The sequence below is a fragment of the Xenopus laevis genome, chromosome 8L, assembly GCF_017654675.1.
Source record: "Xenopus laevis strain J_2021 chromosome 8L, Xenopus_laevis_v10.1, whole genome shotgun sequence".
In the NCBI taxonomy this organism is placed as follows: domain Eukaryota; kingdom Metazoa; phylum Chordata; class Amphibia; order Anura; family Pipidae; genus Xenopus; species Xenopus laevis.
In genome coordinates, this window is record NC_054385.1 from 64,748,079 (window position 1) to 64,820,167 (window position 72,089).

The window sequence follows — 72,089 nt, forward strand, 5'->3', positions numbered from 1 at the left end:
TTGATGAAAACAAAAAAAACAGTGCAGATTCTGAACACATATTTTTCGTCTGTCTACACAAATGAGGAACCAGTTAATGAAGGATTCCTTCTTAATAGTCCCAATTCTAGTAATACAACTAATGATGCATTCGTCACACATGAGGAAATTCCAAAGAGACTAGAACATGTTAAGATAAACAAAGGTCCGGGGCCAGATGGTATTCATTCCAGGGTACTTATCGAGCTTAGCTCTGTATTTGTCAAATCTCTTTACTTACTTTTTCAGGATTCTTTGAGGTCTGGCATAGTGCAGAGAGACTGGCAAATTGCTAATGTGGTGCAGCTATTCATAAAAAGCCTCAAAACTATAGCCCAGTTAGTCTGACGTCAGTGGTAGGAGAGCTTTTTGAAGGGTTAATAAAGGAAAAGATACTGAACTTTATAGCAAATCATAATACTATGAGTTTGTGCCAGCATGGTTTTATGTGTAATAAATCTTGCCAGACTTAATTTCTTTTAAGAGAAGGTAAGCAGGGACCTCGATTCTGGGATGGCAGTGGATGTGATTTACTTAGACTTTGCTAAAGCATTTGAACCATGCCTCACAGAAGGTCACTGGTTAAATTAAGGAATGTTGGCCTGGAACATAGTATTTGTACCTGGATAGAGAACTGGCTAAAAAATAGACTACAAAGAGTGGTGGTAAATGGAATATTTTCTAATTGGACCAGTGTTGTTAGTGGAGTACCGCAGGGCTCTGTACTAGGTCCCTTGCTTTTCAACTTGTTTATTAATGACCTGGAGGTGGGCATTGAAAGTACTGTTTCTATTTTTGCAGATGATACTAAATTGTGCAGAACTATAGGTTCCATGCAGGATGCTGCCACTTTGCAGAGTGATTTGTCTAAACTGGAAAACTGGGCAGCAAACTGGAAAATGATGATCAATGTTGATAAATGCAAGGTTATGCAGTGTGCTGGGAGTTTCCTTTAATGAGAAGGATCTAGGGGTTTTTGTAGATAACAAGTTGTCTAATTCTGGGCAGTGTCATTCTGTGGCTACTAAAGCAAATAAAGTTCTGTCTTGCATAAAAAAGGGCATAAACTCAAGGGATGAAAACATAATTATGCCTCTTTATAGGTCCCTGGTGAGGCCTCATCTGGAGTATGCAGTGCAGTTTTGGACTCCAGTCCTTAAGAGGGATATAAATGAGCTGGAGAGAGTGCAGAGATGTGCAAATAAACTGGTTAGAGGGATGGAAGACCTAAATTATGAGGGTAGACTGTCAAGGTTGGGGTTGTTTTCTCTGGAAAAAAGGCGCTTGCGAGGGGACATGATTACACTTTACAAGTACATTAGAGGACATTATAGACAAATAGCAGGGGACCTTTTTACCCATAAAGTGGATCACCGTACCAGAGGCCACACCTTTAGACTAGAAGAAAAGAACTTTGATTTGAAGCAACCTAGGGGGTTCTTCACAGTCAGGACAGTGAGGTTGTGGAATGCACTGCCGGGTGATGTTGTGATGGCTGATTCTGTTAATGACTTGGATGATTTCTTAGATAGACATAGGGGCAAATTCACTAAGCGCCGAAGCGCCGAACGCTAGCGTTACTTCGCTAGCGTTACTTCGCTAGCGTTACTTCGCTAGCGTTACTTCGCTAGCGTTACTTCGCTAGCGTTACTTCGCTAGCGTTTGGCATTTTCGTTACTGCACAAATTCACTAACGAACGCTGGCCTAGTTTCGCTAGTGTTACTTCGCACCCTTATGCCTGGTAGGGATGTAGCGAACTGTTCGCCGGCTAACTAGTTCGCGCGAACTTCAACTGTTCGCGTCCGCCGAATGTTCGCGAACGTCGCGCGACGTTCGCCAATAGGCGTTCGCGTCAAAAATCGTTCGACCATTCGACCATTCGATTCCTTCGATCGCTAAAATCGAAGGATTTTCGTTCGAATCGAACGATCGAAGCCATTGGATTGAATGAAATCATTCGATCGAATGGCTTCGATCGTTCGATTCGAACGAAAATCCTTCGATCGAACGATTAAAATCCTTCGATCGTTCGAATCAAACGATTTTCGGATGTTCGAAGTTCGCGAACAGTTCGCGAACTGTTCGCATTTTTTGCCGGTGTTCGCGAACGGCGTTCGCGAACATCAAATCGGCGGTTCGCTACATCCCTAACGCCTGGCGAAGTTTCGCTAGCGACGTAACTACACAAATTCACTAACGCGCGCAGTGTACTGAACGCTACCTTTTACGCTAGACTTCCTTCGCCACCTCAGACCAGGCGAAGCGCGAGTAGATAGGGATTGCTTCAAAAAAGTCAAAATGTTTTCTAAGTCCCAAAAAACGCTGGCGTGTTTTCTACATTATGGCTGATAGGCTGAAAAAGATCGAAAAACTTTTTGGGGCTCCCCTCCTTCCCCCTACATCTCCTGACTCATGGCAACTTACCTAGACAGTGGGCACATGTGTAGGGCAAAATAACATTTTTATTTGATGTTTTGAAGCTTTTCTAGCCATTTGTAGTGCTGATACGTATTCCTCCATTGAAATTTGAATTTGGCGCCGTATGCAAATTAGCCTTCGCTAGCATAACTTCGCTTTACTTAGCGAATCAACGCTAGCGCAACTTCGCAACCTTACGCTACCCCTGAGCGCAACTTCGGATTTTAGTGAATTTGCGAAGCGCTGGCGAAACTACGCCTGGCGAAGTGTGGCGAAGTGTGGCAAAGTTGCACCTGGCGCAACTACGAATCTTAGTGAATTTGCTCCATAATATCAAAGGCTATTGTGATGCTAAACACTGGATGGATACGGGAAAGTCTATCTGCCAAGATTTTAAATAGTATATTAATGCCCTGATTTAACAAAGAGATTGGCCTGTAAGAGAAAGGAAGAGTGAGGTATTTGAGGTATCACTTTAAGAAATTTCACTAGAAGCAAGTTTTTTCCCCAGAATATAAAAATATAATTTAATAAATTAGTTAAAAAGGGTGACTTTTGATATTTAATTAGTATAAAAAGAGGAGGGAAGACCATCTGTATCTCCTGTTTAGTGATGGGCAAATTTATTCAGCAGGCGCGAATTCACGGCAAATTCGTGCGAAACGGGTGCAAAAATTCACTGGCGTAAAAAAAAATGGAGGCCGGCATCCGTTTTTTGGAGTCAAAAACTTATGCCAGTGCCGTTTCGCTAATTTTTCGCCGTTTCGCTAATTTTGAGAATTTTTTCGGTGAACCAAAACTGTGCAAATTCGCCCATCACTACTGTTTTGTTTGATTTTAAACTATTAATACTAGCAGTGATTTCAACATTAGTGAATGGTTTATTAAGGTCCTTTGGTTGTGCAGTCATGAACTGTTCCTTTTCTCAGAGTTACTATGAGCACAATAATAGAATACTTTGTAATACTCAAAACATACCTATTGTATTTGAGTCTTTTGTTAGTTAATTTTGTTTATCTTTAATACTAATGTGTCTAGTCAGATCTTTTTGCTATGTTAAACTAAAGATTGTTAGCCTTATTATTTAGATTACTGAATTTAGCATGCATATAAGAGGAAAGAAAAGCATATTGTGGGGAATTGCTCTTAACAGAGGGTAGGGCTCAGGTAAAACAGTTCTTACAGAGGAGACAGGAGGCTTAGGTTTGCAACCAAAAATGCACAGGCTTCTGCCTGGGGTTTATTGTTCAAACCAAACAAACTGAAAGAGTCAAAAGTTCTGTGGTATAATATTAAACAATAATTGAAAACCTCTCCAGTTTGCAGTTTTGTCGAAAGCTGAAACAACTCCTTACTGCTATCGCAAGGCAGTCCCTCTTTGGAGTTCCCGTAGCATACACAGTTTATTCAAAATCACAGTGTGTGTTTAGAGCTTTACTCTGACTCCCAGTCCAACCCCACACTGTACAGCCAGGCTCCCTTAAACAGCCCCACCCTGGACTAATTGGACAGCGACTGCAGTGACATCTAGGAAGTGTTGAATGGAAAGTGAAAGTAATTGCATCAGGCATAGAGGCGGGGCAGGTAATATTTGATTGACAGCTCATATATTTAAACACCATTATAACCGGTATGGATGCTTTAATGAAAAAAAGAATTTGGGTTCCATGTTTAATCTGCAAATGGCTTTTATCACACAGCTTTACATTTGACAGGTTCCCTTTAACAAGATCACAATTAAGAATTGGACTTTTTGGGGTACATTTTGTCTGAAAATGGGTAAGAGATGGAACCAGCCAAAGTCCAGGTCATCTTGAATTAGGCACAACCCTTGTCCTTAGGTGGCATTCAAAGGTTTTTAGGGTTTGCCAATTACTATAGGCAATCAATTAAAGATTTCTCAATGTTAGTGGCTCCCATTACTGCCCTTACTAAGAAGGGGGCTTATCCTAGTATAATATCTGAAGAGGCAATGAGGGCCTTTGAACTGTTAAATAAATCATTCATCTTGGCCCAGTACTCCAGAATCCAGGCTCTGCATTACCTTTCTTGTTGGAGGTGGATGCTTCTGAGATTGGTGCAGGGGCAGTTTTGTCCAGTGGTGTAACTAGACCCCTAAGGGCCCCGTTACAGAAATTTACAACTGGGCCCCCCTAAAAGGTTTGTTCACCTTTGCATTAACTGTTAGTATGATGTAGAGAGTGATATTCTGAGCCAATTTACAATTGGTTTTGATTTTCTATTATTTGTTGTTTTTGAGTTATTTAACTTTTTAATCAGCAGCTCTTCAGTTTGGACTTTCAACAATCTGGTTGCTAGGGTACAAATTATCCTAGCAACCATGCACTGATTTGAAGAAGAGACTGGAATATGAATAGGAGAGGCCTGAATAGATAAATGAGTCATTAAAAAGCAATAGAAATAACAGTTAAATTTGTAGCCTTACAGAGCATTTGTTTTTTACATGGGTCAGTGACCCCCATTTGAAAGCTGGAAAGATGTAGAAGAGGAAGGAAAATAATTCAAAAACAATAACAAAAGAAATAATGAAAACCAATTAAAAAGTTGCTAAGAATTGGACATTATATAACATACTAAAAGTTAACTTAAAAGTTACATGTAAAATTAAGGTTCCACTGTATTATAATGATTTAAGGGATAATGTACCCCCTACTGTAAATGATAAAGATATTAGAAGTCACTGAGTGGTTATGTGACCATATAAAGGCACAAGGCTGCAGGCTAAGTTATAAAGGGAACTTTGAGTATCGCGTATTATAAGGGATAATGTACCTCCTATTGTAAATCATAAGGATATTACAAGTCACTGAGGGGTTCTGTGACCATATAAAGGCACAAGGCTGAGTTTTATAACGAACTCTTACATAGTTACATAGTTACATAGTTAAATTGGGTTGAAAAAAGACAAAGTCCATCAAGTTCAACCCGTCCAAATGAAAACCCAGCATCCATACACACACCCCTCCCTACTTTTAATTAAATTCTATATACCCATACCTATACTAACTATAGAGCTTAGTATCACAATAGCCTTTGATATCATGTCTGTCCAAAAAATCATCCAAGCCATTCTTAAAGGTATTAACTGAATCAGCCATCACAACATCACCCGGCAGTGCATTCCACAACCTCACTGTCCTGACTGTGAAGAACCCCCTACGTTGCTTCTTAGTATGTATTATTATCAATTATAAGTATATATATAAATAATTAAAGACACAAGGCTTCAGGCAGAGTACCACTCATGTATTATAAAATATACTATTCAGGCCTGGTCAAGCACTAGAGAGGGAAAAATTCCTTCCTGACTCCAAGATGGCAATCGGACCAGTACCTGGATCAACTTTCACTATGAGCTATCTTCCTTAAACCTGTATTCCCCTCTAAAAAGCCATCCAACCCCTTCTTGAAGCTTATAGTATGTTTGCGTGCATGGCATACCTAGTCCTTTCTCAATTTTCACTTTACTTGTTCACTTCATTTAAAGGACTACTTCTCCTTTTTTTTTGCCAGTTTTACACCTAGCCACCTTTAATAATATTTTGTTCTTGTTCCCATCCCTCAGTGGTTCTTCTCTGTCCCACTCGTCTACACTTTTTCTCTTCTGCTCTCCACAACTATTCAATTTTCTTTCTTGTATGCAACAATTTATCTACCCCTCTTTCTGTACTTGCCTTTTTTAATATACACACACAGGCGCACACAGGCGCCAGTGGCGGGCCAAGCCAGCCGTGTGCCCTAGGCAACCCGGGCACCTATGTCTCCCCTTCTCAAGCACGTGCATGCACGCTCATATGTGAAGGTGTGCATGTGCACAGAAAGGATACCATAGATGCTGCCAGTGAGCCGGAGGACATGTGCGCGTGTATACGTGCGGAAGAGCGCAGCTGCATGCACACGACAGGAGGAGCTACCAGAGAAGAAAGACACATGGGTCGGAGGCTGAGCTAGGGGAAGGCGTCAGAAGAGGTACCTGCCTGGCGCCCTCCACTTTTCAGCCCTAGGCAGCTGCCTCTTCTGCCTACCTCTAGTTCCAGCCCTGACAAGCACACTCAGACTTAGCCACACATACACTCAGGCACACACGGACTCAGGTACACACAGACTCAGGCAGTGACACACATACACACAGGCACGCACAGACTCGGGCCCACACAGACTCAGGCACACACAGATTCAGGCACACATACACTTAGGCACACACAGACTCAGGCACACATACACACAGGCACCACAGATGCAGGCACATACAGACTCAGGCACACACAGACTCAGGTGCATGTACACACAGGCACACACAGACTCAGGCACGCACAGACTTAGGCATATGTACACACAGGCACACACAAACTCAGGCACACATACACACAGGCATGCACAGATGCAGGCACACACAGACTCAGGCACACATACACACAGGCACGCAGAGACTCAGACACACACATAGTCAGGCAAAAATACACACGGGCATGCACAGACTCAGGCACATGTACACACCGGCACACACAGATTCAGACACACACAGACTCAGGCACATATACACACAGGCACGCACAGATGCAGGCACCCACAGACTCAGGCACACACAGACTCAGGCACACACAGACCCAGACACACATATACACAGGAAGGCACAGACTCAGGCACACATACATTGAGGCAAACACAGACTCAGGCACACACACACACAGGCACGCACAGACTCAGGCACACATACACACAGGTACGCACAGACGCAGGCACATACAGACTCAGGCACAAATACACACAGGCACGCAAAGACTCAGGCACACATACACACAGGCACGCACAGACTCAGACATACATACACTGAGGCACACACCGACTCAGACACACATATACAAAGGCAGGCACAGACTCAGGCACACATACACTGAGACACACACAGACTCAGGCACACATATACACAGGCAGGCACAGACTCAAGCACATATACACACAAGCACGCACAGGGCCGGATTTACATAGAGGGCGCCCCTAGGCCCACTGTCGTTCATCACCCCTGTGCCCTTCAATTTATTTGTGCAAATTTTCATCATCAATGGGGAAATGTAAAAAATGATTGTATCTCCAGCTCATCCCCACTGTTTTTGAACCAATGTGGGTGTGGTTGGGCAGCATGCCGCCCCCCTAAAATCCTGCCACCCTAGGCCCGGGCCTAGGTGGCCTTTCCACAAATCCGGGCCTGAGCACGCACAGACTCCGGCATGCACAGACTCAGGCACACATACAGTGCCGCCATCAGGGGGGGACAGGGGGGACAAGCGTACCGGGCCCGGGCATGAAGGGGGGCCCGGCAGCGCTGCATTTTTTTGAAGATCCGGGCCCCCCTTACAAGCGCCCGAGCCGTACGTCATTCCTCTTCAGTGCCGAATGCGGAAGTGCCGAAAAGCCGAAGCCGATGTGCCGAAAAGACCCGAAGTCACGGAAAAAGCCAAAGTCCCGAAGTCACGAAGCGCCGAAAAGACCCGAAGTCACGAAAACAGCCGAAGCCGAAGTCCTGAAGCAGCGCAAAGACCCGAAGTCACGAAAACAGCCGAAATTGAAGTCCTGAAGCGGTGAAAAGACCCGAAGTCACGAAAGGAGGCGAAGTTGAAGTACTGAAGCCATGAGTTCAATTCTACTGAACACCAGTTTGTGTTTTTTTTTTTTTAATCCCCTGGCCACCAATGTATTATTTTAATATTCTATAGGCCCCTGCCACCAATCTTTTTTTTAAAACTTTTGTTTTTGGGGCCCCAATTTTTTTTTTAACTCGTTAGGGGCCCCTTGCCACCATTGTTTTTTTTTGTTTTTTTTTTTTTAAAAAAAAATTAATTTTCTTTTTGGTGGCCCCAAATTTTTTTAACTTGTAAGGGGGCCCCTGCCACCAGTTTTTTTTCAAAAAAAAAATTATTTTTTTTTAAATTTTTTTTTGGGGCCCCAATTTGTTTTTAACTTGTAAGGGGGCCCCTGCCACCAGTTTTTTGTTTTTTCAAAAAATTTTTTTTTTTTTCCAAATTTTTTTTTTGGGGCCCCAATTTGTTTTTAACTTATAAGGGGCCCCTGCCGCCAATGTTTTGTTTTTTCAAAAAAAAAAAATAATTTTTTTTCAAATTTTTTTTTGGGGCCCCCAATTTGTTTTTAACTTATAAGGGGGCCCCTGCCACCAATGTTTGTTTATTTTTTAGTTTTTTTTAGCATTTTTTTTGTTGGGGCCCCAAGTTTTTTTTATCTTATAAGGGGGCCCCTGCCACCAATGTTTTTAAAAAAAAAAAAATTAAAATTTTTTTTTTTGGGGCCCCAATTTTTTTTATAAGGGGGCCCTGACCATCAATAGCTTTTTACAACTTGTGTGGGGGGGTTACTTTTTTAGCGCTGATGTCTGTGTGGTCTTTTAACTGCGATGTGGGCGGGATATGGGGCGGAGCTTGGTCGTCAGTGTGGGCGGGGCCCAGGGGGCCCCAAAAATTTTGTTGTACGGGGCCCCGTGATTTCTAATGGCGGCCCTGCACACATACACACGGGCACGCACAGACTAAGGCACATACAGTATACACACAGGCCCGCACAGACTCAAGCACATATACACACAAGCACGCGCAGACTCAGGCACGCACAAACTCAGGCAAACATACACTCAGGCACGCACAGACTCAGGCACATATACACACAGGCACGCACAGACTCAGGCACATATACACACAGGCACGCACAGACTAAAACTGGCCATAGACACAAACATCCGATCGTTCGAATCATCGAACAATCGGACGTCCCCATCTCCTGACCTGCCACTAACCTTCAGTTCACGCTGAGGCACACACTGACACACACACAGTGAGGCACACACAGACTCAGGAACATACACAGTGAGAAACACACTCACACAGACTCACACACACACACACACACACACACACACTGAGGCACACACAGACTCAGGAACACACATACTGAGGCACACACTTACAAACTCATACTGGCAACAACACTCAGACACACACAGCGAAACATAGACTCAGGCACACTCAGACTTAGCCACACATACACTCAGGCACACACAGAGTCAGGCACACATACACACAGGCACGCACAGACTCAGGCACACATACACTGAGGCACGCAGAGACTCAGGCACACATACCAAAAGGAATGCACAGACTCAGTCATAAATACACTGAGACACACACTCAGGCACACATATACACAGGCATGCACAGACTCAGGCACACACAGACTCGGGCACACATACACACATGCACGCACAGACTCAGGCACATATACACACAAGCATGCACAGACTCAGGCATGCACAGACTCAGGCACACACAGACTCAGACACACACAGACTCGGGAACACATACACACAGACACGCACATACTCAGGCACACAAAGACTCAAGCTTACGTACACACAGGCACACACAGACTCAGGCACACATACACACAGGCACGCACAGACGCAGGCACATACAGGCTCAGGCACAAATACACACAGGCACGCACAAACTCAGGCACACACACACTCAGGCACATGTACACAGGCATGCACAGACTCAAGCACATATAAACACAAGCACGTACAGACTCAGGCACGCACAGACTCAGGCACACACACACACAGGCACGCACAGATGCAGGCACATACAGACTCAGGCACATATACACACAGGCACGCACAGACTCAGGCACACACAGACTCAGGCACACATACATACAGGTATGCACACACTCAGGCACACAAACACAAGGCATGCACAGACTCAAGCACATTTACACACAAGCACGCACAGACTCAGGCACGGCCAGATTCAGGCACATATACACACAGGCACGCACAGATGCAGGCACATACAGACTCAACCACAAAAACACACAGGCACGCACAGACTCAAGCACACACAGACTCAGGCACATGTACACACAGGCACACACAGACTCAGACACACACACAGAGTCAGGCACACATACACACAGGCACGCACAGACTCAGGCACACATACACACGGGCACGCAGAGACGTAGGCACATACAGACAGACACAAATACACACAGGCATGCACAGACTCAGGCACACACAGACTCAGGCACACATACACACAGACACGCACAGACTCAGGCATACATACACTGAGGCCCACACAGACTCAGGCACACTCCGACTCATGCACACACAGACACACATATACACAGGCAGGCACAGACTGAGGCACACATACACTGAGGCACACATACACACACAGACTCAGGCACACATACACTGAGGCATACACAGACTCAGGCACACATACACACAGGCACACACAGACTCAGGCACACATACACTGAGGCACACACAAACTCAGGCATGAACAGACTCAGTCACACATACACTGAGGCACATACAGACTAATGCACACACAGACTCAGGCACACATACAGGTATGCACACACACTCAGGCACATATACACACAGGCATGCACAGACTCAAGCACATATACATACAAGCATGCACAGACTCGGGCACCCACAGACTCAGGCACACATACACACAGGCACGCACAGACTCAGGCATACACAGGCACACATACACACAGGCACACACAGACTCAGGCACATATACACACAGGCACGCACAGACTCAGGCACACACAGACTCACATACATACAGGTATGCACACACTCAGGCACACATACACACAGGCATGCACAGACTCAAGCAAATATACACACAAGCACACACAGACTCAGGCACGGCGAGATTCAGGCACATATACACACAGGCACACACAGATGCAGGTACATACAGACTCAACCACAAATACACACAGGCACGCACAGACTCAAGCACACACAGACTCAGGCACATGTACACACAGGTACACACAGACTCAGACACACACAGACTCAGGTACAAATACCCACAGGCACGCACAGACTCAGGCACACACAGACTCAGGCACATGTAAACACACGCACACACAGACTCAGACACACACAGACTCAGGCACACATACACACAGGCACACACAGACACAGGCACAAATACACACAGGCACGCACAGACTCAGGCACATACAGACTCAGACACACACAGACTCAGGCACACATGCACACAGGCACGCACAGATTTAGGCACACATACACACAGGCACGAACAGACACAGGCATACAAATGTGCTGGAGTTACTTTGTATACACACAGACACAGGCACATACAGACTCAGGCACAAATACACACAGGCACGCACAGACTCTTTGGGGGAGATTAACCCTCCCGTCGTCAGGCACACACAGACTCATGCACACACAGACTCAGGCACACATACACACAAGTATGCACACACTCAGGCACACATACACACAGGCATGCACAGACTCAAGCACATATACACACAAGCATGCACAGACTCAGGCACACACAGACTCAGGCACATGTAAACACACGCACAAACAGACTCAGACACACACAGACTCAGGCACACATACACACAGGCACACACAGACACAGGCACAAATACACACAGGCACGCACAGACTCAGGCACATGTACACACAGGCACACACAGACTCAGACACACACAGACTCAGGCACAAATACCCACAGGCACGCACAGACTCAGGCACGCACAGACTCAGGCACATGTAAACACACGCACACACAGACTCAGACACACACAGACTCAGGCACACATACACACAGGCACACACAGACACAGGCACAAATACACACAGGCACGCACAGACTCAGGCACATACAGACTCAGACACACACAGACTCAGGCACACAGGCACGCACAGACTCAGGCACAAATACACACAGGCACGCACAGATTTAGGCACACATACACACAGGCATGCATAGACTCAAGCACATATACACAGAAGCACGCACAGACTCAGGCATGCACAAACTCAGGCACACATACACACAGGCACGCACAGACTCAGGCACACAGACTCGGGCACACATACACACAGGCATACACAGAGTCAGGCACATATACACACAGGCATGCACAGACTCAGGCACACACAGACTCAAGCTTACTTACACACAGGCACGCACAGACTCAGGCACACATACACACAGGCATGCACAGACTCAGGCACATATACAATGTAGAAGATTTAAGAGAATAGCACAACACCATGTATGTTGCAGGTGGGGAGTTTACCCCTTTTATTTAAAGTGACTACCTGTGCATCAACATTTTGGGGGAGATTAACCCTCCCTTCCTCAGGCACACACAGACTCATGCACACACAGACTCAGGCACACATACACACAAGTATGCACACACTCAGGCACACATACACACAGGCATGCACAGACTCAAGCACATATACACACAAGCATGCACAGACTCAGGCACACACAGACTCAGGCACATGTAAACACACGCACACACAGACTCAGACACACACAGACTCAGGCACACATACACACAGGCACACACAGACACAGGCACAAATACACACAGGCACGCACAGACTCAGGCACATACAGACTCAGACACACACAGACTCAGGCACACATGCACACAGGCACGCACAGATTTAGGCACACATACACACAGGCACGAACAGACACAGGCATACAAATGTGCTGGAGTTACTTTGTATACACACAGACACAGGCACATTCAGACTCAGGCACAAATACACACAGGCACGCACAGACTCAGGCACATACAGACTCAGACACACACAGACTCAGGCACACATGCACACAGGCACGCACAGACTCAGGCACAAATACACACAGGCACGCACAGATTTAGGCACACATACACACAGGCATGCATAGACTCAAGCACATATACACAGAAGCACGCACAGACTCAGGCATGCACAAACTCAGGCACACATACACACAGGCACGCACAGACTCAGGCACACACAGACTCGGGCACACACAGACTCAGACACACATATACACAGGCAGGCACAGACTCAGGCACACATAAAAAAGGAATGCACAGACTCAAGCACAAATACACTGAGGCAGATACAGACTCAGGCACACATACATACAGGTATGCACACACTCAGGCACACATATACACAGGCATGCATAGACTCAAGCACATATATACAGAAGCACGCACAGACTCAGGCATGCACAAACTCTGGCACACATACACACAGGCACGCACAGACTCAGGCACACACAGACTCGGGCACACATACACACAGGCATACACAGAGTCAGGCACATATACACACAGGCATGCACAGACTCAGGCACACACAGACTCAAGCTTACTTACACACAGGCACGCACAGACTCAGGCACACATACACACAGGCATGCACAGACTCAGGCACATATACAATGTAGAAGATTTAAGAGAATAGCACAACACCATGTATGTTGCAGGTGGGGAGTTTACCCCTTTTATTTAAAGTGACTACCTGTGCATCAACATTTTAGGGGAGATTAACCCTCCCTTCGTCAGGCACGCACAGACTAAAGCTGGCCACAGACACAAACATCAAATGTGTGTCTGCCTGAGTCTGTGCGTGCCTGTGTGTATGTGTGTCTGAGAATCATTGAACAATCAGACGGCCCCATCTCCCGACCTGTCACTAACCTTCAGTTCACACTGAGGCACACACTGACACATACACAGTGAGGCACACAGACTCAGGAACATACACAGTGAGGAACACACTCACACAGACTCTCACACATACATACACACCAACACACATACAGACTTAGGAACACACATACTGAGGCACACGCTCACAAACTCATACTGGCAACAACACACACAGCAAAACATACACTTAGGCACACTCAGACTTAGCCACACATTCACTCAGGCACACACAGACTCAAGTACACACAGACTCAGGCAAACACAGACTCAGGTACACGCAGACTCAGGCACACACAGACTCAGGCACACATATACTAAAGCACATACAGACTCAGGCACACATACACTGAGGCACACTCACACTCAGGCACACACAGGCTCAGACACACACAGACTCTGAGGCACACACAGACTCAGGCACACATACACACAGGCACACACAGACTCATGCACATATACACACAGGCATGCACAGACTCAGGCACACACACACAGACTCAGACACACATACATACAGGCACACACAGACTCATGCACACACAGACTCAAGCACACATACACACAAGTATGCACACACTCAGGCACACATACACACAGGCATGCACAGACTCAAGCACATATACACACAAGCATGCACAGACTCAGGCACACATACACACAGGCACGCACAGACTCAGGCACACACAGAGGCACACACAGACTCATGCACACACAGACTCAGGCACACATACACACAAGTATGCACACACTCAGGCACACATACACACAGGCATGCACAGACTCAAGCACATATACAGACAAGCATGCACAGACTCAGGCACACATACACACAGGCACGCACAGACTCAGGCACACACAGACTCAAGCTTACATACATACAGGCACGCACAGATTCAGGCACACACAGACTCAGGCACATACACACAGGCACGCACAGACTAAAGCTGGCCACAGACACAAACATCAAATGTGTGTCTGCCTGAGTCTGTGCGTGCCTGTGTGTATGTGTGTCTGAGAATCATTGAACAATCGGACGGCCCCATCTCCCGACCTGTCACTAACCTTCAGTTCACACTGAGGCACACACTGACACATACACAGTGAGGCACACAGACTCAGGAACATACACAGTGAGGAACACACTCACACAGACTCTCACACATACATACACACCAACACACACACAGACTCAGGAACACACATACTGAGGCACACGCTCACAAACTCATACTGGCAACAACACACACAGCAAAACATAGACTTAGGCACACTCAGACTTAGCCACACATTCACTCAGGCACACACAGACTCAAGTACACACAGACTCAGGCAAACACAGACTCAGGTACACGCAGACTCAGGCACACACAGACTCAGGCACACATATACTAAAGCACATATAGACTCAGGCACACATACACTGAGGCACACTCACACTCAGGCACACACAGGCTCAGACACACACAGACTCAGACACACACACAGACACTGAGGCACACACAGACTCAGGCACACATACACACAGGCACACACAGACTCATGCACATATACACACAGGCATGCACAGACTCAGGCACACACACACAGACTCAGACACACACACAGACTCAGACACACATACATACAGGCATGCACAGACTCAGGCACACATACACACAGGCACGCACAGACTCAGGCACACACAGACTCAGGCACACATACACTGAGGCACACACAGACTCATGCACACACAGACTCAAGCACACATACACACAAGTATGCACACACTCAGGCACACATACACACAGGCATGCACAGACTCAAGCACATATACACACAAGCATGCACAGACTCAGGCACACATACACACAGGCACGCACAGACTCAGGCACACACAGACTCAAGCTTACATACATACAGGCACGCACAGACTCAGACACACACAGACTCAGGCACACATACACACAGGCACGCACAGACTAAAGCTGGCCATAGACACAAAGATCCGATCGTTCCAATCATCAAACAATTGGACGTCCCCATCTCCCCACCTGCCACTAACCTTCAGTTCACACTGAGGCACACACTGACACACATACAGTGAGGCACACACAGACTCATGAACATACACATTGAGGAACACACTCACACAGACTCACACACACTGTGGCACACACAGACTGAGGCACACACTCACAAACTCATACTGGCAACAACACTCAGAAAAATCATAAGAGAGGTACCGGCAGGGTTAAAGAAAAGACCTAGTCAAAGTTAGGCAAAAGTTTCTAGGCAGGTGGCAGAAATCATCGAGAGTCAGGCAAAAGAGTAAAAACACTAGGAATTCAAAAAGAGTAACAAAGCTTAGGCAGGATAAGTAAACTGGAACCAGCTTGGGCAAAATTCCAAATGGAGACTGGACCTTTAAGGGCTAGTTGACACCAACATTTGAAGTCCGTGCTAACCGATTATGTCATGACGCTGAGTGTCAAGATGCTCGACAGGAAACTGCTTACCGTATATACTCGAGTATAAGCCGTCCTGAGTATAAGCCGAGGTACCTAATTTTACCTCCAAAAACTGGGAAAGCTTATTGACTCGAGTATAAGCCGAGTATAAGCCTAGGGTGAGAAATACAGCAGCTTCTGGTAAGTTTCAATCAAAAAGTTGAGGGTTTCTGCTCCCATTGGAGAAGCTAGCATCTCGTTTTTGGACGCCGACGACCATTCTTGGATGCCGGCCACTATTCTTGGAGACTATTCTTGGATGCCAGCGACTATTCTTGGAGACTATTCTTGGACGCCGTCGGCTTTTCTTGGACGCAGGCGACTATTCTTAGACGCCGGCAACCGTTTTTGCGCTTGACCCGAGTATAAGCCGAGGTAGAGTTTTTCAGCATATTTTGGGGTATGAAAAACTCGGCTTATACTCGAGTATATACGGTAAATCTCCCGGTGCATCTTACAGTACCCCCCCTTCAGGAGAAACCTCCGGGAACTCTCAAAGCTTGTCAGGAAACTTCTTGTGAAAAGCCCAGACCAAATGAGGAGCATGGGTGTCAACAACTCTTACCCAAAATCTCTCTTCAGGACCAAAACCCCTCCAATGGACCAAATATTGAATCTTGCCTCTCACTTTCCTGGAATCCAGAATCTCTTGTGTCACATAAACGTTTGACGTATGACCAACTAGCACACAGGGGGAAATACCACACTTGTAAGAAGGATTTACAAAGGAGTTTATTTCAGATGTAAAACAAGCAGTAGATCAGGAACACGGAATTAGCATGTGAAATCCCCAAGTCCAAAACACTCCGGGTCAGAAATAAAGAGCTTCCCTTGGAGCAATCCACACCAAGATGCACACACCCTCCAGGCAAATCCAAACACAAAGTCAGGGAGTTCCTTTGGGCAATTTCAAAGGGGTAAGGAGCAAAGTGCCTTTGGGTAAATCCACAGAATAACAATACCTCAAGGGGATCCAGGTATAAACAGTCCTCTGGGAGGTAGGGAAATCCAAACTGTTGGAGGGAGTCTTCCTGCCTCAGCTAGGATAAATTGCAAGGAACCGCAGAGGAGGGTGCCCTGCCGCAGCCAGGTTACACCCCAGATGAACAACAACTCTCTACCCCTCCCCTCTGGTATTTTTGCCCTTTTCCCAACCCCCTAGGGTTGATTGGCTGGGAGGCCGGCCCTGCTTCTGGTTAACCCCACCCAAGCAGGTCTGATTGGCAGGGGCCCTGCTGCATCATTAGGGAAGGGGGAAATACCTTGGAGGGATTTGTCCAGCTCTTCTGGAGGGCAATCCTGGGAGCTCCTTTGTTTCAAGCTTTTTGGCTGGAAAGTAGAACAAAGAAAAAACACCATCTTGGATTGGATGTACTAGTCAGTAAACTATGGATAAAATGGGACCAGTAGAAGGGGATTTTGGTCACACTCAGTATTTGTCACACTTCTTCCCCCCCAGAGTAAGTGCATTGCTGGGGATCCCCTTTGTAGGGTGAGTCCCGGCTGCACTTTGAAGGCCCCGCTGGCTCAGTGAAATCTTTGGGTGACATAGTTGTTTCTCTCAGTCCATATTCTCCTTTGTGTTGGGAGCCATTTGCATGGGGATTGAGGGACCTTATTGCTATTTTGTCTGTCTTGATGCCCACACAAAGTCTGTTTATTTAGTTCTTGAACTGCATCAGCATCTCTGTGGTGTTCAAATTCCACAAATGCGAAACCTGGGGGGCTCCTGACCACCCACACACTATGTAATGGGCCATAATATCCAAATGCCTGCTCCAATATAGTCTTATGGCCATGCTTGCCAAGGTTTCCAATGTAGACTTTGCAGTTTGGAGAATTGGTGAGTTTGTTTCTGTTACTATGAATTGGAGTAGGGTTTATAAGTTTTGTTTGATGTTCCAGTCTTGTCTTTAGAACACCCCTGTGTCCTCTTCTGGGTGCACAGTTGTTCTCCCACCTTTTTGGGTCACACAAGTTGACTGCTGACACTCTAAATTCTTTTAGGTCTGATGCATCAATATTCACTTGTTGCTTCCTGTAGATATGGGGACCAGTCTCTTGGGCATCCTGCACTTGACACTCAGTGACCCCCTGTGATACAATATTTCCAGATTTGCAGGTGGCAGTCTTATTGGGGTCAGGTAAGGGAGTCTGAGTGGGCATGTTGCCTGTAAGTGAGTAGTACAACCACAAATAATACAGGCCCAAGGAATCCTAATTGGTTTAGAATCTGGAAGGGCCCTGACTGTCACATGGCTGGCATGTAGAGCATGGGTATGATCAGTCTCACAGGAGTGGTTTGTAGGACTCAGGGGTAGGGTAAGTGGCTGGGACTGGACACGATTCTCCAGGTACTCATCTGCTAACTGGATGGCCTCCTCCAAGGTACCAGGCTTACGGTTCCCAACCCATTGTCGCACTTCAAGGGAGCAGTTTTTGAACAATTGTTCTTTTAGCATCAGCTGGCATAAATCCTCAAGGGAATTAACTTTATTCCCCCATACCCAGTTGCGGAAATCCCTCTGCAACTTATTCCCGTAATCCTGGTGAGTTTCTTGGGAGGCTTTGTGCCGGGTGCGGAAAGTTCTTCTGTAGGAGTCAGGAGTGATGGCGTAGCTGGCAAGGAGAATCTGACGCACTTTCCAATAATTTGCTTGCTGGGGGTATGGAATTTCCAAATAGACTTTGCTAGCTTTACCAGTGAGCTTACCAGCCAAAATAAGCACCCACTCATCCTGGGGAACTTGGTGGTCCTCACATAAACCTTCAAAGGAGCGAAGGAAGCTGTCTATGCTCTGTTTAGTTTCATTAAATGTAGGGAATGCAGCATGAGTCAGTTTTGCCACTGGTTGCCGTCCCATGGGTGGTCCCACTGTGGGCCCAGAGCTGCAGCTCCCAGGTTGACTTCCTTGTAGAATTAAACGTCATACCTCTAGCCATTCTCCTGGGGTCAGCCCTGGACCAATAGCATCAAGGTGTTTCTGAAATAAGGTAACAGTGTCCTTATGTTCCCAAGCTACATCTTGGTGCAAATTATAGCTTTCTTCTCCCTCCTCAGGGGTTTCTGGGTCACCATGGGTGTCACCTTCCTGGGTAGGTGGAGCATGGGGCGTGAGAAGTTCTATTAGTTCATGTCTCCGCTTTCCCACTGTGTCAATACCCCATGTGTGGCAGAGCCTATGTAGCATTGGTAGCCTGAGCTCAGTAATCTCCTGAGCTGTAAGGTTTACGAAGTTCCCTGATGTGCTAGTTTCCATTATCCCACCGCTGCCACCAGAATGTCACGTAAACGTGCGACGTATGACCAACTAGCACACACAGGGAAATACCACACTTCTAAGAAGGGTTTACACAGGAGTTTATTTCAGATATAAAACAAGCAGTAGATCAGGAACACGGAATTAGCATGTGAAATCCCCAAGTCCAAAACACTCCGGGTCAGAAATAAAGAGCTTCCCTTGGAGCAATCCACACCAAGATGCACACACCCTCCAGGCAAATCTAAACACAAAGTCAGGGAGTTCCTTTCGGCAATTTCAAAGGGGTAAGGAGCAAAGTGCCTTTGGGTAAATCCACAGAATAACAATACCTCAAGGGGATCCAGGTATAAACAGGGAAAAGAACTGTTGGAGGGAGTCTTCCTGCCTCAGCTAGGATAAATTGCAAGGAACCACAGAGGAGGGTGCCCTGCAGCAGCCAGGTTACACCCCAGACGAACAACAACAACTCTCTACCCCTCCCCTCTGGTATTTCTACCCTTTTCCCCACCCCCTAGGGTTGATTGGCTGGGAGGCCGGCCCTGCTTCTGGTTAACCCCACCCAAGCAGGTCTGATTGGCAGGGGCCCTGCTGCATCATTAGGGGAGGGGGAAATACCTTGGAGGGGTTTGTCCAGCTCTTCTGGAGGGCAATCCTGGGAGCTCTGTTTAAAGCTTTTTGGCGGGAAAGTAGAACAAAGAAGAAACACCATCTTGGATTAGATGTGTCAGTTAGCTATGAATAAAATGGGACCAGTAGAAGGGGATTTTGGTCACACTCAGTATTTGTCACATCTTGCACTTCGAACTCTTGATCTTGAAGTTTGATGGGAGCAGGAGGAGGTTGGTAAACTGAAAAATTGTTTCTAACATAAGGCTTGAGTAAAGAAACATGAAACTAACTGAAGATATTCATGGAGGAAGGAAGTTCTAGCCGGAAAAACACCGGATTAATCACCTCCATAATCTTGAAAGGTCCCACATAGTGAGGTCCAAATTTAGGAGAGGATAAATGAAGGTTGATGAGCTTAGTAGAAAGCCAGACAAAATCTCCAACTTGGTAGGGGGATTAGCGCAATGGTGCTTATCAGCCAAACTTTTCTGAGACAAGGAAGCTTTTAATAGAGATTGGTGGGCTTTGGACCGAACAGCTTTGAAGTCACTGACAATAGCATCTACTGCTGGAACTTCGGTCTTGAAGATCTCAGGTGGAAGGGCAGAAAGATTGTAGCCGAAAGTAATGAAAAATGGAGAAGATCCCAGTGAGTCGTGTTGTAAATTGTTGTGAGCAAACTCAGCCCAAATAAGCAGTTCAATCCAATTGTCTTGGTTTTGGGAAATAAAACATTGTAGGAACTGTTCTAGGATCTGATTGGTCCTCTCGGTCTGACCATTACTCTGAGGATGATAGGCAGAAGAAAATTTCAACTTGATGCCCAAATGTCTCGAGAAGGCCCGCCAAAATCTGGATAAAAACTGTACCACACGGTAAGACACAATAGATTGAGGAACCCCATGCAAACTTGGGCTAGGCCAGCAGCAGAGGGAAGCTTCTTTAATAGAACAAAATGAGTCATCTTGGAAAATCTGTCTACTACCACCAGAATGGTAGTTATATCCAAAGATCTAGGCAAATCTACAATATAGTCCATAGCAATATCTCACCAGGGTTAAGTGGGAATGGGTAAAGTTTGGAGAAGGCCACACGGTAAGAGCAAGCAATCTTCTGTTGAGCACAGACAGTGCAAGCCAAGATGAAGAGTTTAACATCTTTAGCAAGTGAAGTCCACCAACAATATTGCGAAACAAACTCGTGGGTCTTCTTGACGCCGGGATGACCAGAGATCTTCGAAGAATGAGCCCACTCGAGAACTTGGGCAATCCTTTGCTGAGGTACAAAAATCTTGTTAGACGGACAATCAGACAAGTGTTCACAATTGGAGGTATCTGAAAAAGATAATAAAGTAGGCACCACTACTAACTCAGAGGAAATAATGGGTGTGGGCGGGACATGGTTCACTTCACCTTGAACCACACACTGGGACAAGGCATCTGCTTTCATGTTCTTTGAACAGGATGGTAAAATAAAAAAGTTGAATCTGGAAAAGAACAAAGCCCAACGGGCCTGACGGGGATTGAGTCTTCTAGCAGATAAGATATATTCTTATGATCAGTCAGAATGGTAATCGGATGCTTAGCTCCTTCCAGTAAATGATGCCAGTCCTTTTGCGAGTTTAATGGCCAAAAGTTCACAGTTGCCTACATCATAATTCCTCTCTGCTGGAGAAAGTTTGTGAGAAAAATAAATACAGGGATGAAGGGTCTCTTGAAACTCCGCCCGTTGAGACAGAATGGCCCCAACTCCAACTTCAGAAGCATCGACCACAATAAAAGGCTTGGTATATTGGATCTGGATGACACAGAATAGGAGCTGAAGAAAATAACTTCTTGAGGGTTGAGAAAGCCTCCTGTGCTTGAGGAGTCCAGGAAGTCTTAAAAGGGTTTCTCGTAAGTGCCGTAATGGGAGCCACGGTCTGGGAAAAGTTCTTTATAAACTTTCGGTAAAAATTTGTGAAACCTAAGAATCCTTGAATTGCCTTCAAACCATTAGGAATAGGCCAGTCCAGGACAGCAGAAACCTTGTCAGGATCCATCTCGAACCCAGAGGGAGAAATGATGTAGCCCATAAAAGAAATAGTGGTCTTGTGGAACTCACACTTCTCAAGCTTTGCATAGAGACGATTCTCTCTTAACTTGAGCAAATCTTGTTTAAGCAGGAGAATAGACTTCCTTTTAAACCTTTAGAAAGATTCAACAAAAAAGAAAAAAAGTATGACCCATAGCATTGCACCTTCCCACTCTTGTAATCTGAAGTCCCAATGGTAAAAAATAAAACATAACTTTTACTAATAACCATCTAAAATTGATATGAAACGAAAAAAGTATATATTAGATATATTAAAAGCAAGGTTAGGTACGGAAGCTGAATAGACACAAAGTCAGCAGCTAATAAACGGTTATTGAGAATTGAGATAGTTGTATGGGTTTTTATTCACAGTGATAGCTGTTTCCCCACAACTATTCTCAACTGCAGCAAAGTGCTGGAGATCCCCGTTGTGTGAGCGGACCGGACGGACCGAATGGTATTGCGGGTCAATGTGTAACCTTGTATATAATTGGGCCAAAGTATGGCAGCACACAACTATGCCTACAAGATAACTATACTTGGGTATATATCCACGTGGATATGATTGACATAATGTCAACTCAGGTAAGGTTGCAGCAAGGAGGGATTATCGAGCCTAGTCTTCTGCACCCTCCCAGATCGTCCTATGCAACCATTGCCTGTATCGCAACTGTAGGAGAGTGTCGGCGTGATCAGAGGAGGAGCGACCTGCCGATATCGAGTGTGCTACCCGTTTCCTCCCGCACCACCCTTCCTTTAGAGTTGGACCAGAGAGCTGAGCACAGATATCCGACTAGCGGGATACTATCGGCGTGATCAAAGGAGGAGCAACCTGCTGGTATCGAATGCGCTACCCGTTTCCTCCCGCACCACCCTTCCTTTAAAGTCGGACCAAAGAACTGGGCACAGGCATCCGACTGGCGGGATACATTGAGCCCATAGCAGTATAGCGTAGCACCCCAAACCACCCTTCCGCCCATTCACCAGTAGCTGCAAATTAAACCGTCCCTGCCTAACAGTTTTAAAAAAATTATTAGAAGATTCTCCAGATATATTCCTTCATAGCTTGTTTTTCAAGCACAGACAAGGGATAAGAGACCGGATCAAATCAACAGGGCAGTCATAGGGACTATGAAGTGGAAGGATTTCAGAATTTTTCTTTTCAAAAACATCACTTCAGGAAGAAGAGGATTGTATACTGGAAGTAACGATGAAACTGAAACTGGAACAATGGAAGAAGAAATACAATTTGAGTGACAGAACAAACTCCAGGCCATGAGTTCCCCAGTGGACCAATCAATAGATGGATTATGACACCGAAGCCAAGGAAAACCCAAAATAATGGGAGTCTCTGGACACTCAATGAGTAGGAATGAGATCTCCAAGGCTGCCAACTTGAAGGCTGCCAACTTGAATTAGGATCGGATCTGTAGCAGAGGTGAGGACACCTGGAGAAATTGGTCTGCCATCCACAGGAATTTTGAGAGGAATGGAATTCAGACCACAGGACTTGGCAAAAGAAAAGTCAATGAAATTTCCTGCCGCTCTGGAATCCAAAAAGGCTTGGCAGGAAAACGTACCAGACAGAGTGGAAAGGGAAGCTGGGAGAAACATGCTATTCTTGGGAGAAACTGGGCGTGCAGAAATCTTGCCTAGGGGAGACTCCCCCCTCACACCTAGGCTGGAGCATTTCCCTGATTCTGGGGTCTAATAGGACAAGACCTGATAAGATGTCCATCAAGGCCGCAATACAAACAAAGACCTGCCACTCTCTTACGAGTTCTCTCATATGAGTTCTCTCCTCAAGCGTTAGCCGAGTGGCTCCAATCTGTATTGGTTCATCTGGAACCGGCGAAGGAGAGGTAGTCGGAGAGGAGAATTCAGGCCTGAAAAACATTGAAGGCTTGCGAGTACGACACTTAAGAATGTACTTCTAGCTCATTCGGGAATCAATCTTGACGATGAAGACAACAAATTCATCGAAGGAAGTAGGCAGATCCCAGGTCACCAACTCCTCCTTGAGATCCTCATGAAGCCCCCTCCAGAATGCTCCGATGAGTGCCTTGTTGTTCCAAGACACTTCTGCAGCTAGAGTCCAGAAATTTATGGCATATTCGGAGGCAGTACTGGATCCCTGCTTTATCTTCATGAGCTGGTCAAAGGCATTCAATTTATGACCCGGGACATCAACAATCTGCCAAAAAGTTGAAAGAAAAGCTGTGGAATCATGTACCAAGGGATCATGTCTATCCATTAACTGCGAAGACCAAGCAAGGGCTTTCCCCTGAAGAAGAGCGATAATATTGGCAACCTTGGATATCTCAGTTGCAAATTGGTCAGGGGCCGTATCGAACTGGATCTTACATTGCATAATGAATCCTCGGCACGCATCCGGATCACCTCCAAAATGAACCGAAGCAGGAATCTTGGGAGGCTTTGGAGATGAAGGCAAATGAAGCGAAGAGGATGGAGCGCCTCCAGTACTCGAAATTTGGAGGGCCTCTAAGGGAGAGGTAATATGCTGTAAGGCCTGGGCAAGATGAGCCTCTTGACTGTCCAGACACTTCATCATAATATCGAAATATCCCTCCATGGTCGCAGAAGCAGAGGCCTGGGAAGGTTCCATATTTGGCCAAAGCTCACTGTAAGGACCACGTTGTAAGGAACCTTGTTCAGTGACTGTACCTTGTGGACGCACAGGTGAACCCTGTGGGTTCTGGTGTTCACCTCGCCCTTTTGGGGCCCCAGGCTTTCTGCTGTGGAATCCAACAAGGAAGTACATGGAAAAATCGTAAGCGAGGTACCAGCAGGGTTAAGGAAAAGACGTAGTTGAAGTCGGGCAAAAGGTTCAAGGCAGGCAACAGAAATTGTAGTCGAGAGTCAGGCAAAAGAGTAAAAAAAAAACAGGAATTCAAAAACAGTAACAAAGCTTAGGCAGGATCAGTAAACTGGAACCAGCTTGGGCAAAATTCAAAATGAAGACTGGACCTTTAAGGGCTAATTGGTGCCAAAGTCTGCGCCAACCGATTACGTCATGATGCTGAGTGTCATGATGCAGGCGTAAAGACGCTTGGCGCCGAATGCCAGCGTCAGAAGATACCGAATATGGAAGTGCGTGCTTGCACACAGAAGATCTCAGAGAGTAGGAAAGTAGGAAAATGCTGAAATCTCCCGGTGCGTCTTACACACACAAAGACTCAGGCACACATACACACAGGCACGCACAGACTCAGACACACACTGAGGCACATACAGACTCAGGCACACACAGACACACACACTGAGGCACACAGACACACACACAGTGAGGCACACATAGACTCAGGCACATTTTGTGCAGGTCACGTTTACCTGTTGTTCCTGGCTGCTTTGTATATCAATCGGTTTACAATGACAGCACTTCCTGATTCTTGATGGTCAGCGGGTTTCGGGTCCAGGTTGCGGATTACAGGTTGCGGGTACTGGACGGGTGTGGGTTCCAAAAAATGGCCCCGCGCAAGACTCTACCAAGGAAGCCATTGTCAATCCATTAAAAAGATAGTAGTTTATTGAACATAGTTTAAAATCCAAAACAGCAAACAAAAACAGCAAAACATCCCCCAACCTCCTTAAGACAAGGAAAAAAACCCACCCATAAAAACATAGTTAACTCTATGTTAAGGATCCTGTCAATTCCCATTGTAAAGTGAAACCTGCTACATTTTATTAGTAAGCAATCAAGAATGACACACATTTGTAACATTATTATCCAAACAGCATATCCTAAACAGAAAGATTCACAACGTGAGCATAAACACAGGTTGCGCCTATCATAACTAAACGGGACTACAAATACACCAGTTATAGGGACAAAATCCTGTTAGCAAAACAAAAAATAATAATAATGATATTATAATGTAAACCTTTAAAAGAAATACACACTAACAAATGGGAATGTTAAAAAAAAAAGAACTAAAAAAAAAAGGAGAAGAAAAAAAGCAGGGAGTTAAAGCCACATCTATTAAGCACCAGTCTTTTCCCATGGTAGGTTCAAAAGAAGCATGAAACCTCCCATTCCCTATTCATACCACCATATATGTCCGTAGTTTTCAGATAATCCAATATGCTTCTCTCATTAATAACTTTCGATCTAAATCATCTTTCCTTGTATTTAATTTCAGTTCATCGATAACCTGAAAATGTATCCTCATGACCCCCTTATGTTTATCATTCACATGCTTCGCTACCCTTCCTTCTAAGGGAATGTTCCACATGTTCCAATATGCGTGAACTCACTTTCCTAATGGTTTTACTCACATATTGATAACAAACAAGGGAAAGTTGTGCTCACCACTAATTTTTAAAACCATTAGGTGAGGGTGAAATGAGGCTGTGATCACAAAATACATATAGACAAATACAAGAGTCCTCTGCACTCAACCCATTATCAATATATTTAAAACAGAGACATTTTGTGCATACTGCTACTGAAAAATGCCTTACCCTTTAAACAAAACAGGGATTGTTTGTCCATATATTGCAATATATTTAAGCTGGCCAACTACGTCAAAGTCATCCCATATCTGGCCAGTCCTATGCTCAATTTTATCTGATTCTTTAAGAATTCTATTGCTTCATTATACATTTTACAAAGGGACTACGTTTTACCTGCAATTTACTAGCTGCTTTCAAAGCAAAACTCCCAAACTTGGCTGCCCTTTTATTAGACACCAGTGGGATCACCTGACTATAGTTGGGAAGGGTGGGGGCTACAACATGGCTACTCACATATTGGTACCTACAAAAACAAGTCACTAAATACACCACCCCTTTCAATGTACAATTAAAATATTTTTTGATCTCATAAGTTCTGCCTGTACTGGTGGCAGTAAATTCCTTAGATCTTTCCAGATAGCAACAAGATTTGCATTTAGATCTACCACATCTATAGTTGCCTTTAGCTCTTAGCCAAGAACTCAAGCTCCCGATCTCCTAGAATCATAAAGGCTACTAGACACCCAAGATGCTATATTCCTATTTTTCTTGAACACAAAAGAAGTTTGTGTATACAAAACTTTAGCTAGTACATGGTTTTGCATTAGTACTCCCCAATATTTTCTGATACTATGTTGAATCGACCGAGCTTCCTTACCACATGTTGTGCAAAACTGTATTGGGGGTCTTCCGTAGGTTTCCTCCTATCAGACTTAGTATATTTCTTATTTCTGATAGCAGAGTCAATCTGTTGATCGCCATTGCATAACCATAACTTAAGCTGGCCATAGACGCAAAGATCCGATCGTACGAATCAACGCACGATTGGACTTTCCCATCTCCTGACCCGCCACTAACCATTCAGATCAAAGTCTTACCATTACGATCAAATAAAGTAGTAAAAGAACAGAGCAGCCGATGTTCTGCCCCTGACAGCTATCGTATGATAGACAAAGCTGGTGACAGTCTCCCGCTGAAAATCGTACGATCGGCAATACACGCAGAGATATTATCGGCAGCCGACAGAAATTTTCAAACCTGTCCGATCGACCGAACGACTGATCTCCGTCGGACAAAAACTGTCGGGACTCTTCACACACTGTCCGAAAATCGTACGAATCCACGATCTATGGCCAGCTTAAGTTATGCACATGGTGGTATCCCTCGGATAAGTAGGAAGCTGCTCTACTAGGGGTTGCAACAGTTTCTCTACATAGCAGGACAGACCTTCATATCTGTGAGTGATTTATGCACTTTGGGTAGTATACGGAACACTGGTGTAACTAGGGGATTTACATTGTTAAACAATTACATTCATTCCATGACAATATCCCTTTCTCATAGCCTTCAAACAAATCTTTCAAAATCTAGATTGTTCAAATCTTTCAAAAACCTGGCCGTAGAATCACTGTCAAGGAGGCTATAAGTGGCATGAAACAAACCCACTCTGGGATATAAGTGGTTAACCGGTCAGCTGTAATCTACAGGTGCTAATGTGTGCTGGACCATTGAAAGCACCATTTTAACTAGGCAAACCTAGTATACCCAAGTAATGGTAAGGCGATTAAAAGCAAATGGTTCGGGTTTCCACCCTTCCTCCCCTACTAGTCCAGTACCCATGCACCCACCATTTGTCCCATTTAAAGTAAATTCCAACAACCTGCTTAGTATTTCAAAAATTATGAACGATTGCTCCTGAAGCGCTTTTCACTTTGCACACCCAAGCTTTATCAAAGGCCTTTCAAAGGTTCCTTTCATGCCACTACCTAGTTAGTTTTAAGTATTTTGACTATAAAGTCTGGACATACCTGTTTTATAATTATATATTAAAAGTTACGTTTTAAGTGCTATATAGTGATATTTGGACAACTGTAGTGGGAGGTGCAGTTATCATGGGTCTTTCTTTCCTCTCCTTTTCTTCTTGATCAGTTACAGTTACAGATACAGTTCTTTGATTATTTCTCTCTGTAGTGCATAAAACCAAAATCAGACTTAAATAGAAATAAAATTTATTAATTCTTTCTTGGCACTTCAGTAAACATAACCATATATTTCCCACTTGCACCCATGCAATCAGCTGTTATTGTTGAGACATTAGTCCAGAAGCATGTACGATTAATTATTATTAATTAACAATATGGTAATACACACTTTTTCTGCATGCAAACCTATGCCTCGCAAATATCATTCTACCCGGAAACAAAGTTGCAGCAGGCATTCTTTTTTTTGATTGGTTGACATTTTCTCACCGACATCTGAATTTACTGTCAGCTGAAGTTGTAAATGAAAAACCTGGTTGGGTTTATTGCGCTCGGACATCAGTGCAGAATGAGATCAGGAGAGATGATTAGTGTGTGTGCGCTGTTAGTGCTGGGCCTGAAGGCCAGTGACGCTGTGACAGGTATAAACTCACATAGGAATATTGTACTGTAGGAATCACGATTTTATACTTACGTGGTTTCATTTGTGAGTGTGTTTTGTTTGAAGGGAACATGACATTCTGTTTAACGATATTCTTAGATGTCACTAATTATATACTCATTTATTTATTCTCTCTCTTTTAGTTGATTACTTTGATTTCGGAGCAGAATATTATCAGACTTACGGCCCCTCAGGGGAATATCTGTTTGACTATGAGGGGAATGAGATGTTCCATGTGGATTTGGAGTCAAAGTCAGTGGTTTGGACGCTGCCCGGGCTGGAGAAATACACATCATTTGATCCACAGGGAGGCCTGCAAAATATTAATATAGATAAATTTAACTTGGATATTATGATGAAAGTATCAAACTTTACAGCGGCGACTAACAGTTAAGTATGAAATTTGTTCTATTTGATGGGAGATTGGAGGAAGCAGACAGGTAAGAGGAAAGTTTCAATGTCAGACTCAGTTACTGGTTATCAGAGAGTCTGTTTATCGAGCCATTAGCGACTTTAAAGGGAAAAAAGACATTACCAACCATGAAAAAATATAACAAGAAATGTGTCGGTATTGAGACTGGTAGTGAAAAAATATGTTTGTATTTTGTTTGTATTATTTGTAAATAGATATAGACACCTTTTCAGGTGAAAGATTTTAGTGTAGGGGAATACTATGCTAAACATCATTTATATATTCCTGCATTTTACATTTTTCCCTAAAAAAGAAAATATTTACAACAGACTCATAAGGTCCTAGTAATCACGTTTGTCCTGGGCATAGCATTTGCCTGTTGTTTTAGTTAAAAATAAAAATACATAGACAGAATGCTGGGCCAAACTTACTTGTATCATCAGGATTTAAAACTAGAAGCAGGGGGTAAATATTTTCCATTGTCTATTAACATATAGAGGGTGAGCAAAAAAATATGAGTGCCAATAAGCAGTTTCTTAAAGGGGTTGTTCGCCATCCAAAACATTTTTCAGTTCAGTTGTTTTCAGATTGTTCACAATTTTTTTTTCCAATTACTTTCTATTTTCTATGTGTGACTGTTCTAATATTGAGGTTTAAATCAAAATGTTCACCTTTCTAAAGCAGCTCTGGGAAGGGGTCGCTGACTCTCTAACCTGTTCTAGATTGATACATTTAGTTGATACATTTGTTATCTCTGTTCCTTCTCAGCAGAATCTATTTGTTTCATTACAGGCAGCTGTTATAATTGATACAATAGTTGCTAATACTCCAGAGATGCTGCTGAGAAATGTATCAACTAAATGTTATACAATTGTAACAGCTCAGAATCTGCACAGGGACCTTAAAGGGGTGGTTCAGCTTTAAGTTAACTTTTAGTATGTTATAGAATGGCCAACTCTAAGCAACTTTTCAATTGGTCTTCATTATTTATTTTTTTATGATTTTCCTTCTTTTTCTGGCTCTTATAGCTTTCAAATGGGGGTCAAATGCTCTGTAACACTACAAATGTATTGTTATTGCTACTTTTTAGTTGCTTGTCTCTATTTAGCCCCTCTTCTTTTCATATTCCAGTCTCTTATTCAAATTGATGCATGGTTGCCAGGGTAATTTGGACCCTAGCAACCAGATTGCTGAAATTCTGAACTGGAAAGCTGCTGAATAAAAAGCAAAAAAAAAACCCTCTCCTATTCATATTCCAGTCTATTATTCAAATTGATGCATGGTTGCCAGGGTACTTTGAACCCTATCAACCAGATTGGTGACATTTTAAACTGGAGAGCTGCTGAATAAAAAGCTCAAAAAACCACAAATAATAAAAAATGAAAACCAATTGAAAATTGTCTCAGAACATCACTTTCTACAACATTAATTTAAAGGTGAACAACCCCTTTAAACTTTAAAGAGATACTGTCATGGGAAAACGTGTTTTTTTTTTCAAAAAAACATCAGTTGATAATGCTGCTACAGCAGAATTCTGCATTGATTGGATTGTTAAGGGATACTGTCATGTGAAAAAAAATTTTTTTTCAAAATGAATCAGTTAATAGTGCTGCTCCAGCAGAATTCTGCACTGAAATCCATTTCTCAAAAGAGCAAACAAATTTTTTTTCTATTCAATTTTGAAATCTGACATGGGGCTAGACATATTGTCAGTTTCCCAGCTACCCACAGTCATGTGACTTGTGCTCTGATAAACTACTGTCACTCTTTACTGCTGTACTGCAAGCAGCCGAACAACACAACAATGGGAAGGTAACCAGATAGCAGCTCCCTAACACAAGATAATAGCTCAGTGGTAGAGTAGGTGGTGGTGGGTGGATAGTAGGTGGGCAGGTAGGGATTGCTGTGTGGCTGGCCCCTCCAAAGATTTCTTTTTGTAGAGGAACCCCTGCACATTAGCTACGACACTGTTCTGCTAGTCCATTTGCACTGAGCTTTAATGTTGGCATATGTATGACGTAAGAGCACAGTGGCAGTACGTGGGATTCACTCATCAATTTTTATCATGTTAGTTTAGCAAAATTAAACTTACTTATACTAAATTTATTATTTCAATTTAGTTTCCTTCTGTCTTGGAATTATACTATCACAGCACGCACTGTACACTGTTATTAAGACAAGTTGTGTGTCACTCCAAAATCTTGTGCATGCACCCAAATGGGGGATCTAAAGCCCATACACATTGCCCTACACAATTATAGAGTGTGAGGAGGGAGGGGGAATGTGGGGAGAGCAGTCACCTCTGTGACTCAGGCATAGAGGTGGGCAGGTAATATTTGATTGACAGCTCAGATATTTAAACGTCTTTAAAAAACGTCTCTAAAAAAAACGTCTCTAAAAAAAAACTATTTGGGTTCCATGTTTTATTAGTAAACGACTTTTGTTATACAGCTTTTTATGTGGAGGTGACAGGTAAACTTTAATGGGTGTTATCTTGCTTACCTAAAGTATTTTGCATTCACTACTTCTATCGAAGAATAAATTATCCCTCCGTGGCAGTTAAGTTTAATAGTGCTCTTTTGTACATTTATGTGCCAGCCTCTTTTGTACAGTAAATGCGTTCCATAGGGCTACCAGTTCACCCAATTTTAAGTACCTAGTTGCTAAACATGGCCCTTTTGGATGTTTTCAGCTGCAGTGGTGTAAGCAGGGGGCTTGGGGAACAGGGGTCCTGGGCTGCTTCCTCTATAGTTTGAACAAATCCCTCCCCAGCCACTTGCTGCCTACCTTTGAGGGGGATCTCCAGGGAGAGAGGATGCAAGAAAAACAGGAGATAGAGGGCAGCAGTGGGCAGGAAATAGGCAGACAGTGGGCAGGGAGTAGGTGGTGGTGGGTGGATAGTAGGTGGGCAGGTAGGGATTGCTGTGTGGCTGGCCCCTCCAAAGATTTCTTTTTGTAGAGGAACCCCTGCACATTAGCTACGACACTGTTCAGCTGTATTCAAAACTAGGGTTCACATTGCATTTGTGCTAATGGTAAACTAAATTCAGCTTCACAGCTGGCCGAAGAGGGGATGTATTGCTAGAGTAGACAGCACAATTTGGAATTTTGGCTCTTATAGTTAGTGGAAGCTTTTTTGCTGCCCCTGGTAAAATGCAGGGCACTGCCACCTGAGGCAAGGTAAGGATGCCCTACTTTATAGGATATTTGATTCTTGACTTTACATAGCCTGTTGGCTCAGTGCTATTGTAGTTTGGAAATTAGTGTACCAATTAATCCAGTCAGTTCCATTTTTTGATAGTGGGCATTGCTTTTTTATGTTGGACATTACTTTGCCAATTAAATTCTGTGCTTTCTGAACTGTGTGATAACCTTCTCTCTTGCAGTCTCTACCACCATTAAAGTGGACATTATTGTTTTTAAAACAATTGTACTGGGTTTTTTAAATCTAAAAAATATGTTACTATTACACGGTTTATAAATAGTTTTAATGTTAGCAGAAGGAAGACTAATTTAAATTTTTATTTTCAGTTGCTCCTTTGGTCAGTGTCTATACCACAAAGCCTGTCGTACTGGGAGAACCCAACATCCTAATCTGTTGCGTAAAGAACATTTTTCCTCCTGTGATGAACACAACCTGGATTAAAAATGGAGAAAAAATGACAGTTGGATTTAGTGAAACAAGCTTCCTGCCTGCACAGGACCACTCCTTTGGTAGACTTCATTATCTGGCATTTTTACCAAATGAACATGATATTTACACATGTGAAGTGGAGCACTGGGGCTTAGAGAAACCCACAAGGCGTGTCTGGAGTAAGTATGTGAAGCAGAATAACAGTATAGCTAATAAAGGCATAGCTGTGTTTTTATAAGAAGTTATTCAATGTGCATGCATTAATGTTTTGGGATTTGAGGCTGATTACATTGCATACACAATAAATAAATTATGGACAATAACAAAAATGATCTAAATAAAATCACTATTTCCCTTAGAAATATGAAATATAGTACAGATCAGTAAAGTACACACATTTCTCTTTTAGTCAATGTTTAAAATGGTGTTTTTGTGAATGTTTAGCGCTGCTTGCGCTGCTTGCAATGTAAAATCATTTGCTTGGTACAACATTGGCCTATTCTGCTTTTGTAGTTTGTGCAAAGAAATACCACATGGTAATATCCACTTAAAACTTGCCATATTTATGTATAAAACAGTTATGCCCCCATATATTGTAACATATTAATATTAGTAAGTTAGGTTGAAAAAAGACACAAGTCCATCAAGTTCAACCTTAAGTCTTTATATAACATGCCTAACTGCCAGTTGATCCAGAGGAAGGTCAAAACCCCCATCTGAAGCCTCTCCAATTTGCCTCAGAGGGGGAAAAATCCCTTCCTGACTCCAAAATGGCAATCAGACTATTTTCTGGATTGTACATGTATTGAATTTGAATCAAACAGCACGATCTGAATTAGGTGGTTCCTTGAGTGCAATTTTATTAACTAGTTCTTTAGCAAATAAAATGATACAAACCTGTTTTGTTTTGGACACACTGGAAGTTTATTCATGGTAAGGATAATGGCCCATGTGGCGCTTTCTCACATCAATGTGTTTTGAAACCTATAGTGAATTTTGGCCACAACATAGCCTAAATGTATGCATATTATCATGTCCTCTCAGAGATACTGGGGGTTATTTATAAACTTCGTGCAGGGCAAATTGGTTCGCAAAGTGAATATATTTGCCCTGTGCATGGTAACATTTATAAAGCTGAATAAGAGGGTGCAAACAGAATTGCAAATTTTTTTTTGAAAATGCGAAAGTCTATAGGAGCTTTTTAAATATGTCACAATTCGCAAATTGCGAATATTTATGTGCACACTCTGCGACTCAATTACGCCACAACTTTGGTGGAAAAATATTCGCAAAACAGTTTTGCAATCTGCGAATTTGTTACTGTCAACACTATTTTCACGCATAACAACCTCGCACATTGGGTACGCTCGCGCAAACTCCCCGTCTCATTTTCGCGCCATTTGCCAAAATTTATTCACACTGCGAATTCGCAAAAAACGGAAAGACGGGCAGAGCAGTGCAATATATTAGTGTTCAGGTAAAAACATGTGCAATACAACCATTTGCAAAAAAATATGCACTGCGTGAACTTTATAAATGACCCCTATTATCTTCTTACACCATCCACACCCACTGACACTTCTCTTTTCCTATGATACAAAGTTATATTCAATCTTCTAGCTAAATAAGTGATGCTGTATAATGGTGTGTTTACAAAAAGCCTTTTGGTATTGTAGCAATCACTGCCCACTGGTGGGTCAGGCTGCTTAGGTGAAAATAACTTAAGAAGTTAGTGCCCAGAAATAAGTTCCTGCTTCTTTGAAGGAGTAGTTCATGTTCCTAAAATATTTCATTATTCCTTTGGAGAACTGAATAAAAAACAGATTGGAACTGATTAGTAAACTTTCATTATATGGAATGGAATTATTTATTCTAATCCTGTAGATCTGGGAGTTTAAACTACTGCCACCTTGAATTCACTTCCTTCTAATGTACTGCATTTAATTCTGCGGATCTGTGAAGTATAAGTAATAAATATATATATATAATGTATATACTGTATATATTGTATATGCATTGCTAAGTAAATGCTTAACCTTGTGTAAGGTGTATTTAAATGTGTGGCCACCAGATCTGCAGATTGAAATCTTTATCATTTGTGTATGAAGTGCTGCAGGAATGTTAGCCCATAGGGCTAACAACAAGGGGCAGATTTATCAAAGGTCAAAGTGAATTTTCAAAGTAAAAAAATTCGATTTTCGAAGTAATTTTTGGGTGCTTCGACTAGGGAATAGTCCAACTGCGATTCAAATTTGAAAAAACTTTGAAATTCGAAGGTCGGATTTTTTTTGAAGTACTGTCTCTTTAAAACCTCAACTTCGACCATTTGCCACCTAAAAGCTGCCGAAGTGCTGTTTTAGCCTATGGGGGACCTCCTAGAACCTGTATGGAGGCAATTGGGGGCGTTTGGGAGATCGAAGGTCGAAGTAAAAAAACTTCGAATCGAAGTAGCGCTACTTCAAATCGTACGATTCGAAGTAGACCCAGTTCGACCTCAAACAACTTTGTCCACCATACGATTGGTCTTTTTGAATTTAAAGTTCTAACTTCGACCTTCAAGGTTTGATAAATATGCCCCTAAGTGTTGTGCCTTAAAGGGCTTGTTCACCTTTGAGTTAACTTTTAGTATGAGGTAGAGAGTATTTGTTTTTCATTTTTTTATAATTTGTGGTTTTTGAGCTATTTAGCATTGTATTCAGCGACTCTTCACTTTACAATGTCAGTAATCTGGTTGCTAGGGTCTAAATGACCTTAGCAACTGCATTGATTTGAATAAGAGAATGCAATATGAATAGGAGATGCCTGAATAGAAAGATGTGTAATAAAAAGTAGCAATAACAATACATTTGTAGCCTTACAGAACATTTGTTTTTTAGATGGTGTCAGTGAACCCCATTTGAAAACTGGAGAGAGTCAGAAGAAGGCAAATAATTAAAAAACTATTAAAAAAATTATGAAGACCAATTGAAATGTTGCTTAGAATTGGCCATTCTATAACATACTAAAAGTGAACTAAAAGTATGTGCCCTCAAATAAAACTTTTGTGTAAAAACAAAACCCTCTTCCCTTGCCACCAGATTCATTCCTGTGAAATCTGGCGGCAGCGGTGGGGGGTATCTAATGTGGGTGGAAGTGACGTCACACTCAAGAGCAGTACGTTGTGGTGTCACTTCAGCCTATGATAAGACCGAAGAGGTCCAGTTCCTAGAGCAGCACCAGACCAAAATACATCCCTGCCTTGTACACAATGGAAATCCTGCTGGGCTTTTAGTAGACTTTGGGAGTTATGTAATAAAAGGCACAAAGTTTGCCCAGGAGCAGTAACCCATAGCAACCAATTAGCAGGTTGAATTTAATGGTCGCCTGTTTAAAAGCAAACATCTTATTGGTTACTATGAGTTACTGCTCCTGGGCAAGCTTAGTGTCTTTTATTACATATGAGGTATATGTATTATGAAAAGATCCCTGAAAATCTGAGGTCCTAGCAGGCCTTATGTATTTTATGTTTTTTTTGGTTGAATAGGTCCGTTTTTGATCGAATAGGTCCGTATTTGGGCGAATTTTAATCATACGAATGAAAGGAATATCACATTCGATCAAATTCGATTCAAAGTTTTTCCCAAAAAAAACCTTTGATTTTTCAAAGTCCACCAATTGACTCCACATGGGTTCTAGGAGGTCCCTCATAGACTAAAATAGCAATTCGGCAGGTTTTAGATGGCGAATGGTCGAAGTCGAATATTCACATTTTTCAATTTTTTTCAAAATCTAAGTACACAAAAAATAGCTTGAAATTCGATTTTTTTGCATTCTAAAATTCACCTTTGATAAATCTGCCCCTAAGTGTTAGAATTTTTGGTTAAAGGGTTAACATCCTGGTTTATTCAGTTTATTATTTTGTTAACATGGGATTGCATTTGTGTTTATGTTGTGTTTATATTCATCTGTTTCTCTTTCCACAGAACATGAAGCCCCAACACCCATCTCAGAGGCATACCAAAATGTGATCTGTGCTTTAGGGCTGGCAGTTGGAATAATTGGGATAATTGCTGGAGTCATGCTGATCATTAAAGGGATGAAGCAAAGTGCTGCACAAGGGAGGAGCCAGCACTAATCAATAGGGGAGATTTGGTTGCTACTGCTTTTTATTTCCAATAAAACTGTACATTTTCTTCTGCACATAAAACTCTTATTCTGTAAAGCAGACAATGTAGCTTGAAGCTGTGGTAGATACTCATACCTCTGTCTTAATGAATCAACATAGTTTATTTTAATTAGATTAATTTAATGCCACCTCCCAATGCAACATCATTTTCTTTGGAAATCCAATATATTTTAATAACTATATAGAAACTGTTTTTGTTTAGCTTTCATCTGTTCATTTAACCTCCCCATCGCCATCCATTCTGATAGGGAAGGGCCAACTGATAGTATCCTAAAAATGTTTCCATTGTTTATAAGCAACAGGAAGTTTCTAAAAACTAAAGAGCACAAAATGAAATGGTCTAATTCTTGCAAAAGTATATATATATATTTGTATAGATGTATACTGCATGCTTTGGGGTGTTTCTGTTTTCTTTGGTTTCTTAAAGGGGTAAGTTTAAAGGGATACTGTCATCTGAAAACATGTTTTTTTAAAAATGCATCAGTTAACAGCAGTGCCGGGCCACGCTGGGCAGGCACCCTAGGCAGGCCAGGCAGTCGCGGCGCCTGTTTGGTGTGCGCATGTGCAAATTTATGCTCATGTGCACATGCGGAAAATTGCGGTCACGTGCGCATGCGCGCATTTGCGATATAGTGCGCATGCATGAAGTTCGCGTGCATGCACTGAAGCGCAAAAAACGTGAAGAACGGGCAGAGAAGGGAACCAGACTTGGGGTAGGTGACGGTACGTGCCTGGCGCCCTCCCAGCTTTGCGCCCTAGGCACGTGCCTACTCTGCCTACCCCTAGTTCCGGCCCTGGTTAACAGTGCTGCTGCAGCAGACTTCTGCACTGAAGTCCAATTCTCAAAAGAGCAAACAGATTTTTTTATATTCAATTTTGAAATCTGATATGGGGCTAGACATATTGTCAGTTTCCCAGCTGCCCCCAGTCATGTGACTTGTGCCTGCACTTTAGGATGGACTACTTTCTGGCAGGCTGTTATCTCTCCTACTTAATGTAACTGAATCAGTCTCAGTGGGACTTGGCTTTTACTATTTAGTGTTCTTAGATCTACCAGGGATCTACCTTAACATTGTTCTTTTGTTAGGCTGCTGGGGGGGGGGGAATGATATCACTCCAAATTGCAGTACAGCAGTAAAGAGTGACTGAAGTTTATCAGAGCGCAAGTCACATGACTGGGGGCAGCTGGGAAACTGACAATATGTCTAGCCCCATGTCGGATTTCAAAATTGAATATAAAAAAATATGTTTGCTCTTTTGAAAAATGGATTTCAGTGAGAATTCTGATCGAGTAGTACTACTAACTGATGCGTTTTGAAAAAAACATATTTTCCCATGGCAGTATCCCTTTAACTTTAAAATGCTTTTTTTCATTCAATGGTACAACAGGAATAATGACCTCATCTTTTCCCAATTTTTAGTTCAAACTTAAATGTCCTCATTCTGGTGTTTCCTAGTAATAGTTTAGTAAGACAGATGCAGACTCTTTGCTGCTTTAGCTTGCTAAAACTTTTCAAACTACTGTAACAAAATGTATTGGGTTGAAAAACTGCCTTTAATAATGGAGGGATTATGCTCAATTAAAAAATGTTATCAACTAATGTATCAAACAGTTTAGAGAGTTTCATATTTTGATAGTAGCCCTCCTTACTAATTTGCCCCAGGAAACTTGAGAAGGTAGAAAGTTAAATTTTAAACTTTAATCAAAAACAGTCAAAATGTAAAAGTAATAGCTTTCTACTCTGAAAGCAGCAGAGATGAAAATAATATTTGGAAGTGGATTGCAGTCTCAGGCTGATGGTACATGTTCTGCATTCAACAACAAATATTTGCAGTCTGTAGAAAAGTGCGGAATCCACCACTGCAACTTCCCTTTTTGTTCAGTGGGAAACATATAAAGCTTTTTTTTTTTACCCAAAACACCAGTGGGACATAAGCCATATGCACCACAGCCTTAAGATGTGTTTTTAAGTAATGCAAAATCATGGCAGTTTTGGATTCTTTAACCCAAAATATCCTTTGTGTCATTGCCCTACAGACTAAGGGGTTATTTATCAAGCTCCGAATTTATCTCAGTAATTTTAAGATTAAAATCCGAGCAACTACAAATTTCCGAATGGACCTTATTTTTCATTAAAAAAAAAAGGTTTGGGCAAACTTAGGAGCTTTGCCAGAAAAGTCAGAAGTTTTCGGACTTTTCCGCAAAAACCACACATTTTTCCGAGTTTTGGACTTTTTGGCCCAAAATCCCCGAAATCGTCGGATATCGGTATTGACAGCAGCGCAGACACTGGGACCTTCCCCATTGACTAATGCAGGACCCCGAGAACTTTGAGATGCCTGGTTTTCAGATTCAGCGTTTTCATACCATCGGACGTTAATAAATCAAAAGAAAATCTGTTTTTTTAACGTCCAAAAGATCCAAATTCTTCGGATTTCGGTATTCGGAGCTTAATTAATAACCCCCTAAGAAATGAGGAAGTGGTGTTTCTGTTCTCCTTTGTTTTACTGTCCTGTTGCTCTGGATGTGCCTAATTTACACAAACAAATTAGAAACTGTTCCTGAGTGTTTAAAATATTTTATTTGATTTTCATATTAAACAAATGAAATCAAAATGACAACAAATGTTATGCAGATGAAGAAAATATGTTGCAAAGGAGACAATGGCATGATAGTATCAAAACTATATCATTCATGAAAAATAACAAAAAACGAACTAAAAATTAACTAAGCCAGTGGATGCACAAGTAATAAAAGAAAGAAAAAGCCCATTTATCATCTGGAGTGTCAGATAGGTCATCTAACTATTGAAGAAAGCGCATTATTTGATCGCCAGTATTGGAGTTACAGATTTCAAAATAAGGAGACCAAACCAGCCTAAAAGAATCTTTGGAAATAATTCCTTTAGTTTTAGTTATTAAGGCTTCTTGCCAACTAAGCTGATTCATATAAGAGATGATGTCCGATAATGAGGGGGGTTCCTTTTGTAACCAGAAATTAAATAAAGCTTTCCTAGAAGCAGCTAGAAAAAAGGAAGTCAATAATTTACTTTCATGGGAGATAATATTTGACTTAGGATTTGCAGAAAGCATATTAATATCTAGATGCAGTAAAGCAATACACGGAGATAGTTTAATTTTTATCTTCAGTCTAGAATTCAAAAAATTAGTAACTTCCCTCCAAAAAAGGTTAATTTTTGGACAGGACCATAAATAATGAAAAATTGACACATTAGTCTCGTCACATTTAGGACAAAATGATATAGGACTATTAGAGGTACTTTTAGCAAACATTTTCCCATATCCTAAATGAATAAGCTTAAAGTGTTGTATTCTCCAACTCTCTGCCAAAATTAATTTATTATAAGTATTAATAGATTTCACCAAATCTGAGGGAGACACTTGACATTGTAAAAACTCAGTCCATTTAATGGTCGATTTAGATAATGGATGTGAGTTTGTACCATAAATATTCCAAAATTTTTTAGATAAAGAGTTAATTGAAATCAAACAGGGGAGTTCCAAAAATTCTGCCAAATCATCTGCTAGCTTGTGGTCAGCTAAAATCAAATTGTTTTTATCATGCAGTAGAGAAAGACCGCATTGACAAGCTAAGTAATAATATCTATCAGATTCATTAAGCTTGTACTCATTTTTGAGTAGAAACTGTTCCTATTGCCCACAAAATATTCTCTGCTAAAATGCATAAAATATGAATTAATTAGTTTTTAAATGATCTGTTTTAGATGTCTGCATCTTTAAAATTGTTTGAAAATTACATTTAAAGGGTAACTGTCATCCTTAGAAATAATTCCAATTTGTGTTTCTATTCAAACTATTTACATTTTGTTTCCTTCACAATCACATCAAGCAGGCAGTCACCATTTTGCATCGTACTTACTGTAAATCTTGTTTATGTGCCAGAATGGATGACCTGATTCCCATGCCCACAAATATAGAGATTTTTAAATGCCTTGAAAACAGGTATGAATGTATTAATAAAAAAAATATTTTATGTTTATGTTTAATTTAAAAAGGACTTTTATTGGGCAGCTTTTTATGTCTGGATGACAGGTCCCTTTAATTACAATCTCATTATTTGTAATGCTTTTAGGTTTTGTGTGATGATTTAAAATACAATATATTGTTGGCAATGCAGATCAATATGAAAGTATCACCAGCTACAGGGAACTCCTTTCAAAGATTTTTATTGAATTCTGAAATTGTAATATTCTTTGTTTATTGCTTTTCCCTATGGTCTGGTGGCTTCAATGCACCAGTGGCCAGATGTGTCCAGTGGCCAGTTATCAATCATATGCTTTCTTGTGTTTTTAAAAAAGGGAAGAGAGAAAGAACCTTGTTTGTGACTGTATATTGCCTTCAGTGGTTATAAATAAACCCCGCTTCTCTAGATAGTGTATCAATTAACTTAAATAAAGTGCTTCTTCCACTCAATTCATTCACCACTTGATTAACACCAGTATTTTGGCCCTACACCGTGTGACAAATAAATATAAAGTGCTTGTGCTTAATTTTATACAACCAATAAAATATTGATTGTCGCTACACCGGCTCTGTGTGTTTTTTTTCAATTGAATATTCTGGTGTTAAAACGTAAGACAATTAATTTTTAAAATTTCTAATATTGTATCAATTGATTAATAAATTACAGTTGATCCAATTAAATTATAAAGTGCCTGTGCTGCATTAGTTGATTAAACACCTTTTAATTCATGTTTGTCATGGCAATTAATGTAATAACTTAAAAAGTGACCAGTGCTGAGAATTCATCAGTTAAAAATTAAATTAGTGCTTCTCAATTGGAGGTTCGCCCAGCTGCTCCTTGAGAGTAAGGGCTCTTCTAGACGAGCGTTTTTACCTGCGCTCCCCTGTGTTCCATTTTTCTGCCTTCAGCTGCAGGGGAGCGCAGGAATAGACGCATTACATTTTTCCAATGGGGCTGTACTCACACAGGCGCGTGTAGGCGCCGAACGCAGGAAAAATGCAGCATGTTGCGTCTCAACCTGCGTTCGGCGCCTACACTCGCCTGTGTGAGTACAGCCCCATTGGAAAAATGTAATGCGTCTATTCCTGCGCTCCCCTGCGGCTGAACGCAGAAAAACGGAACGCAGGGGAGCGCAGGTAAAAACACTCGTCTGTAAGAGCCCTAAGTGAGGAATTGAGAAAATAGATAGTTGGTGGAGTTGCTCCCAAGAAATCTAACTATATTTTTTTTTCTAGGTCCCTAGGAGCACCACAAAGTGGGAGAAGGCAGAAACTGGAGGGCTGAGGTCTCGTTTTTTAAAACTATACTATCTTAGTAGAAGTGGCTATTTAACCCTAAAAAACCTCAAACCCCTCAGTTCTTGGAGAGAAAACAGATTCAAGATAAAGTTGTAGAAAAGATACCTGTTTTTTTAAAAAAATTAGTGCAATCTCTATTCACCGAAGTGAAATAATAAAAGCAATGAGTCTCTCGCCCTAACGGGCATTTCGCCACAGCTTTCTCAAAAGGCAAAGTATAGAATGGTTCATTCCGGTATTTTTTTTTTCACCCTCCCATCACTGTTAGCGTCACTTTCCAGGTGGAGTCGCTTTCGAGCAACGTCACGTCTGCCCTCTCCGCTGAACATCAGCGGTGCTTCCGCCCTCATTCTCCCATTGCTGTTAGTGTGGGAGAATGCGTATGCAGATTTTAGGATATCAGTCCCTCCCTCCTCACATTCATTTAGGCTCTATTGAATCTTTGGGCTCCGTATGTTGTGAAAAATAAACGTTCCTATTAGGATTTTAGCTTGGAGCCTATATAATTAAAGTGGGTAAAACGGGGTGAATGGGCTGTAATTAATACTTTATTCTGACATTAGATAAAGGCGGTAAATAAGTTGTTCTCGTTTATCCCATAGGGGAAGACTGTATTTAGATTGAAGATCCAATAACTTTCTCTTTGGAGGAGCTGTTCCAGATCACCTCCTCTGATTCCCAAATAGATTTGTTCAATCGCCCAGAAAGAGAGTTTGTTAGAGTCTGCATTATGATTTTCTCAAAAGTGTTTTGCTACTGTTGAAAGTATTCTTTCACTTTTTAAGTCACCTTCTACATGTCACGGCCGGCACCCGATACCAGAACAAATGCCAAGCACCCTGGTCTCGGCTCGGCTTCACCAGTAGTGTGACCACCATTGGGCTTCGGAGCCCTCAGCTTACTTGAGTGCCACCTGGACTTAACGAGGGGTGCAAGGCGAGATGTTCTAGCTGGCAAAGGGGCACGGCTATTAGCAGAGTCTTTAGGCCGAAGGTCATGGTACAAACGGAGCAAGCGAGAGAATCGTCAGACAGGCTGGGTCGAGGCAGGCAGATATCAAGAATTGTCAGGCAGGCAAGGGTCAAACCGGTTAATCAATCAGAGTAGGTTCAGGCAGAAGGAGTAGTCAAGATACAGGCTGGGTCGCATTACAGATATCAGGATGGTCAAACAGGCAAGGTCACAACAGGAGATCAATAATACACAGGAACAGATGCACTAAGGCTCAGAAGCACCAGGAAACAAGTCCTATCACGGGCAAAGAATACTGTGTAATGGCCCTTTAAATACCCATAAGGCCTTGCGTCATTGCGCGCTGACATCACGCGCCAGCGCGCCTGCGCCTTTAAAAGGAACAGAGGCGCGCCGCGCGCGCCCTTAACAGAATGACGAGTCAAGAGGAAAGTCAGCGTGGCGGGCGTCCCCGCCGAGAGTGCGGCGGGCGTCCCCGCCGGCCCGCTAGACCACCAGTGTAAGTTACTTTCCTTACACTACATTTCTGATGCAGTGCTACAGTGTTTCTGTATACGTTGTTTCAACATCTGAGATGTCATACCCACGTATTTTAATTTACAGGGGCATTCAATGCAATAAATGATTCCTCTACTTCTGCAGTTGATGTAAATCTTTATGTCTCGTTCTTTCTCAAACCTACCCTGAAACCTATCCTGAAATGTTCTTTTTTTATCTTTTATCATTTTTTTTATCATTTGCTTACACATATTGCATTCTCCACATGGGTATGACCCCTTGCTTTCTTGTGTTTGCATATATTACCCTGATTTTGTCTACTGTTTTCTGTACAAATGAAATAGATGTGGGTTTTTTTGATCCCATAAACAAAAATAAAGCTTTTAAAAAGTGCAATCCAGCTGCTAAAACTAATTTAACTTTCTGTAGAGATTGCGAACAATACGGAGCTGCAGTTATTAGTATATTAATAAGGCTTGTAATCCTACTGTAGCTGGAGAGGAACACGTTTGTTAAAATAGAACTATGTCATTAGAAATTAATATTTAATGCGTGTGTCTTGTGCTGTTTCAGGTTCACATATTCTGATTTATTCATAATATTACATTACTTGTGTTTGTATCCAAGCTGTTGCCAGTTGTATTTTTATAAATAGCACACACTCCCTTCTCTTTCACATTGATACATATACTGTCCTTGTTTTTTGACACCACACTGTTAATATTTATAAAAAGATTCAAATACTCCAAACTATTGCACAATAGAATTTGTGGTGTGATTTTAAAATGTTGCTAAATCTCAAATACAATTTAAAGTAAATTACATTTTTTCCACTGTTAAAGAGAATTTGTTTTGTCACAACTTTTTGAGGTTTATCAAAGTAAAATTTATAAAAAAAACTTGCCACCTATGGCTATTGCCTCGTGAGGCTGTTTCTCCACTTGCATATAAATATAGGTGGAGAAACAGCCATTCTGCTCTCATATGCTTCTTCCTATGCACTAGCAGGCACAGCGGTTTGCAGACATATGGAGTGAATTTTAACACAGAACAGTAGAATATGCAATTTCAATGCTCTGTGTAACTGAACACAGGCCAGTGCCATACCTGCAAATACAGATAGGAATGAATGAGATTGAAGTCAATGTTTCTCCACTTATTTTTATTAGCAGTAGCAGAAGATGGGATGTTGTGCTCACCACTGATTTTGAAACCATTAGGCTGGGGTGCACAAAATTCATACAGACAAATAGGTCCTCTGCACTCAACCCATTATCAATATATTTAAGACATTAAAGGAGCAGTAACAATTGAAAAAGGGCTAAATGGCACAGGTTAAATAGTGGATAACAGATACCACATTGTGTTCTACAGAGCTTATCTGCTGTGTAACCTGAACCTTTCCTCCTTTGAATGGCTGCCCCCATGGCTACACAGTAGTTTATTTATATAAACCGTAGTAGAGTTTTCTGAAGCAAATACGGCAGTTTTACCAGTGCAGGGCAACACTGCATTATATTTTTATTACTTTAAAACACTTACATTTTTTGATGTTATTGTTCCTTTAAAGAGTCTACGGATAGAAGGGGTTCCACTGCATTCTAAAGATCTTATATAGCAGCAGCAGGAATGGCCAAACCCATAGTGGCGAGGGCCAGATTTCCTGTGCGAGTGCCCCTAGGTCTTAGTGCCTGGCCGCTCAGTCCTAGCTCCTGCCCGACCCCACTCACCTGCGAGCACATGCATGCACTGGAACACTGGGGAGCTGCACGTCCCCAGTGCTCCCCAGAAAGTGGCTGGGTGGCATGCCACCCCTAATATTTTGCCGCCCTAGGCCCAGGCCTTTGTGGCCTCGCCACAAATCCAGGCCTGTTAGTGGCCGTTTCTGTTTCCAGAACAAAGTTTGGATCAATAATTTGTTGAAAGAAATTGACAGGGATTTCTAGAAATGAGCTTTTGGAGTCTTTTCAACATATAAAGTTGGCTACAGATTTCTTATTTGACACTATTAAGCTGAAAGTTTACAAGTTGGAAAAGGTAAAACGCTTCCTTTGAATACTTATAGGTAGTCTAAGATATATTTTTGTTGTCAGAGATCCAGAAGCAAGTCGCCTAGAGTTAACCAGTCCACATATGGACTGAGAAACATTGAATATTTTAGATAAAATAGACAGTCTAGACCAGCTTTTGACAGAGGCAGAAGAGTCAAGTCCAAAGACCCCAAAAAATGGAAGTTTGATTTCTGACTCCAGGCACATACCCAAAGCTGTGGCAGGCAAGCTGGCTTCCTTTTATCATCAATGGGAACTAACCACCACAGACAAGTACTTTCTAGTTTGCATAAAAGAAGGATATCAGGTAAAATTCCATTGTCAGTGTGTAGAAAGATATATTTTGTCCAGACAAAGACAAGTCATCTTCAGAGAAGATTGCATTTGCATTAGCATACTGGAAGATGTTGTTTTGGTAGAACAAGGGCATAGAGCCTATTCAACTATGTTCCTGGTTCTCAAGCCATGGGGCAAATTAAAATTGACCATAGACCTGTGGTACTTCAATGGTTTATTTACAAAAGGAGATTTCACATGGAGTCCATCAAGTCTGTTCAATGCATTGTCAACAGAGAAGATGTGATGTTTATTATAGACCTGAAAGATAACAAACAAGGGAAGGCTTTGCTCCCCACTACATTTTAAAACCATTAAGCGGGGGGCACTAAGGCTGTGACCACAAAATTCATACAGACAAATAAAAGAGGTTCTCTGCACTCAACCGATTATCAATGTATGTACAGGCCCGGATTTGAGGCGAGGACACAAAGGCCTGGGCCTAGGGCGGCGATATTTTAGGGGCGGCATGCCGCCCAGTCTCATGCTTAGGAGGCATCCGCGGCGCTCTCCAGTGCTTCTGTACTGGAGAGTGCCGCGGCCGGTGCTAGGACCCTACGTGCACAGGGGGCGGCGCGACAGGAATCGGCGGCGCAGGGACCATGCATCCTCGAGCACCACTTCGTCAAGTCCGGCCCTGTGTATTTAGGACATTGAAGCATTTTGTGCTACTAAAAATACCTTACCCTTTAAAAAAAAAAAAAAAAAAAAAACAGGTATTGTTTGTGCATATATTGCAATATATTTAAGCTGGCCAATTACATCAAAGTCATCCCTGGTCTGGCCAGTCCTATGCTCAATTTTCATCTGATTCATTAAGAATTCTATTGCTTCATTATACATTTTACACATGGACTAAGTTTTACCTGCAACTTACTAGCTGCTTTCAAGGTTAAAACACCCAAACATGGTTGCCCTTTTATTAGACACCAGTGGGATCACCTGACTATAGCTGGGAAGGGTGGGAGCTACAACATGGAGCTGGTCACTGCTCCTGTATAAACTATAACAAACAAGGGAAAGTTGTGCTCACCACTAATTTTTAAGATCTGCTGAGACGATCTGCAAGAACATTGTCTGTTCCCTTATGTGAACTGCTTTGAGGAGACTGAGATGACATTCTGCTCACAACATCAACTTGTGACATTGCTCCATCAACAATGGAGCACATGTACCTTCCTGCTTGTTGACAGTAGCTGCTGCATTGTCTGCCTGTACCAGCACTTCCTTCTTCCGCAAGAGAGGCTGAAAATCATGGAGAGAGTGCCTGATTTCCTTGCGTTTTATGAAACCGACCATCTGTCTTTGGAACAAGAAACACATGGGAATATATCCCTTTTCCTTGTGAGAAGAACTGGCTCTAAAATCTGGGTGTGATGAAAGTGCATTCTCTAAAAATTAAAGATTTTCTGGATTACCCCTGAGAGTAGTCTTTTTCTGGACAGAATTTTAGCTGGAAGCATTCTGAGAGTCAAAGGGAAACATAGTTTTGAACCTTTTTGTACGCTTTTTCCACATCTGCTCAATGCTTTGAGGACTAACCACTTTTGTCACTTCTTTTATTATACACAGAATCTTATCAACTGGGAAAAGGAAGTATTCATCCTCAGATTTTGCATGATCAGAAGACACTGAACCTGACTAATGCTCAGACTCTGACACTGACTCTCCCTCATTAGACAATTCAGATAGTTTTTTAACAGCAGATTATTTAACCTCCTCAAAGGTCTTAGAGTGTTCTTCACTCTTCTGCTTTAGAGAGTTGTTGCACATCAGTAGCCCAGGCACAATCTTAATCATACAATTCTTAATCCAGGCACATAAACCCTAGCAACCCCACAACCTTATATGCAGCCTGGCAGCGCAAGCCACAGGAACCACAGCCAAAGAACACAGTGCAGAGAGGGCATTTTAATAATAAACAGAGGTCGCAACCTCCCTCATCAAAGCGGGATAAAAACCCCTGGACTTACCCTACCTCCTGCACCTGAACTGTCACTCACCATGAACATTTGTATGCATTATTTTTATTTTGGGGTCTCTATGTGCCAGGGTACAGTTATGTATGTAAATGCATGTAGTTGGGTAAACATGTATATTGGCCATTAAACTGTACACTAGGACCATGGCATTTATTTTTAGGTTATTTGATCTTGTGACAAATTAAATGTTGTAAAATGGAAGCTTTCAAACCCATTTGTTATTTCACAGTAAAGTAGACAGGCTGTTAACAATTCACCATCTTCATTTTTCACATACACATGAAGACTAGCTTCTCAGTCTCTTCGTACTATTTCCCAAGGCTGTAACATTCTAACAAACAAGGGAAATTTGTTCTCACCACTAATTTTTAAAAACCATTAAGGGTGTGTATTCTATGGGGTGCCGTTTGTCCCAAATACATTCTGTATACAAAACTATCCCTAATGCACAGAATGAATGTCTCTCATGTTATATAAGTATTTGTGACCATACACATATACAAAAATATACAAAAGACTTATTTCTATTAAAGAATGAAAACAAAACCTAGTTAGTGCACAAAAGGATGTCATTATATCACAAACTCCATTCTGTACAGTTTAACAAGCAATCTGTCTCACAAATGTATAACCTCCATGCAACGGACACACTTATGTGCAAAGTTACTTACAGAATGAATTATGTAAAAACAAAGTTGGACATAATATATAATAGTGTAAGTAACTAGTGATTGTCAAGCTAGATTTGACTGACAAAATAGATATCTGCGACAGAAAGCAAGATTTTATAGCACAGGATTCATTCTTTCCACAAAATGACAGTTTTGTTTCACAAAACAGATAAAATAACCATTCTGTGAAGCAACACTGTCAGTCACATTCCTGAACCAATAAGAACAAAGCTTATTGCCATATACAAACAAGATGAGTAGTGGTCAGCTCTGCTCCACATGGCTATGGCAAAGTATCTGACCTGCTATAGAGGGCGCCCTCTAATGTCCCCTGTGCTGCATTATCAATATATTTAGGACATTGAGACATTCTGTGCCTTAATGAAATAAAATGCCTTACCCTTTAAACAATAACAACATTAACTTTAGGAAAGCTTTGCAATTTTTAGTATTTTGGAGTAGAAAAACTGATTTACCCATTTTTAGTTTTGGAGAATGTGTACCAAAAATATATGGTTTTCAGGGGTCAGCATGCTTTTTTTTTTATTTTACACATTTATATACACACTGTCACATAACATACACTGTTACACACATACATACACAAACAGGGATTATGTTACAATCCCTGGCAGGAAAAGCAGCAGGTCCAGGGTAGCACAGCCCAATGGGCTTTCTCCCGGTGCCCCTCTAATAGAGTCTGACACTGGTCAGACTATTGTAAAGTATGCACTTTTGGTAATATGTAACTATTTGAGCCCTAGCCTTGGTAGTCATATGTATTTTGAGCGTAGTTTGCTAGGTAGTTAGTGTTTAAAGTGATACTGACACTAAAAAATTAATTTTAGCATATGAATGTACATTAAATGTTACCTATAGGTCATGTTGATCATTTTTTGCTGAGAGGTTTGTTTTTGTATATAATTGTTAGTTGAAGTTCCTAAGCCTGAATCTCTGACACTCTGACTTTGCCAACCAGACTGTCCCATCTCAGCCTGTTAGTTACATAGTTACATAGTTACATAGTTACATAGTTACATAGTTACATAGTTACATAGTTACATTGTTAAATTGGGTTGAAAAAAGACAAAGTCCATCAAGTTCAACCCCTCCAAATGAAAACCCAGCATCCATACACACACCCCTCTCTACTTTTAATTAAATTCTATATACCCATACCTATACTAACTATAGAGCTTAGTATCAGAATAGCCTTTGATATCATGTCTGTCCAAAAAATCATCCAAGCCATTCTTAAAGGCATTAACTGAATCAGCCATTACAACATCACCCGGCAGTGCATTCCACAACCTCACTGTCCTGACTGTGATGAACCCCCTACGTTGCTTCAAATGAAAGTTCTTTTCTTCTAGTCTAAAGGGGTGGCCTCTGGTACGGTGATCCACTTTATGGGTAAAAAGGTCCCCTGCCATTTGTCTATAATGTCCTCTAATGTACTTGTAAAGTGTAATCATGTTCCCTCGCAAGCGCCTTTTTTCCAGAGAAAACAACCCCAACCTTGACAGTCTACCCTCATAATTTAAGTCTTCCGTCCCTCTAACCAATTTAGTTGCACGTCTCTGCACTCTCTCCAGCTCATTTATATCCCTCTTAAGGACTGGAGTCCAAAACTGCACTGCATACTCCAGATGAGGCCTTACCAGGGACCTATAAAGAGGCATAATTATGTTTTCATCCCTTGAGTTAATGCCCTTTTTTATACAAGACAGAACTTTATTTGCTTTAGTAGCCACAGAATGACACTGCCCAGAATTAGACAACGTGTTATCTACAAAGACCCCTAGATCCTTCTCATTTAAGGAAACTCCCAACACACTGCCATTTAGTGTATAACTTGCATTTATATTATTTTTGCCAAAGTGCATAACCTTGCATTTATCAACATTGAACCTCATTGTCCAGTTTTCCAGTTTAGACAAATCACTCTGCAAAGTGGCAGCATCCTGCATGGAACCTATAGTTCTGCACAATTTAGTATCATCTGCAAAAATAGAAACAGTACTTTCAATGCCCACCTCCAGGTCATTAATAAACAAGTTGAAAAGCAAGGGACCTACTACAGAGCCCTGCGGTACTCCACTAACAACACTGGTCCAATTAGAAAATGTTCCATTTACCACCACTCTTTGTAGTCTATCTTTTAGCCAGTTCTCTATCCAGGTACAAATACTATGTTCCAGGCCAACATTCCTTTATTTAACCAGTAACCTTTTGTGTGGCACTGTATCAAATGCTTTAGCAAAATCTAAGTAAATCACATCCACTGCCATCCCAGAATCGAGGTCTCTACTTACATTCTCATAAAAAGAAATTAAGTTAGTCTGGCAAGATCTATTACGCATAAAACCATGCTGGCACAAACTCATAGTATTATGATTTGCTATGAAGTCCAGTATCTTATCCTTTATTAACCCTTCGAAAAGCTTTCCTACCACTGACGTCAGACTAACTGGCCTATAGTTTTGAGGCTGAGAACGGGATCCTTTTTTGAATAGAGGCACCACATTAGCAATTCGCCAGTCTCTCAGCACTATGCCAGATCTCAATGAATCCTGAAAAATTAAGTAAAGAGGTTTGGCAATCACAGATCACAGCTAATTACCCTGGGATGAATACCACCTGGCCCTGGACCTTTGTTAATCTTAACATGTTCTAGTCTCTTTTGAATTTCTTCATGTGTGAACCATGCATCATTAGTTGTATTACTAGAATTGGGACTGTTAAGAAGGAAACCTTCACTTACCGATTCCTCATTTGTGTAGACAGATGAAAAATATGAGTTCAGAATCTGCGCTTTTATTTTGTTTTCATCAACCAGCTGACCCCCCTCTGATAGTTAGGGTCCCACCCCTTCCTGCTTCATTTTTTTACTATTAACATATTTAAAAAATAATTTTGGATTTTTTTTTACTGCTTGCTGCAATATCCCTTTCTATAGCAATTTTAGCTTGCCTTATAGCTTCTTTGCATGATTTATTGGCCTCCTTGTACCTTATAAACGTTTCGTCTGTACCAGCTAACTTGAAAGTCTTAAAAGCACGTCTTTTCTTACCCACCTCAACACCAACGCTTCTATTGAACCAAAAAGGTTTTGCTTTGCAACGACGTTCCTTGCTTACAAGTGGAATATACTGACAAGTATATTTATTAAGCATTTTAAAAGACTTCCCATTTTTGTTCTGTGTTTAACCCTGAGAAAAGCATTTCCCACTTAATATGTTGCAGAGATGCCCTTATACTGTCAAAGTTTGCACGTCTGAAATTTAGTGTTTTAGTTACTCCCTTATAGAATTGCTTCTGCAACAGAATCTCAAAGGAGACCATGTTATGATCACTATTCCCTAAATGCTCACCCACACAAATGTTAGAGATGAGTTCATTATTGTTAGTTATTACAAGGTCCAAAAGAGAGTTATTCCTAGTAGGTTCTTGAACGAGCTGGAATAAAAAGTTGTCATTCAGCATATTTACAAACCTACTAGCTTTTTCTGTCTTAGCAATCCCATTTCCCCAGTCAATGTCTGGATAATTGAAGTCACCCATAGCAACAACTTGACCCAGCTGTGAAGCCGCTTGTATCTGCAAGAGTAGCTGGGCTTCATACTCGACACTTATACGAGGTGGTTTATAGCATACACCAATGATAATTCTTTTTGTTACCTTTTGCCCAATCAATATCTCTACCCAGAGTGATTCTACACCCTCACCAGTGCCAGCTATTGTTATTTCTTTAGCGCATGGCTTTAATTCAGGCTTTACATACAAACAAACTCCTCCGCCCTCTTTTATCCCTCTGTCCCTCCTAAATAGGGTGTAACCATTTAAATTCACAATCCAGTCACATGTTTCATCCCACCAGGTCTCAGTGATACCAATTATATCATAATTTTTAGAGCATGCAATTAATTCCAGGACTCCCATTTTACCTGACAAACTCCGTGCATTTGCCAGCATACAGCGGAGGTTACTACTTTTACTTTTGAAATTTGCATTACTTAGTGAAGAATTATACGTTAAGTTAGTATTAGTTAGTTACAGTTTCTAATGCTAACGGACTCCTGCTGCTCAAATATGGCAGCCCCCTCATACAGGAACATGGGGGATCAGACAGGTAATGTAAAAGCATCATGCAAATACTTTATGGCAAAGTTAAAAGTAGCTTGCAAAGCCAATATTATAATAGATGTAAAAAAAAGTTTAATTTCAGGTGTCAGTATCTCTTTAATGCAAAAATGCAGTCTCTCTAATGGACCTCAACATAGTTCTTCAACCAATTCAGATGCCTCCTTTTAAGCCTTAAAGCAATGGCAAAATGCCTTTCCAGCTTCTGATGAACTGACATGACACACGTTAAGTGGGCAGCCCCACAGGAGTGATGCTACTGTAAGTTTTAATGGATTTATAATAAATTTTGACTTTTTTAACATAGTATCCTGGCTCTGCAGTGCTCCTTTCCTCTACATGGATTTTACATTTTCATTGTGGCACATATAAAACACCAGCGGTATGTCCCCGCCGGTTCTCAATTAGGAGAGTCGCTGCAGAGGGGAGATTAGTATAACTTAGAGGAAGCAGGCCCAGAGTCCTGGGCCTCCTTGTTCCCCGTGCCCCCCCCCCCCCGCGCATGCGACCGCGGGGTCTGCTTCCTCTATAGTTACGCTACTGGTCAACTACCCTATTCTCCCTATTCCAAGGTATTTCTTCAGTGTAAAGCCTATAATCACATGATTATCCCCTGTTGCCTAAATTCTTTTACACAAGCTTTAGGCAAATGGAGCACTAGGAGAATAGTCACCTGCAATAAATATTCACTAACATGGGGCGACTAATCTCCTGCAAATGCTTTCCCTTCACAAATATTGGTGGGAAAGCATATGAAGAGCTTTGTTTTTCAAAAGTCGCCCCAAGGTTTCCTTGCCAAGCTTTGGAAAAATGGAGTACAGCATATATTTACCACTGGCGATTCACATTATTCATGGTGGAAAAGCATTTGCATGAGGTCATTCACCTGAAATAGTGAAGATTTGTTTGTGGGTAGTGACTGCCATTGCCCTGAAAACTGTTTTGTAATGGTATACACCATCTGTTTACTTTGCCTTGGGCTCCTTATCCTTTCACTTTCACTGGAAAATAAGCCACAGGCATCCCAAGCACCAGTGTAGTAAATGTTAATGAGTCACTCATATAAGTTTTAATTCAGCCCAACTAGGGCTGTGGTATACAAGGAGGCCTATTTATTAAAGGGATACTGTCATGGGGAAAAAAAAAATTTCCAAAATGAATCAGTTAATAGTGCTGCTCCAGCAGAATTCTGCACTGAAATCCATTTCTAAAAAGAGAAAACAGATTTTTTTATATTCAATTTTGAAATCTGACATGGGGCTAGACATATTGTCAATTTCCCAGCTGCCCCAAGTCATGTGACTTGTGCTCTGATAAACTTCAATCACTCTTTACTGCAAGTTGGAGTGATATCACCCCCCTCCCTTTCATCAGCAGCAGCCAAACAAAAGAACAATGGGAAGGTAACCAGATAACAGCTCCCTAACACAAGATAACAGCTGCCTGGTAGATCTAAGAACAACACTCAATAGTAAAAACCCATGTCTCACTGAGACATATTCAGTTACATTGAGAAGGAAAAACAGCAGCCTACCAGAAAGCATTTCTCTCCTGAAGTGCAGGCACAAGTCACATGACCAGGGGCAGCTGGGAAATTGACAAAATGTCTAGCCCCATGTCAGATTTCAAAATTGAATATAAAAAAAATCTGTTTGCTCTTTTGAGAAATGGATTTCAGTGCAAAATTATGCTGGAGCAGCACTATTAACTAAATTTTTTCCCATGACAGTATCCCTTTAAAGGGGTTGTTCACCTTTCCTTACTGCAACCCATAAAATGATAGATTATGTTATGTAATTATATGACTATGAAGATTTTCATTCATCCAGGTCATAGTATATCTAGTATAGGTCAATCTAAAAACAACTGGACTTGCTGAGTAATCAATGAAGACGGATGAGTAGTGAAATGTCTTCATTGATTACTCAGCAAGTCCAGTTGTTTTTAGATTGACCTATACTAGATATGTAATTATATATTATTTGCTAACCAATGTTTTGAACAAATTAAGTCTCTGTTTAGCAGAATGGGCCATTTAAAACTTAGTATAATAAGGGTAGTTCTCTGAGAGGCATTAGGGAGAGTTTTCAAGGAGGCAGGTCATTTATTCTGTATGCAGTAGAAGCGTCCTGGCGTCAGAGACTCTGCTTTTTTCCTTACTTTGCTTCCCCCAAACCACTCCCTTGGCATTTGTTTTAGATCATCTGAAGGAAAAGCAGCTCACAGCCTTACAACATGCTCCCCCTCCTCCAGCATTTGTACCCACTCTTTTTTTATGCTAAAAGAAACTGAAAGCTGAAAATTGGGATAAATTGGGTTATAATAGGGCTAATAATACAAACCATAGATTTACAATGGAGGTCAAAAAGGTTTTATATGGAAGGCTTAAGTCTTCTGTCTTGAGCTCTGATGATTGCATGTACCACTTTTGGCCCTTTTGATCTAGAACTAGATGCCACACTCCATCATGTATAAGTTAGGGCCACCATCAGAAATCACTGGGCCCTGTACAACAATATTTTCTGGGCCCCATGGTCCTGTAAAACACCACAGTAAAAAGGCCACACAGATATAAGCACTAAAACAGTACCCCCCCAAGTTATAAAAAGCCATTGGCAGGAAGCCCCCCCCCACACACACCAGAAGTTATAAAAAGCCATTGGTGGTCAGGGCCTCCCTACAAGTTACAAATATTAATTGGTGGGCAGCACGCCTCCTATACGTTTTAAAAAAAACATTGGTGGCAGAGCCCCCTATAAGGTAATAAAAATTGGAGGCCAGGGACACCCATTAAAGTTTTTTAAAAATATTGGTGGCCAGGGTCCCCAATAATAGTTAAAATAACAAAACAATATTGGTGGCTAGCCCCCCCAAAAACTTTTTTTTAAAAAAATCATTGGTTGCCAGGGTCCCCCATAAAAGCTTTTTTAAAATATTGGTGGTCAGGGTCCACCATAAAAGTTAAACAAAAAAAAAAAAGCATTGGTGGCAAGTGTTTAAAAAAAGACCATTGGTGTTCAGTAGAACTTTTAACGGTCTTCTTCATTCTATTCTTATTTGGCTCCATTCGGCTCCTTTCAGCAACTTCTCTTCTTCTTTGGCTCCATTCGGCTTCTTTCAGCAGCTTCTCCTCTTCTTTTGCTCCATTCGCGACCTTCAGGTCCATTCATTGGCTTTCTGCTCCATTCTGCGGTGGCTTTTGGCTCCATTCAGCAATGTCTTTTTCGGCTCCATTCAGCAGTGGCTATTGGCACTATTTGCCACTGCTTCCAGGACCGGATTTGTGGCAAGGCCAAAAAGGTGGCATAATTTCATGGGCAGCATGCCAGTTAGCCACATCTGGATTAGTTACTACCACTGGAGACACGCACTTCAGTCTCCAGTGCTGCACCAGACTATTAAGACATAAGCATGTACGCTCACACACAGGAAGGGGAAAAAGGAAGGTGACCATCTTGGGTGGGGGGGAAGGGGATGGTGCTGGGCAGGCCAATTCAAGTCTCTTAACAGACTCTAATATCTGCCCAAGATATTGCTTCCCAATCAGAACACAGATTTGTTGTATCCTAAGCCCTAAAAATGTGTTTGTTTTAAGAGCATGGACACACATGCGGATTTTCGCTGTGGTCTGTGTTGCTGATTTTTTTAAAAAGCTGACCGCCGCATAAGTATGCTAGCGTCATGTGCCATTGTCTAAGCTTGAAACCGTTAAGCGTATTTACAGGGCAGTTGGAAAATCACTGATGAAGAATCTGTTTATGTGGCATTAGCCTTTGCCACCTCAAACAAAAAAAATCACATTCTGCCTCCCATAAAAGCATGGGTCACAGCGGTATGTCTGATGTAGACAATTATACATTACTGGAATTATAACAGACTTCCAAATTTTGGCTTTGTCTATTTATAAAAGCATATCAACTTATCAACATACTGATAAGGCAACACATACTGATAATGACTCCTCTTATGCTCCAAGTAATTCCAATGTTTCTGAAATCTTGAAGACAGAAAATGTATTGTTGAAATGGCAGCTTTATTTATTGAATGGATAAACAAACATCACTTATTTCCATGCAAACACAAAAAGATTGATATCCATTCCTTATCCAGCTGAATCAATTAAAAACAAAATTAATGGTTAATATCTGTTTTCAGATCATACCTTTGTAATAGTGGAATTTTTTGTAAGCCAAGTGACTTTGCAAAGATATTAGGGCTTTAATTTATTGTGCAAACGACACATTATCATCATCAGAAAATATAAGAAAAATATCCAGCAATAAATGAAACATGGAAAATCATCAAACTGAGACGATCAATGTGACAGCCTGGGGTTCTCTGCTAAATATTGCATATACACTCTCATGGAGTCCTCTAAAAAAATAAATCAAACTTTTAAGTACAGACAGACATCTCTATCACCTTTAGAGCAGAGAGAGAAATGGTAATATATTTTAGAGATTGGAACTTTAACTGTACATACCAAAAATTTGCTCATAAGCCACTTCCACCATCAGCAAATGAGAATAATCTGAGGCTTGAAAAGGGCTCATCATCATTTAATGCTCTTCAGTCTATAGTGCTTGATATAAGACTGCAGAAAAATGTACCAAATGTATTGCAGTTTTGTCACACAAACGAGTAAGAGCCTATCACCCTAAACAAATACGCTTTTTTTATTAATTGCAAGGTTGTATGCACATAACGAAGTCTTTGGCTCCTTTTCTGCATTCACTGATTTGTTTACTTTGCCAACCTCCTCCAATGTGACAGCAAAAGCTAGGAGTTCTGTTCTGCTGTGAGGTGATGGGGATCCAAGCCAGACACACAGAGAAAGAAAACCTTGTTAGGAAGGAGCCACAAGGTAATCATGTGTAAGGCTATAGTAAACTGAGAGGACCCTTTACTAGGGATGTAGCGAACGTCGGAAAAAAAGTTCGCGAACATATTCGCGAACTTGCGCAAAAATGCGAGCGGTTCGCGAACGGTTCGCGAACCCCATAGACTTCAATGGGAAGGCGAACTTTAACATCTAGAAAAGACATTTCTGGCCAGAAAAATGATTTTAAAGTTGTTTAAAGGGTGCAACGACCTGGACAGTGGCATGCCAGAGGGGGATCAAGGGCAAAAATGTATCTGAAAAATCTGCCTGTGTGTGCTTGGAAGAGATAGTGTAGGGGGAGAGCTGTTAGTGATTTCAGGGACAGATGATAGTAAGTTTGCTGGCTAGTAATCTGCTTGATACTGCTCTGTATTGGAGGGACAGAAGTCTGCAGGGATTTGAGGGACATTTTAGCTTAGGTAGCTTTGCTGGCTAGTAATCTACTGTTCTCTTTAAACAACTGCCATACGTTGACCTTGTAGGCATTGTTTGCCCAGTTTTTTTGGACGCAGCCACTGAAGCACAGTTGCCAGAAAAAATATGCCATATAAATCCTGAAAATAGTCATTTTTCGCCATACGTTGACCTTGTAGACATTGTTTGCCCAGTTTTTTTGGTTGCAGCCACTGAAGCACAGTTGCCAGAAAAAATATGCCACATAAATGCTGAAAATAGTCATTTTTTGCCATATACGTTGAGTCAACGTATGGCAAAAAATGACTATTTTCAGCATTTATATGGCATATTTTTTCTGGCCTCTGTGCTTCAGTGGCTGTGGCCAAAAAAACTGGGCAAACAATGCCTACAAGGTCAACGTCGTTGACCTTGTAGGCATTGTTTGCCCAGTTTTTTTGGCCACAGCCACTGAAGCACAGAGGCCAGAAAAAATATGCCATATAAATGCTGAAAATAGTCATTTTTTTGGTCGCAGCCACTGAAGCACAGTTGCCAGAAAAATTATGCCATATAAATGCTGAAAATATAAATTTTTTTGGTTGCAGCCACTGAAGCACAGAGGCCAGAAAAATTATGCCATATAAATGCAGAAAATATGAATTTTTTTGGTCGCAGCCACTGAAGCACAGTTGCCAGAAAAATTATGCCATATAAATGCTGAAAATAGTAATTTTTTTGGTTGCAGCCACTGAAGCACAGAGGCCAGAAAAATTATGCCATATAAATGCAGAAAATATGCATTTTTTTGGTCGCAGCCACTGAAGCACAGTTGACAGAAAAATTATGCCATATAAATGCTGAAAATATAAATTTTTTTGGTTGCAGCCACTGAAGCACAGAGGCCAGAAAAATTATGTCATATAAATGCAGAAAATAGGCATTTTTTTGGTCGCAGCCACTGAAGCACAGAGGCCAGAAAAAATTAAACCAGTAGGGTTTGCACCCTAGTTTGTAACGGTGGCGGAGGGAGGAGGAGGACGCTAAAGGACAGCTGTGTGTGGAGTCATGAGGCTTGAAGAGAAGGACAGCTGCATAGAAGTCAGAACAAGTCTTCCGGCGTGCAGTAACCCTCCGAGATCCACCCCTCATTCATTTTAATAAAGGTCAGGTAATCGACACTTTTGTGACCTAGGCGAGTTCTCTTCTCAGTTACAATCCCTCCTGCTGCACTGAAGGTCCTTTCTGAGAGCACACTTGAGGCTGGGCAAGACAAGAGGTTCATGGCAAATTGTGACAGCTCTGGCCACAGATCAAGCCTGCGCACCCAGTAGTCCAGGGGTTCATCGCTCCTCAGAGTGTCGATATCTGCAGTTAATGCCAGGTAGTCCGCTACCTGCCGGTCGAGGCGTTCTTTGAGGGTGGATCCAGAAGGGTTGTGGCGCTGCCTTGGACAGAAAAACATTTGCATGTCTGACGTTACAGACTGGCCAAAGGGCTTTGTCCTTGCAGGTGTGCTCGTGGCAGGATTACTGGCACCTCTGCCCCTGGAATGTTGATGAGTTCCTGAAGTGACATCACCCTTAAAAGCATTGTACAACATGTTTTGCAGGCTGGTTTGTAAATGCCGCATCTTTTCGGACTTGTGGTATGTTGGTAACATTTCTGACACTTTATGCTTGTACCGAGGGTCTAGTAGCGTTGCGACCCAGTACAGGTCCTTCTCCTTAAGCCTCTTGATACGGGGGTCCTTCAACAGGCATGACAGCATGAAAGACCCCATTCTCACAAGGTTGGATGCAGAGCTATCCATCTCCGCTTCCTCATTATCAAGGACTGCATCATCCACGGTCTCCTCCCCCCAGCCACGTACAAGACCAGGGGTCCCCAAAAGGTCACCACTAGCCCCCTGGGAAGCCTGCTCCTGTTGGTCCTCCTCCTCCTCCTCCACAAAGCCACCTTCCTCCTCTGACTCCACTTCTGGCACCTCTCCCTGCGTTGCAGCAGGTGCCTGGGTTCGTTCTGGTGATTCCGACCAGAAATCGTGCGCTTCCAGCTCCTCGTCACGCTGGTCTACAGCCTCATCTGTCACTCGTCGCACGGCACGCTCCAGGAATAAAGCGAAGGGTATTAGGTCGCTGATGGTGCCTTCGGTGCGACTGACCATATTTGTCACCTCTTCAAAAGGTCGCATGAGCCTGCAGGCATCGCGCATAAGCACCCAGTAACGGGGGAAAAAAATCCCCAGCTGTGCAGATCCAGTCCTACCACCCAGTTCAAAAAGGTACTCGTTGACGGCCCTTTGTTGTTGCAGCAGACGTTCCAACATAAGGAGCGTTGAATTCCAGCGAGTCTGGCTGTCAGAAATCAAACGCCTGACTGGCATGTTGTAGCGCTGCTGAATGTCAGCAAGGCGTGCCATGGCTGTGTAGGAACGTCTGAAATGGGCCGACACCTTTCTGGACTGGGTGAGAACGTCCTGGAATCCTGGGTACTTGGAGACAAAACGTTGGACTATTAAATTTAACACATGTGCCATGCAGGGCACATGTGTTAAATTGCCTAGTCTCAACGCTGCCAACAGATTGCTTCCATTGTCACACACCACTTTTCCGATCTGCAGTTGGTGTGGGGTCAGCCACCGATCGGCCTGTGACTGCAGAGATGACAGGAGTACAGATCCGGTATGGTTTTTTGCTTTCCAGGCACGTCATCCCCAAGACAGCGTGACAACGGCGTACCTGGCACGTCGAATAGCCTAGGGGGAGCTGGGGGTGCACAGGTGTGGAGGAGGAGAAGGAGGACCCAGCAGCAGAGTAAGAAGAAGAAGAAGACGAGGTAGAGAGCGATGGAGGAGTAGAGGTGGTGGCAGAACCGCGTGCAATCCGTGGCGGTGACACCAACTCCACTGTTGTTGTTGAGCTACCCATTCCCTGCTTCCCAGCCATTACCAAGTTCACCCAGTGGGCAGTGTAGGTGACATACCTGCCCTGACCATGCTTGGAGGACCATGCGTCAGTAGTCATATGGACCTTTGGCCCAACACTAAGTGACAGAGATGCGGTAACTTGGCTCTGCACATGTTGGTACAGGTGTGGTATTCCCTTTTTAGAAAAAAAATTGCGGCTGGGTACCTTCCACTGCGGTGTCCCAATTGCTACAAATTTGCGGAAGGCCTCAGAGTCCACCAGCTGGTATGGTAAAAGCTGGCGGGCTAAGAGTGCAGACAAGCCAGCTGTCAGACGCCGGGCAAGGGGGTGACAGTCAGACATTGGCTTCTTACGCTCAAACATGGCCTTCACAGAAACTTGGCTGGTGGCAGATGACTGGGAATGGGAACAGGTGGTCAAGGTGGAAGGCGGAGTGGAGGGTGGTTCAGACGGGTCAAGGAGAGCAGAGGTAGAGCAGTAAGATGCTGGACCAGAAGGAGTGTGGCTTTTAGTTTGCCTGTTGCCTTTGAGGTGTTGCTCCCAAAGTGCTTTGTGCTTGCCGCTCATGTGCCTTCGCATAGAAGTTGTACCTATGTGGCTGTTGGGCTTACCAAGGCTCAGTTTCTGACTGCACTCATTGCAAATTACAATGCTTTTGTCAGAGGCACACACATTAAAAAAATCCCACACTGCTGACTTTTTGGAAGTGTGCGATCTGGCGGTAACAGTAGAAGTTGGCGGAGTTGGCGGTATTGGCGGCAATGGCGGGTGCGTTGGCCGGCTGAACACAGGTGCCGATACATGTTGTTGCCCTACTGATCCCTGCGGGCTGTCCTCCCTGCTTCTTCTAAGTCTTATTCTCCTACTGCCTCTCTGACTCTCCGTCTCTCCATCTGAACTACCCTCCTGTTGCTCTCTTCTACTAGGCACCCACAAAACATCAATCTCCTCATCATCATTCTCCTCAGATGCATCAATTTCTTCTGACACATCACAGAAGGAAGCAGCAGCGGGGACCTCCTCCTCATCACTCATTATGTCCATCTCTATCGTGTTCTCTGCCAGAATTAAATCTGGTGTAAGGTCCTCATCTCCTTCATCTTCTTCTGGCAATAATGGTTGCGCATTACTCAGTTCAAGAAACTCATTGGAAAATAACTCCTCTGACCCCAGTGAAGAAGGGGCACCGGTGGTGGAGGAAGTGTTACGTGGGGTGGCCATAGCAGTGGAGGATGAGGAGGATGTTGTGGTAAAGTTAGAAACGGTAGAGGATGGGGTGTGCTGTGTAAGCCAGTCAACTACCTCTTCAGCATTTTGGGAGTTCAGGGTCATTGGCTTTTTAAAACTGGGCAATTTGCTAGGGCCACAGGATTGCATAGCAGCACGGCCCCTAGCACGGCCTCTGCGTGGCGGCCTGCCTTTGCCTGGCATTATTTTTAAAAAAACAACAACAACAACAAAAACTCAGTTGGTTTTTCTGGAAACGATAATACACACAGCTAGATGGCGGGTTGAAGAAAACACTGTGCAAATAATGCCTACAAAGTCAACGTATACACTACTACAGCGGTGGATACGGATTACGTAAAATATATGAATGCTGCTTGAAAAAAAGTAACTCAAGTGGTTTTTCTAGAGACGATAATATTATCAATATTTAGACAAAATGTGAACAAGGTCACACAGCTCGATGGCGGGTTGAAGAAAACAGTGTGCAAATAATGCCTACAAGGTCAACGTATACACTACTACAGCGGTGGATACGGATTACGTAAAATATATGAATGCTGCTTGAAAAAAAGTAACTCAAGTGGTTTTTCTAGAGACGATAATATTATCAATATTTAGACAAAATGTGAACAAGGTCACACAGCTCGATGGCGGGTTGAAGAAAACAGTGTGCAAATAATGCCTACAAGGTCAACGTATACACTACTACAGCGGTGGATACGGATTACGTAAAATATATGAATGCTGCTTGAAAAAAAGTAACTCAAGTGGTTTTTCTAGAGACGATAATATTATCAATATTTAGACAAAATGTGAACAAGCTCACACAGCTCGATGGCGGGTTGAAGAAAACAGTGTGCAAATAATGCCTACAAGGTCAACGTATACACTACTACAGCGGTGGATACGGATTACGTAAAATATATGAATGCTGCTTGAAAAAAAGTAACTCAAGTGGTTTTTCTAGAGACGATAATATTATCAATATTTAGACAAAATGTGAACAAGCTCACACAGCTCGATGGCGGGTTGAAGAAAACAGTGTGCAAATAATGCCTACAAGGTCAACGTATACACTACTACAGCGGTGGATACGGATTACGTAAAATATATGAATGCTGCTTGAAAAAAAGTAACTCAAGTGGTTTTTCTAGAGACGATAATATTATCAATATTTAGACAAAATGTGAACAAGCTCACACAGCTCGATGGCGGGTTGAAGAAAACAGTGTGCAAATAATGCCTACAAGGTCAACGTATACACTACTACAGCGGTGGATACGGATTACGTAAAATATATGAATGCTGCTTGAAAAAAAGTAACTCAAGTGGTTTTTCTAGAGACGATAATATTATCAATATTTAGACAAAATGTGAACAAGCTCACACGGCTCGATGGCGGGTTGAAGAAAACAGTGTGCAAATAATGCCTACAAGGCCAACGTATACACTACTACAGCGGTGGATACGGATTACGTAAAATATATGAATGCTGCTTGAAAAAAGTGACTCCGGTGTTTTTTCTGGAGACGGTAATATTATGGATATTTAGACAGAATGTGAACAAGGTCACACAGCTCGATGGCGGGTTGAAGAAAACAGTGTGCAAATAATGCCTACAAGGTCAACGTATACACTACTACAGCGGTGGATACGGATTACGTAAAATATATGAATGCTGCTTGAAAAAAAGTAACTCAAGTGGTTTTTCTAGAGACGATAATATTATCAATATTTAGACAAAATGTGAACAAGCTCACACGGCTCGATGGCGGGTTGAAGAAAACAGTGTGCAAATAATGCCTACAAGGCCAACGTATACACTACTACAGCGGTGGATACGGATTACGTAAAATATATGAATGCTGCTTGAAAAAAGTGACTCCGGTGTTTTTTCTGGAGACGGTAATATTATGGATATTTAGACAGAATGTGAACAAGGTCACACAGCTCGATGGCGGGTTGAAGAAAACAGTGTGCAAATAATGCCTACAAGGCCAACGTATACACTACTACAGCGGTGGATACGGATTACGTAAAATATATTATGGCTGCTTGAAAAAAGTGACTCCGGTGTTTTTTCTGGAGACGGTAATATTATGGATATTTAGACAGAATGTGAACAAGGTCACACAGCTCGATGGCGGGTTGAAGAAAACAGTGTGCAAATAATGCCTACAAGGCCAACGTATACACTACTACAGCGGTGGATACGGATTACGTAAAATATATTATGGCTGCTTGAAAAAAGTGACTCCGGTGTTTTTTCTGGAGACGGTAATATTATGGATATTTAGACAGAATGTGAACAAGGTCACACAGCTCGATGGCGGGTTGAAGAAAACAGTGTGCAAATAATGCCTACAAGGCCAACGTATACACTACTACAGCGGTGGATACGGATTACGTAAAATATATTATGGCTGCTTGAAAAAAGTGACTCCGGTGTTTTTTCTGGAGACGGTAATATTATGGATATTTAGACAGAATGTGAACAAGGTCACACAGCTCGATGGCGGGTTGAAGAAAACAGTGTGCAAATAATGCCTACAGGGCAAATAATGCCTAAAAGGTCAACTTATACACTACTACAGCGGTAGTAAAATAAAAAAAAGTAAAATAAAAAAAAATGAATATTAAAAAAAAAAAATTAAAGTTGGTGCTGCTGAACTACTAGGAGCAGCAGATTAGCACACCAGTCCCACTCCCCAACACTGCTAGACTAATAGCACTGGGCTCTTATAGTAGTAGTAGTAGTAGTAGTAGTAAAACAACAAAAAAATAAATAAAAGCAGTCCTTACAAGGACTACTGTTATTGCAGCAGTCAGCAGATGAGATCAGAAGCAGGACAGCTGCCCACTGCAGCTACATACAGAGCACTGCAGTAGAAGGTAGATTACTAGCCAGCAAAGCTACCTAAGCTTAAATGTCCCTCAAACCCCTGCAGACTTCTGTCCCTCCAATAACAGAGCAGTATCAAAACGATTACTAGCCAGCAAACTTTCAACTGTCCCTGAAATCACTAACAGGCAGCAGCTCTCTCCCTACACTATCTCTTCAGCACACACAGGCAGAGTGAAAAAACGCTGCAGGGCTTCGGTTTTTATAGGGAAGGGGAGTGGTCCAGGGGAGAGCTTCCTGATTGGCTGCCATGTACCTGCTGGTCTGGGGTGAGAGGGCAAAAAAAAGCGCCAACAATGGCGAACCCAAAATGGCGAACGTCGCGCGACGTTCGCGAACTTCCGGCGAGCGCGAACACCCGATGTTCGCGCGAACAAGTTCGCCGGCGAACAGTTCGCGACATCTCTACCCTTTACTCTAACTAGTAGCTTTACCCCAATAATGTGCTCTGGATGAGACCTTAATTCCAGGGGTTGAGCCCTAGCAACGGTGTTGATACAGGGTATTGCACATTGTGGAGTGCAAAATAAACGCCAGTGGTTCTTGCACTTAGAACTGATTTCTTAACACAAATTCACATGGGATAATAGAGCAACAATCTAAAGAATAGTCATTGAAGAATACTCCCAATAATGATCAACAGTCTTCCCTCTAGTGTGCTTGATAAAAGACTGCAGAAAAATGTACCAAATGTATTGCAGTTTTGTCACACATCACTCACCACTCACTTAAAGTTGTCCAGGAGAGTAAACCCTTTCAGAGGGAGGAGTGAACCAATCATCATCTGTAAGTTGCCCTCTCTCATTTCCAGGAGTTGTGTGACAGAACTTACATTAGACTCCTTTTCAGAGTCCTCAACCAAATTGGGAGCTTGGGGCACTGGAAGCAAATTATTTCAGTTCCAGGCCTTGATCCTACCCTATGGCCCATGAATTTGGTACACAGGGATGTTAGGTAATTTACCCACCACTTCATACAAATCTTTCCTCTATCTATTAGCCAACTTATGTTTTGCCATCGGTCCCAAATTTCAGAGCAATACTTACTTATAACTGGACATTAACTTCTGGTACCGTACCCTGTCATCAAAATGCCTTTTGTTTCCAGCATTTATTCTTGCAGCATTCTCCTCAGCCAAACAATATGCCTCTTGTAAGTTTGTTCTAATGAGGGCCACATACTGGTAATGCGCTTGCCTTTCTACTCTATCAGTAGACACACCCAGCTGGATGTCAATGGGGAGCCTAGCTTCTCTCTCAAACATAAGGAAACAGGGTAAGAACCCAGTGGAGTTATGACGGGTGCAGTTATATGCATGAACCAGTGCACCCACATGGCAACACCAAGATTGCTTAGCTGTTGTATAGAGAGTCCGCAGAATATTTAGCAGGGTTCAATTAAAACGCTCTGGGACCACGTCCCCCTCAGTATGATAGGGTGTGGTAGGACTCTTGCCAATATCTAATAGGCACTACAACTCCTTCATAAACCAACTCTAAAAGTCTCTCCCTTGATGGGAGTGAATTCTGTTGGGGAAGCCATAGTGCATGAAGAATTTCTCCCATAGCACCTTAGGCACCATGGCAGCTTTCTGATATTTAATAGGCTAAGCTTGGGCATACCGTGTGTAATGAACAGTAACCACTAGGACATTGTATTACTATAGTTATTATCAATGCACAAAAAGTCCATGCACAATTTCCATCAGCCCTATACTCTTTAAGTGTATATCGGTCCGCTCTGGTGGGCAAGGTTTTCCTCTGCAGGCAGGGTACACACCACCTAATCAATGACAGCCTCCCTCATCCTGAACCTAAATAACCTGTCTTGTACTAGGTCGTAGGTTTTCCCAACCCCTAAATGTCCATGCTGATCTGGCAAGCTCTTCAAGACAGTTCTTCTGTAGATCTAATTGTGTCTTCCGGGGTGGTCGTGAAACATGTGAACCCGGTAAAGAAGCCAGTCGATCATCTTCAATTTATTCCACTCTTTTACAAAGAAGGTGCTTTCATTTAGGATTGTTTTTCTCATAGAATCAGGGTCCTTGTTTTTACAAGGCGCATCACACTTTTGTGACCGTGCCATATCTCGAATCCGTATGGGTCTCCCCTCCCCCCGGGAGTCCCCAAGGCGGTAGGGCAACAATGCATCGGAAATGCAACTTTACTCCCTTCCAAGGGAATCAACCAGTTATTCGGTCTCCGTGCACTACTGCCATAGCACAGTGTGAGGCAATTCCTCCCACTTACCTTTCTCCACCTGAGCGGTTAAGCTCAAGTGCCTTGATAAAGCATTGGCCCCTACATTTTTTAAAGTCTGGCTTATACTTCAGATAGAACCAATAATTCAACAAGGCTGCCAACCACCGGTGCCCAGTTATTTTTGTGCACTAGCTTCCATAGAACATCCTCTTAACCACCTGATGAAAGCAGACATGTCCTCTTTCTCTCCTTGCCTTAGACTATGGAACCTCTGTAGCCAAGTATGGGGGTTGTTGCAAGTGACAAGCAGATCCTCTAATGCCTTAAGGCACTCCTTAGCTTGTACTTTTTTTTTAAAAACATCAACACTATCCAACTCTACTTTAGGACTGTTAGTGGTAGTCTGTGGTATAAGACTGCAATATGTGGATGTTTGTCTAGGTGTGCTTAATGTGATGGGCACCACTGAGCCTTTAGATGAGACCCCCTGTGAGAATATAGGAGTGACTGGAAGGTAAAATATGCCTTTACACATTTCAGCCGTGTTCTCTGACCTTTATTAAGACCTTATGAAGATGTGTATGAGTTTGTCTAATTCTTGTATTTACCACCCCAGTTTTTATCCTTTTTTTCAAGTGCTGTGGTTCTGGGCATCGCATTATACAGTTCTGGGCCCTAAAAGGGCATCAGTGGAGACCAGTGTTTGTAGGGTTACTTCCACTTCACTGAAGAGTTAGACTATTGCCATCAGTCATTAAAGGCTTCCTGACCTGTACGTTTTGTTCTGTGTGCACTATAAATAATGCCAATTTTTGATAATTTTAAAGACATCTACCAGAGGTATGTGGGTCATAACTATTTCAAGGGACATATACCTCCTTATTCTATAAATTTGGCTTAAAAAAAGGCAATAGTTCAACCACTCTAAATGATCGTCATGTTTATTAAAATGCAGCTGATCCCTTATTAGAACCAAAGTATGTGATATGGTGACAATTGTATTTAGACACATTGCTAAATATGTGTAATGTTATGTAAAAGCTGTACTGCTCTTATAGATTCCTACCCCATCCCAGCTGATATCCCTTACTAATCAGATAACTCCCAGATTCCAGAAGGGCATGCCTAGCCTACATGGGATAATTGCCGCTACCTTATAAGGGGTAGAAGATAACTGTATCCAGCAAGGGAAGAATTACATTTCTACTTCCTTTCTTATTCTAAACTGTAATTTTTGTGTTGTGGGATAAAGAAAAGAAGAAACAACTGTGCTGGGCTGTGGTTAATGTTGAAAGGGAATTTGGAAAGTCCCTGGCATTGTCAGTAACAACAGTATCTTAATATAGATACCAAGCTCATATTTCCAGTTAAATTAGTATTTCAAAGCCTAACAGCGAATAGGCAGTTTTCTATAGCTGGTGTCAAGCGTTGCTAGGTAAGATATGGCAACTAAGAGTAGAAAACGTGTGCAGGACTGCTAAACGTGTGCAGGACTTAAGAAATAATGTTAATGCTCAAAACTTCATTTTCTGGAACATGTAAGGGGTAATTGAGACACAAATTACCATGTTTGTTTTTCCCACAATGCAGTGGTTTTTCCTACATCATAATGGCAGGTGAGTATGAATTCAGTCCACCAAATTTGCACCCAATGTGTTTAAAAAACACACACAGCTGGGTTTGGCCATTTTTACAAATCAGAAGCAAGCAGCAGTCAAAATTAAAAAAGAAAAAGAGACGCACACTCCACTGTGAATAACATCACCACTTAAATAATAAATATATTTAACACGTACCCCAAGGGTGTTTTATTGGCCAGTTATTCAGGCTATAAACAGCCATAAAGGATTCTCTCTGTGCACTCCTGTGCTACCTGGTGTGTTTTGTTGACATTATACTAACTTTTTCTTGTTATAACAAACAATGGTTGCACTCTAAAATGTATAAATAGTAGCTTTCTTGTAGCAAATTTTGCCTGTCATAATGCAGGAAATAAAAATTGCTTCATTTGAAGTGAATATGTGCATTCCATAAAATGGTTGTATATAGTCTGCATTCCAATTCCACCACATCAATCTGTGTATAGTTTGAATTCCAAATTATGTAATTATTACTTCCTGCATTATTACAGCTGAAATTGGCGCCAGACTGGGGTACTGAAATCACTGCAGAAATAAATGATAAAGACTCCATTTTATGCCTTGTTATTTCTGCATTTTCTAAGTGTATTTTTAAATATATTTATTATTTAAGCAGTGCTATTATTCACAATGGCGTGTGGTTTTATTTTGTTTTTTACTTTATTTTTTAAGACCAAGTCCACTCACAAATTTGGAAGTAACGAAGCAGCCTACAATCTGCTAGTAAAAGAAGAATTGATGCTTCTGTGGTATACATTAGATTTTCCAAGTAACACTTTTTATTTGAACTATTATTTTTACCAATAATTGGCAATTAGACTGTTTTTGGTGATGGTTTTTAATAGGTTTTATATATGTTATTGCCAATGAAAGAAGAAAATATTTTTTAGATCTGCAGCACCCTCTAGCTGTGTAACTCTATAGCAGTCAAATTTGTCAGAGTGGGGATTATGATATTTCTAGCACAACATTAAAATGCTGTTACTGATTCTTTGGACACAAATCTATTGTGCTTACTGATGCAGCCTGCTATGGGAACCCTGGAATTACTGCCACTTTCAAAGTGAGTGTTGTTCCAGGTTTCTAAACACCCCCAAAAAATGAAGACAAATTAACTTTATGTCCATCCGAGAGAAACAAACATAGGTATAATATGCAGGAGAGAAATTACCTGTAGGTAAGTGAAATAGTAATTAATTATCCACCACTTGACTGTTAAGAAAGGGAGTCATTTGGCTCCTGTATAGGGAAGTATTTTGCCAGCCATGATTCCCAAACCACCTCAAATTTAGATGGCATTCTCTTTGTAAATATCTTAATTTGTATAATGGGACATTATTGTTTACCATTTTCCAGTTTATAGCGATCACCTTTTTGGCATATATAAATAGAACTGAAAGAAGAGTACAAATTTTACATGATGGAGACATAATGTCAACTTGATTGAGAAGAATTGATAGCGGTTCTACTTGGATCTGGATGGATAAAATATCGGCATTCTTCTATTACCTCTTGCCAGAAAAATTGCACCTGAGGGCATAACCAGAACATATGTATGAGTGTAGCAGGGGAATAGTTATATTTCTAGCACAAGTCCTGTATAGTAAGCATGATTCTGTGCAGCCTATGTGGGGTAAACTACGTTTTGTGCAGACATCTGAATTGTACCATTTTATCTGTTATGCTTATTAATAACCGTAAACTGATTCCAATACATCTTCTCATACATCTGGTGTTAGAAAAGAAATATTAGTTACCCATTTAGCATATAACTTGGGAAGTATAGGTTTGGGGGGTAAACTAAGGAGTCTATAAAACTGTGCTCTGGTTGATCACTTCTGCTATATATTCTTCAAATAGGGAAGCAATGGGTTAAACCACAGAGGGGCAAAACAAGAGTGATAATTTTGGTCTCTGGGGAAGTATCTCTGTGCTAGTTTTCAGTCAGCAAGTGTAGTTGACATGGGCTGTGTGATATTCTTGTTGGGCCCCAGGTCTCTGCAAAGGAGTTTTTTTTCAATCCTTCAGAGGAGCCTATTAGGTGTGACTCAAGTATAATAGCAGCATTGGAGCCTGTGGGTGATGTCCACCACCAGGCCATTACCAATCTGGCTGACAAGTAGTATATTTGCATGTTAGGGGCAGCAAGGCCTCAGCATCTATGGGGAGTTGCAGGGTAGTTAGGGAAACACTTGGAGTAGAATTTGCCCAATACAGTGATTCAACCAATTAATAGATTTTTTTAAATATGGAGTTTGGAAGGTGACTCGGGGATTGACGGAATACATATGTGAATTTAGGGAGGAAAAGCATTTTGAACAAGTTGATTCTTCCCAGCACTGTTAAATGCAGTTGTGACCATGTTCCA

General features: G+C 42.1%; 1 protein-coding gene across 1 annotated transcript; it reads left to right on the forward strand.

The window, feature by feature from the left end:
• Window positions 1-29,241: 29,241 nt before the first annotated feature.
• Window positions 29,242-38,405, forward strand: LOC100037177 (H-2 class II histocompatibility antigen, A-F alpha chain). The gene is made up of 4 exons (XM_041572861.1): window positions 29,242-29,355; window positions 29,519-29,764; window positions 33,319-33,600; window positions 37,384-38,405. Exons 1-4 carry the CDS (start codon window positions 29,283-29,285, stop codon window positions 37,533-37,535), a joined length of 753 nt encoding a protein of 250 aa, XP_041428795.1. The 5' UTR covers window positions 29,242-29,282; the 3' UTR covers window positions 37,536-38,405.
• Window positions 38,406-72,089: the final 33,684 nt, after the last annotated feature.

Excerpts from the sequence above, each read along its gene's own strand:
- LOC100037177 (XM_041572861.1), top strand. The coding sequence starts at position 29,283 with ATGAGATCAGGAGAGATGATTAGTGTGTGTGCGCTGTTAGTGCTGGGC. Across the intron at positions 29,356-29,518 it reads GGCCAGTGACGCTGTGACAG|TTGATTACTTTGATTTCGGA; the intron begins GTATAAACTCAC and ends TCTCTCTTTTAG. Across the intron at positions 29,765-33,318 it reads CTTTACAGCGGCGACTAACA|TTGCTCCTTTGGTCAGTGTC; the intron begins GTTAAGTATGAA and ends TTTTATTTTCAG.